We start from the raw sequence: 72,089 nt of genomic DNA on the forward strand, positions 1-72,089 counted from the left end.
TAAATAACAATGGTTTACCAAACTGTCAAGAGTTAGGAATTTTTGCATGACAGTTTTCTCTTTCAGAGGAGAAAGAAAATATGTGTGGATACGATGTTTATTTCCTTCCAGTCATGCCAAGACCTGAAGAACTCAGGTTATAAAATCATCCCTTTGTCAGAGATAAATCGGGGATAATAACAAGAAAAAAAATTAACCATGTTAAGGACAACTTAGTTTTACAGGGTAAACCTATGTGCTTGACACCTTGGAGACAGGAAAGACTCGGTTCTAATCTTAAAGAACTTTTTTATATTACTGTGTAGAAATGTATAATATTCTCTTCAAGCATTGTTTTTTCTTTGTATTACTAAACATTGCAAATATTCTATAATTTTGAGTTTGATATTCTTTCAAAATTATTTAAACATTTTGAATTTCTAGGTGAGTGTGAGGATGTTATGCTGTTTTGTTTCCTCCTTTTTGCTGACTTCTAATTTTATTTCTTTGGCATCAGATAATGGGTTTCATGTTGTTTCTAATTTTTAGAATTTATGGAGTTTTGGTGGCATAACATGGCAAATTTTTGCAAACATTTACAGGACATTTTGGAAAGTTGTTTTTGTTTTAAGGATATTGGATTAAATATTTATAAGTTCTACTGTATTATTCCAGGGACTTTATATTCTTTTTTTTTTTAATCTGCTTAATCTTATCACATGCTCAGCTCAGTATTTTTATTGTTTTTCCATGTCTGCTTGTATGTTTTTGAATTTTGAAGCTGTTATTTGGTACAAAAAGATCCTTGAGAAATATTTATTGTGAATTGCATTCTTTATTAAGGTACCAATTTTTTTTACTGCTTTTTGCTTTGATTTAGTAATTGTTTGATACTAGAATTAAACCTTTACTTTTCCTTATATGATTGGTATTTGTTCTTTTGCTTTCATCCTTCTTTGTGAACCAGTTTATTTTAAATATGTCTCTTATACCTGGTTGATTATTATTTTACAACCGATATGATATGACAAACTTTGAGATTTAGGTCTGAACTCGTATTACTTAAGGAACTTTTAATGTGGAGAGTCATAGAGCTAAATAGAATACTCAATGCAAGGGAGATAATGCTGTAGCAAATGTTAGCTCAGGGAACAGAGAGGAGAGGCTCTTAGAGTCCAGGGCTTTGCTATTCAAGTTAAGTTTCAACCGCCAGTAGCAGCACTTCCTGGAAACTTGTGAGAAATGCAGACTCTCAAGCTCCAACCCAGGCTGACTGAATGTGAATCCAAAGTTTAACTAGATCCCTAGATGAATCACATGCTTGTTAATATTTGAGAAGTACTGGCATGGGGGTAGGGTTGGAATCTGGGAGTGTTTCGTAGAGGAAGTAAATCTTGAACTGTGTTGAGGATGAAACCAGGTGGTGTTCCAGGCAGAGGGAACAATATAAACAAAAGTTCAGTTGTGTGAAAAAGACTGCGGGTGTTTGGGGCATGTAAGCAGCTTAAAACTGCTGATCCAAAGGGAGAGAGAGAACCGGGAAAGAGGAGGAGGAAGAAATGGAGGAAATTGGCAGGTCAGGCAATGGCCAGATCCTGCTGGGTGTGCTCAGGTTAAGGAGTTTTGCCTTGTCCTAATCCGTCATAGAGGCACATGAAGACATGTTCATACTTTCGTTTAGATCAAGCAGATCCAGGGAGCCTGAGATTAATTAGGAAGGTATGGCAACAGATTGAGAGAAAGATAATGACATTCTAACTAAGGTAGTGGCTTTGAGAATGGAGAGGAGGCAGGAGGCAGTTTAAGACATTTTGGGAGGTAATAAGCAGATGAAATACTTCTGTATGGATTGAGATGAGAGGGTGAGGGAGGGCTGAGACTTGACTAGATAAATTGTTGGCTCCTGGCTGGGATTAGTGGGTGGTTGCTTATGATGCCACTAACAGAGATGAAAGAACAAAGGAGGATGAGCAGGTTTGAGGAGGGAAATTATGAGTTCAGTTTTCAACATGTCCCTTTCAGGTGCATAAGAAACATGTATAGGAGAGAAAGAAAAAAAAAAAAAAGGAAAGAAAGAAAACAAGAAAGGGGTGGAGAACTTGGCAAACCAACGAGGATGGAGAAGCAACGCGATGAGGAAGAAATAATGCCTGCTCGGATTTGGAACCACTGTAGCGTATAGTATACGGCTCAGTTTTTCCTTCAGCCCTATTTGCAGAGGCATATACTCCTAGGAACTTGGACCCAGCTATTGGCTGGACCTTAAAGAAGAGCAAAGAAGGCTTTTGACTGTGATCAATTCATTGTCGAGACTATTTCCTCTATGAAAAAGGAATTTTTTTTTTTAAAGTTAAGAGTTCAAACTGTTCCAGAGTCAAGTGACCAAAAATAGTTGTCATTTTTCATATTGCCCTGTAGATGAGTAACTTTGTCCAACACCCCCAACATACTATTTCCAAAGTGACAATAATACGACGCCATTATGTGTGCACGAGGTGGTGGTGGTGGTGAGGGGGGTGGATTTACTGCAAATTGTGGACGGCTCCTGCTACAGTTCCTGTGTGTGAACTTTTACCACACTTTTATTTACACCTCAAAATTCAGAACTTGCTAATAACCTGTCTAGGATCATTGCATAATTGTTTGCTAGTCAGCACTCCGTCTCCTGCTCAGAGGGTTCTACAAAACGGCCCGTTCTTCCGCGTCTCCACGGCAGGAACGCCATTTAGCAGCTGAACATTCTCTGCTCAGGTCGCCACCAGCCTATGAAAGCAAAGGTCGGCACGTGGAGTTTGGGCAAGAGGAAGCTATTCCAACCAGATCCTCTCGCTCTTGCCAGGATCAAACATGGCGGGCCGCAGGCCGACCTTCCAGAACACCCCAACTCTCTTCCCCGCAACCCCAGCCGGCTTCGGCCCTCCTCTTTCCCCCTCCCCTCCCCTCCGGCGGCCCTGAGAGGGTCAGCACCCGAGAGCGTGACAGCGGACCTGCTTCCCGCCCCCCCTGAGAGCCCGCCCCCCGGCCGCTGCCGGCCAATCGCAGGCCGCGTCGCGGAGGCTGGCAGCGCCGGCCGGCCCCGCCCCCAGCCTCTCTCTGGCCTGCGGCTCCCGGGCCGGTAGCGCCGCTCTCGGTCGCGCGACTGGTCTTGTGGCCCCGCCGCTCTCGGGCACGCTCCGTCCGCCGCTGCTCAGCCCCGCGCCGCCGAGGCCGTCGCTCCCGAGCCTCCGCCATGGACTTCGACGACGGTGAGCGCCGAGGCGGGCCGGTCGCCGCGGCGGCGGGAGGCGGGTGGCTGCGCCGGGGGTCTGTTTACCGTCTCAAGATGGCCGTGTGGGCTTTGTTCTGCGGGCCCGGAGGCCGCCCGCCCGCCTCGGGCCCAGGCTGGGCCCGCCTCGGCCTCCGCGGGGACTCGCGCGCCCCGCGCCCGCCCGAGCGGCGCCCGCCGCCGAGGGGGCACCCGGGCGCTCGGCGCCGGCCTCCGGGCGGGGAAAGGCGCCTCGGGAGCGCCGGGGCCTCCGGCCGCGGGACTCGCCCCGGCTCCGGGGCAGGGACTTGGCCCGACGACGCCTCAACTTCCCGGGCGCGGGCGCGGGGGCGAGCAGGCCCGGCCCCGCCTCGCCTCACCTCGCCGCGCCGCGCGGCGCCCCGCGGGCGGCCGCCCCGAGCGTCCATTTGGTAAAATCCTCAGTCTCGGGTGACTCCTCGCCAGGTGCCTTTTTCAGAGGCGCGTTTAAAGGGGTGTTTCTGGGCGTCTTCGTTTCGGAGGAGTTTGAAGGACATCCGTCAGGGGAAGTGTGGGCAGGGAGCCCTGCGGAATGGAAAATCAGCTATTTGTGGAGAGCGAGCGGGAGTGCTGACCCATCAGAATACCCTGGTCGTTCGTCCCTCATTTGAAACACTCCTGTGAACCAAAAAGCAAAAATTTTTTTTTTTTGGGGGGGGGTTTGGTGTGTGGCTGGGACTTAAGTTATTCAGAATTCTGGCACAGCGTCACATGCCCTTCAAATTCAGCCCTGTGCACAGCCGCCAGGGTTGGATTTACTGGTTCAGCTGCGTTTTAGTAAAATACCTTTTGAGTCGTCTTTTTCTCACCAGTTTGGTAAGCCGTGGAGGCTCCCTGTAAAATTAATTTGGCCTTCCCCGTGGCTTCAGATCTGGCCCAACTTTTATGGGAATTGGTGTCAGGATGAAATGAGGTAGTGATAGCTTTCGGGAAGATGGGAGAAAGCTTGCTTGAGTGGATTTAATCCCGAGTGGATTTAACTTGGATTTCATCCAGAGGGGCCAGGCATTTCTAAATAAACCGGTTTATTAATTACGTATGCGCCTCTAATCTAACCGAGAAATTATCTTTAACATTGAATGTGGTGTGATCGTAGCCTGTGAGTCATGCGGAATGATCTTTGCTTTGACTTCATGCAACAAAGAAGTAAAACTGCCATGTCTGAGCATTTGAACAGGGGCTGGAATAATCCTTTTGTGGATACTTTTTAAGTTACTTTGAAAGAGGACGTTCAGTATTAACAGTAGCACATTCTGGTGCTTTGTTTTAGTTGGACTTTGACTCAATCTGATATAGCTTATCTTTAAACTGTGAATATTTGAAGTAGGAGTGAAATTTAAAAATATATTACCATGTTTTCATGCGGTGTTTCATGACAGTACCAACACCCAAGGTGCAGAAGATGTTACGGAGTGGAAAGGGGGAAACAATACGAGTGAGCAAACCACAGAATTAATTTTCTGTAGAAAATTGAAAGAAAAAATTAGTATGTTTGAGTTTTTAAAAATTTACCATTATCAACTGTGTCAGTGATAAAATTCTAAAAATGCCGGGGTAAAATACTTCCTCTTTTATGCCTTGTCTTCATCTTTCCTGTCATTTTAAGAATGAAATTCGACTAACAATGTATCTGGATCAAATCCTGTGTAGTGTAGCTGTATTAAATTCCTTTCCTTCAGTATTTATCTGTAAAATTATCATCTGCTAATTTAGTTTGATAAGGAAATTGGCATTATAGTTTTTGGTGGTGCCACATCCTTGAGGGGTATCGCAAGCACATGTAGACATACATGCATATGCGTTTCTCAAATAAGATCTTGTGATCTTTTGAGAGAAATAAAGTGGTAAAAGAAAATATTAACTGCAAAAAATTAGGTATTACATAGAATCAGTTCTCAGAATGTCCTTGCTGTTTGCATTTTTTTTTGATATTTAATCTCTGCTTTCTCTATTTGCGTTTTTGATACATAATCTCTGCTTTCCATATAAATCAGTACTGGATTCCCTCTTTGACCTGTTATTGTATATCAGGTATTATAAGCTAATTTTTACTTCACCATAATTTGGATTACAGACTTTCCATTTGGGGGGAGATAGTGCAAAGAAAGTGGTATATTTTTCCCTGTGTGAAATATTAGTAATTATGTATACCCATTTTGCAAATACTTTAATTAACGGCATTTAAACAGTTGTGTTTGTTTTGAGTAGATAGATATATAATTGCAGATTTTTGTGAATATTGCACTAATCCTTTCTGTTAAATGTGTCTTCATAGATTACACACACTCTGCTTGCAGGAATACTTATCAGGGTTTTAATGGTGAGTATCGTCTTTCATTTACCTGTTAAGGGAATGCATTTTTTTTTTTCCTCTTCGTATATGTATAGATAAAGTACCAATGTAAAAAATAGTTTAAATCATTGCTTTGTTCCCTGTTGTATTACTTTTCAGTGTTAATGTTGTCATACATGGTATTTGAATTAGGAACAAAGTTAAGGCCATTAGTTTAATTTTTTTTTAAAGATAGATTTATTTATTTATACAAGCACTGGGTACAGTCAGAAGCGCGGGAGGGTGAGAGAATTCACCAGAGCCAGAGCAGAGAACAGAACAGGCAGAGTGACGAAGTACACTGCTGAGGGGAGCAGTGGGCGCGGCAAGAGAGGTCTGTGTGCCATGTGGGACCCTCGCTGGCAGCCGGGGGGATCAAACCTGCATTGCAAAGGATGCCGGCAGCTTCTCAACCCAGCGCTCAACCACTGTGCCACGGGGGAGGCCCCATTAGTTTAATTTTTGTCTGTTTCATTTGAATTATGATTCTTTAATTTATTCCAAAGGGCTTTGACTACATTCAGAGTGATGAGTTATAGGAAACTAGCTGAGTTATATTTAATGTATTAGAGGCTTCAGTATTGAGTGATAGATTAAATAGTTTATTGATTGGCTTCTATATTGCTCTTATTGTAATGCATTTTGACATTGTTGTTGAGGTCATTTGCTTCAGTGTATCCAAATGTATTAATACATGAAGAGCAGTTTAAAAGAGCACATGAAGAAGCCTGAAAATTACCGTCATCTGTAAGGTTATGAGATATAATCACAATACAGTTGGATGCCATTTTGATAGTTCTTAGAACCAAGACCCTGCCAAGGAGAATGATAACACAAAAAAGAACTTGGGATAATTCAAAGAGATTCAAACATGAAGGATCCCAGGGAGTAGAACTAAATACCTGATTACCAAAAATACAAAATTTAGCCATTGTATAGAATATAATATGTTCATAAAATAAAACAATAGCAAATTACTACTAAATAAAGAAGTCTATCCCATTTTGTGGGAGTGATTACCATCCTGTTAATTTCTATTTATCATCTCTAAAAATATTGAAAACTTAGTCTTTGATGTAAGCTGAAAGGATCCAATGTATAGAAAGTAGTCGGAATGACATAAAAATAGTTTATATGCACATGTAGGTTACATTGAAAATAGCTATAAAGCCAATATATAAACATAAGTGTAAAGGATTTTAAGATCCTGAACTTGGGAGGCAACAGTAGTAATCTGAAAGTATTAAGATGCTTCCAGAGAAAATTAGAAAGATTTGCAGGCTGACTAGTAGTGAGTAGAAAATTGAGAATGGTAAATGAAAATTAACCCGGGATTTAAATCTGGAGCGAGTGCTTTTACTAAGAGAGAGATTTGGAATGGCATGATCTCTAGTAGGATGTACTGTTGAGAATTGGAATTAATGTCTAAAGACAAGATCTGGAAAAGCAGAATCAAAGAAGGCAGACTTTTAAAAAAAAATTTTATACAGTGCTATAAAAATCTTCAGAAATTCTGTCACTAATAATATGACTTATTTTTTTCTCTTAATTTTAGTTTTAGCACTTCACATTTGAGAGTGATTGTTAGACTCTTGAGGAGCTTTTTCAAAGTATATTTGCTCAGGTTATACTCTAGTGTCATTGGATCTAAATTTTAGGGCAAATGTTCCCTGCCTCTACGTTGTAAGAAAGTTTTCAGAATGATTTTGAAATGCTCTTTTAGTTAAAGACCACTGCTTAACAACACTTGAGGCCTGTGTTTACATTTTATACATATAGGACTAAATTTCAGGGTTATCGTTTGACTTCATTCAACCAACAGATATTTATTGTGTGTCTGCTGAGTATATCAGCTGTTGTTCTAGAAGCTGAATGATATAGCAGTGAACAAAATGGATCAGTATGCCTGCCCTCATTCAGTTTCAGTATAATGAGATGAAATCAACCATAAACAAGACAAAGAAGTAGTATATGTTATATGTTAGATGGTAATTGCTAGGGAGAAATACAACACAGGGAAGGTGATCTGTGTGTGTGTTACAATTTTTAAGGGAATAACTTTGGAAGAACTCACTAAAAATGTGACAGTTTGAATATAGATATGTAAGGAAGATGAGGAGACAAAGTCATGAGGCTATCCAGAGAAAGAATGCTATAGACTTAAGGAAATAAAAGATGTGTCCTTACTACATGAAGCCAAAAATTCAAGTCATTTTAGCACTGTATTTTCCAGCAACTGAAATGAAGTAGAAGGAACATGTCAAGATACAGATTTCTTCCACATTGTTTCTTGGAAGGAAGTTCTATTTCCAGTGTCGCCATGTTTCCTTCTTGTTTCATAATGCTTCATTTTATATAAACAGCAGTCTAAAAAATGGAGGACATTCCAGAAGAAGGAAAGCAGGTACAATGATGTAACTGTTGTGCTTAAGTGAGATTTAGGACTGTTTTGAATAGAGTTGGTGATTTTTGCTAAACAGTCTTAAACAAGGTTATTGTATTGTGGTATAGTCAGAGCATTGAAAAATCAGAGGTGATCTGTTTATATCTAAGAAGCAATAGAAAGTGAAGACCTGAAACAAAGAGGAGTGGCAATGCAGGTACAGGGAAAAGATTCCAATTAGACAGGATAGCAGGTGCAAAAATGGGTGTGTGCTTGTTATATTCTTGTAATAGCAGGGGACTTAGTGTAGCTGGAACAGAGTGAACAAGGCTCAGTGCTCCATGATAAAGTTAAAAGGTGACCTGTGTTATTTTTCTATATAGCGAATGAGAAGAAAAAATGATTTCACTCACAATCGCTTTAAAAAGAATTTAACACGTAAGGATTAATCAGGGAGTTAAAGGGCTGTACAATCAAAACTATAAGATATTATTGAAGGATTTTGATCATGGCATAAGGATATAGAAGGATATTCTATGTTCATGGATGGGGACAATAAATATGATCAAAATGAGATTATATTGTAGATTATGTTCTATAATGTGATCCAAAACACAATGCCCACCAAAATACCAGCAATATTCTTTAAATAAATTGACTAGAAAACCTAAGAATTTATATGTAACCCTAGAAGGCCTTGAAATAAAAAAGCAATCCTAAGGAAAAAGAAGGGAATAGGAGTATCATGTTACCTGACTTTATACTCTAAATCAGCAGTAATTGAAACTATGGTATTGGTATAAAAATAGACACATAACTCAGTGGAGCAAAATTGAAAGCCCAGAAGTAAATCCATGAATGTATCAATACTTAATTCATGATAAAGGAGCCATGACGGAGGGAGAAAAGAGAGAATCTTTAACAAGATGTGCTGGGAAAACTGCATAGCTACATGTAAAAGAATGAAATTGGATCATTCTCCAGCTCCATGCACGAAAATAAATTCACAATGGATTAAAGACTGTAAGACATATAGAAAGAAAATTGCTGTTTTGTGCCATCATTTAGATGTTTTTGGTATTTGAATCCATGAAAGCAAAAATATAATTGAAATTACTTCAAATTAAATACCTTTCACATAGCAAAAGAAAATATAAGTGCATTAAAAGGGCATCCCATTGAGTGGGAGAAAATATTTAGATACTACACAATTGACAAGGGATTGTGTAATGTGTAAATTATAATATGCAAGATATATTAGAAACAATTTAATAATAAAAACAAACCAGTTAATAAATGGGCAGCAGATCTAAATATATAACTCATCAGAGAATATCCAGAAGGCCAACACATACAAAAAAAAATCATTGCTTTAATAAGGGAGATACAGTTCAAAACCACTATTAGATACCATCTCATACATGTAAAAGTGGCACATATTTAAAAGACTCCTAACAAGTGCTGGAGAGGATATAGAGAAAGAGAGAGGGATCATTTACACAGATGATGGGCATGTAAACTGGTGCAGCTGTTTTGGAAAGTTATCTGGATTTACCTTAAACTAAAAATAGAAATACCTTATGACCCAGCAATCCTACGCAGAGACATCTATCCAAAGAATTTGAAACCATCAACCTCCAAAATAAAAGCTCTACAATGTTTGCAGCATTGTTTATAATAGCTACAACAGAAACAGCCTAAGTGTCCACTGATAAAAGAATATTGGCTCAAGATGTGTTATATGCATGCAGTGGATTATTCTTCCATAAGGAAAGATAAGTTGTTGGTATTACAGCAAAATGGAAGTTCAAGGGAATTATCTGTAGTAAAGCAGAACAGAATGACGAAGACAAACATTGGATATTTACATAGTAGGCCATTCAGCAAAGTACAGTACTTATAAAAAAGCGTGGACTCTAATAAAAGACCATTTAACAAAGCAAAATACATATAAAAATGACTGGGCTCTAATAAGGTGATGTTTCAGGTTAGGGAGGAGAGAGAAAGGGTCATTAGGGTATAAGGAATGGTGGTGGGGAAAAAAACGGTCCATTCCCAAGTACAAGAACCTCAACTATGATTATGCACTTGAACCATCTTGAATAACCACCATGGAGGTGGAGGGAGATCCCTGGAGCAGCAAGGCATATCACTGAGATAGATATGCAGGCTGGCAGGCCTTGCAGGAAGGGATAGGACTGTGGGGTGTGTGGTTTTCAACATTGAATGGGTGTCATCCAGGCGGAGGAGAAAGGACAAGCAGGAGGCCAGCTCTGTCTGGTAGGTTAGGTTTCCAGCAAGTGATCTCTGAAGAGTTTCTATTGCTGGAGAATAAATGTGAGGGCTGGGAGAAAAAAAATAAGGTGGTGTATGGGTGTGGGTGTGAGATTAAGGGCGGGATTTCTCAGCTTTGACATTATTGATGTTTTAGGCTGGATAATTCTTTTTGTGAGGTACTGTCTTGTGTATTGTAGAATGCTTAGCAGTATCTTGGCCTTAATGCACTATATACCAGTAGTCCTACCATTTAGTTGTGACAACCAAAGATGTTCTTAGACATTACCAAATGTTCTCGGGGAGGGAATGGATTAGAGATAGTGCTTCTAGGAAGCACTGGTATAGGGGTATTGAATGTGACTTAGCTTATATTTTAATAGGCATTTTAGCTATTTTCTTTATAATAAACAGAAAGGGAGCAAAAGTGGAAGCAGGAAAACCAGCTTGTAGGCTGTTGCAGTAATCCAGATGAGAGATGCTAGTGGCCCCCATTCAAGGAGGTAGGGAAAAGTGGTCCCGTTCAAGACTTGGTGTCACATATCAGTTATTTTGATTTTAAATAAATTATATTTTTCCTGCTATTTCACATCTCATTTTTGTGATTTAATTGCAAGTGAATTTTAATATGTAGTGTATCATTTATGTGGTAAAATGATCGAAGCCATAGACTAGATTTAATTGAAAATACTTAGTTTTACTTTTGAGTGAATCACTTTGTCATTTAATATTAGCAGTAAAAAGATAACATTATGTGTTTATAGTTTTTTAAAGTGAATTTTAAATTCATTTGATAACCTGGAAGAATATTGTTTATGTAGAAATAGTCCTCTTATGTAATCTATCTCCCTGTAATCAAACTGACTGTATACATTACAAAAAGTTTTCCTCTTTTTTTTTAATTAACTGCGTAGTTCCAGAGCTATGAACAATAAACCAAAGTCATTACTATATAAAAATAGCTTTTTGATTTTTGTGTACTCCCCAGGGCTTGGTGCAAGGTGAGTGGTTCGTAGAATCAAAAAAAAAAAAAACAAAAAAAAACCCAAAAAACCCTAAAGGATCCAGAAGTAGCCTCTGCCAAATCAAAAATAGAAACTAGCAGAAATAACAATATAGAAGCAATTTTTGCTTTGTGTACCTATCTGAACCTAACTCTAAGATTATTTTTGAAATAGAAGACCTTAGAGGAAGCTTTTATCTCGAAATTTTCCTCTATTTGAGGGCTATGTGTGTAAATTATATTGTGTACTTAACAGCTTTTAACACAAATAATTGACTACTTTTAAATTTTTTCAAAGATTTATTTATTTATTTATGTATTCATTTATTTATTTATACAAGCACTGGGTACAGTCAGAAGCACAGGAGGGTGAGCGAATTCACCAGAGCCAGAGCGGGGAACAGAACAGCAGATTGAGGAAATACACTGCTGAGGGGAGCAGTGGGCGTGGCAGGAGAGGTCTGGGCGCCATGTGGGACCCTTGCCGGCAGCCGGGCATTGAACCGGTGCTGCAGAGGCTGTGGGCAGCTTCCCAGCCCAGGGCTCAACTGTTGCGCCACCAGGGGAGGTCCCTAAATTTTTATTTTTAAAAGATTTCATTTATTTTTGCATAGAATTGGGGTGCAGGCCAGAGGGGTGTGTGTGTATTGGGAGGGAGGTGTGAGAGGATTCACCAGAGACAGAGTGGGGAGCAAAACAGATAGGCAGAGCTACTGAAGTACACTATTAAGGATAACAGTGGGCGAGACAGGAGAGGCCTGCTGCACCATGTGGGTTAGCTCCCTGGCTGGGGATCCACTCAGGCTGCTGTGATGACAGCGCTGAAACTTAACCCTAGGCTACCAGGGAGACCCAAATAATTGAGCATTTTTAATCTTAAATTGTGTTGATCATTTAGGTTGTTTCTGGATTTAAGTTGCAGGATTCTGAGTATTATTTTTATAAGGTTCTTGCTGTCATTGTTGTTAGCACTAAAAATATTTATGTGATTATCACTAAAATGAAATGGTTTAAAATGTAAATTAAGGAATTTTTTCTGTTTAAAGTATTGTATTTGTAAATACATAGTTTGGGCAGTATGGTAATGAAGGACTTTACAGGAAACATTGTAAATGGTTTTAAAAATTTTTCATAGTCATAGTAAATTCATTTTATTACCTTTGGTACTTTTCATGTCAGTTTCAGATATAGGTGGAATTTCAGTGCAATAAAATTTGCTTAGTGATCTTATTAGAAAATGTTTTTGGAGTTGGATTATTCTCTGTATTAAAAGTATTTCAGGATTTAAATATTTGTTGAGTAATTACTACTTAAAATAGCAGTATTACAGTATGTCTCCACTCTGATTTTATTTTTAAGAATATCTTTTCAGTTGCTATATGAAATAATTGAAATTAATAATATGACTGCTTTTGAATTTGTCATTTCTTGAGACCATTTACAGAAAACTATATCAGAAATTTTCCTTTTACATTATTAAATGAATTTTCTTGAAGATAGGAATTATTTGTTATTAATTATATACTCCATTCTGTCTGATATAGGTCCACACAGTAGTAATCTAGTCAAAAAGATGCTGGTTTAATGGAAAATAATTTTAATACAGAACTTTTTAGTTGCTTTCTTTTTTTTTGAAACTTTAAGTTTTGTTAGCATCTGATTTTCCCTTCAGTGTCTAGTCTGAGTTCAGCTTAAATGTTAATGATGAATTGTTACCTTACATGATTGCTCTTGTGTTTATGTTTATGCAAAGATCCCTGATGAAAATAGTGTATTTTACTGACCTTTTGTTATTGGCTTTTTTAGGAATGGATCGTGATTATGGCCATGGATCTTATGGAGGTCTGACATTCAAGGATATTTATCTAAAAATTCTTCTTATGAGTGCCAATAAAGGTGAGCATTTTTTAATTTTTTTCTTTTTAAACTCTTTATAGGGCTGGATCGTGACTATGGCCATGGATCCTATGGGGGTCAAAGATCCATGGACTCCTACCTAAACCAGTCATATGGCATGGACAATCACAGTGATGGTGGTGGGGGTAGCAGGTAAATTGCTTAATCATTTGGCCATAAATTAGACAAATATAAGATTCTGGATATTTTAATTTAAGTATTACTTAGGGATGTTATGATGCTTAAATTTCACTATTTGGTATTGAATTGTTTAAAGGTGTTAATGGTCTAAAAATTATGTCAGGGTCACTGGCAGATATTGCTTTTGTTAAACCTCAGATAACTATTGCCATTTCTAAGATTTTCTATCTTTAGCAGTGAACCTTTTTTTTAACTTCTTTTATTTTTATACCTTATCAATCAGAATGTCCTGAACAAATGATATAAATATGTTACTGGAAATAGTATCTTTTCCTAATGTGTAGTATTATGTAAAGCAGCCAAGCAATCTTTGACTAGAATGAGTTTAATTGAACCAGTCTAGCAACATTCAATTTCTAAAAAAACATTTAAGATAGTTATTCTTTTAATTTTGATTCAAAAATAAGTTAAAAGAGCATACTGCGATAATAAAAATATTCTTTAAGTCATGTTTTAGGCTATTTGTTGGCAGGTACTTATACCAGGACACTTTGGGGTCTAAGCTAGGAACATTGTATAAAATAAAGCTTTTGCTTATTTTAATGCATTAGAGTTTAGATTGTATTGCTGTTTCATTTGTTGATAATCATGTAAAGCTTAAAATTAGTTGAACTACTACAGGCTTTAGGGTTGATCACATTTCAGGCAAAGGGGATCTACTTTTTGAGGCACAGAGATTCCTGCTAAATATAAGTAAAACTAGTTAGGAAACATTAGAAAAATCATCCTTCTTCATAAATTGAAGGATCTGGATTGCTTAGGGATGGACTGAATGATGTTTACTTTCTATCTTACTGATTAAAGAGTGCACTATAGTATATAAGAAAATGAAGTCACAACAATTCTGTTTATATGATAGATGCTTTAAGAATATAGTAGGAAGAGGAAAAATTTTTATATAAAATTACTAGGATTCAAAAGTAAATAGTACCTTCTATCTAGTGATTTGTAAGTAGTTGAAGTAATGTAACATTTAATGTTTTAATTATCAGTTATTGCCCTATTACATTGTAAATGTAACATGCATAAACTATGTAGATGTTATTATCTCATGTGTAATTGTGGGCCTTTATAAAACTTTGTTGTAAGATATCAAGTAACTTTTTGTAATCCATGCTTTGGATTTGTGAGAAGTAACATGATTTGTTTCTTCTGTTGACTCTAGTAAAACTTCGAGGAGACTGTGTGCTCCCTTTTCTAGAGTAGTTTTATGTGATAATTTCCTACCAGGAAATAATTTTTCAAATTATTGAAGACATAAAATGTATTCTTTCTCATCTGCCTTGAAAATTCATATGCAGAGGGTTTATGTTGGTGGTCTTTACTTTTATGTTGTATTTTATGTATACTTAATAGATTAGTTAGATTTTTTAGTCTACAAGTGAAAAGTGATTGCAGATTGATAGCTGAAGTTTTGCAGGATGTCAAATTTTATAACCAGAGATAATTCTCCAAATTTTGACTAGTACAGAAACATGAAGCAATTTTGTGATAGAGATTATTGGGGTTACAATAGGATCTTGCCTGTTACAAATAGCCTATATCTGTGTAGTCTATAATTTGTGTCTTTACTGAAAGTCAAAATATTGTAAATATTTTGTATTTTCCAATATTAGGGATAGGTTCAAAGAAAGTTTGAGTAGTTTGTGAACTTTAGCAAATGACTTTTTCCAAGACTAGGGCTGGGCTGAAATAATGACAGACAAATCTTTTGTTTTTAGTAAAATAGTAAAACTGCTAAAAATTAGCAGAGTTTTAAGCTAAGGTTTACTGAACTCAATTTATATTTAAAAACTGACTCAGATAGCTTTCTATCTGGTCTCATGTTGAACTGCCCAGCCCTAATCAAGTGTGAACAAAAGTAGAACTGTGCAAACCAGTATGGTATAAATGAATTTTAGTTGATAAATGTCATCTGATAATTTGTCTTTTGAATTGTCTAACATTAGTAAGCTTACTTTTGTTTTTTCCCTCACTGTGCAACTTTTCCAGGTTTGGACCTTATGAGTCTTACGACTCCAGGTCTTCTCTGGGTGGGCGAGATCTGTACAGATCTGGCTATGGTTTTAATGAACCCGAACAAAGCCGCTTCGGAGGTAGTTATGGTGGTCGATTTGAGAGCTCCTACCGGAATAGCCTTGACTCTTTCGGAGGTAGAAACCAGGGCGGGTCTAGCTGGGAAGCACCTTACTCCCGTTCAAAATTGAGGCCTGGGTTTATGGAGGACAGAGGAAGAGAGAATTACTCTTCCTACAGCAGTTTTTCTTCACCCCATATGAAGCCTGCACCTGTAGGCTCTCGGGGGAGAGGAACGCCTGCTTATCCTGAAAGTACGTTTGGAAGCAGAAACTATGATGCTTTTGGAGGACCATCAACAGGCAGAGGCCGAGGCCGAGGAGTAAGTACAACAGAATCTTTTCAGATTCTTTTCACTAGTCACTCTTTTAAACCCTTTCAAGACCACGGTTTTAACTAGAATAAACACTGTTCATCCCAGTGTATTTTGAAGCAAAAGTGAGTCATGACATAATTTTCAGGTTGACTGTAATTTTTCCAGGACTTCAGAAAATAAGTGGCAGTGTCAGATGATTATTCATAAGTTTTGCCAAATCTCCCTTTATTAAAAGGTTGAAGATACTAGGTTTGGTCTAAAAGGGGTTAAAAGGAGTTGCATTTTTCCTTGTAAACACTAGCAGTTTTGCTGGTGGGACAGTTCTTGGATTATTGTAAAAGGTAACAACCCTTTTGGAGTTCCTGAGTAGGTTAAAGGTGCAATGTATGATAAAATGTTTATACCTTGCTGTTAAACCCTAACACGTAGATTTCTTCAAAGCTCCTTATTTCATACATCAAACACAAGAGACTAAGTAAAGATCTGCTGATAGATCAGAGTAGCTTAGCCATGTTTATATGGTGAAAAGTTGATATGTATAATAGGTTGTAAGATGATTTGTGGTCAGTATGAATTTGCTAACGCACTTCACTTACTCTATGTCCTATTGTTGGGTGTTTTATTTTCCCGGTGTCACTAGTTTTACTATTGAGAAATAATTTCTTATCTGTACAAACATATTTATGGCTCCTACCTAGGAAGTAATATTTGGTAAATTATTGATTTAGATGGGTGAAATATACCAAGTGTTTATTTCAGGATATATAGTATAAAGATTATGACTTCTTAGGTAACTTGGCTGACTTGAAATTTTACCTAGTAAGTATATGTAGATTGTGGAGTTATTATGTAGTTTGATCATATAAAGAATATTTTATTTTTTGCAGTAATGTAAGAAAATTTTTTTTAAGTCAGTTGCTCTTAATCTCTTGTAGAGGAAAGTACTTCTGATAAAAAATGTTGTAGGGCACACTTTGACTGTTTATTAGTTTTGGTACATCAGTATAGTCTGTCATACTTGTGTAGAAAGTTTGCATTTATAAGTCACTCTTATGTAAAATGCATTGCACCTTTAATGGTTTATTAATGAAGGTTTTCCTGATGTGTCAAAATAAATTATCTGGAAACACTATTTTATTCAAGTTTGCTAGGTTAGATAGGAATTCCAAAACATACTGTAAAAATGTAAGAAACTGGTATGTTGCTATCCCACCATACTTTATGATTATAGGTTAATTGAAAATAGTTGGGGTAATAGGCTTTGGGTTTTGAAATTGAATATTCCATTTTGAAAATTTGGAAAGCATTTTCCATGCTGTATATTATTTTAGGCAAATGATTTTTTTTCTTAATGAGAATTCAAATATCAATTTTGTTTTCATGATAGTGAAACAGGTATTCCTGTACTTTGTATTCACCATTCTACTCTGAATGGACTTTTCTTTCTTTCTTCTGTTAATGAAGTGTAGATGAAGGTATACTAGGACTTTCTTTTTAAATCTTCACTTGTACAATTCCCATTGGATCCTTCTCTTCAGATTACTCCTCAATCTTTGTCTTCTAAAAGTAAAGTTAGTAGAATAAATTTCTATGGACATGTGACCTCTTGGTAAAGTAGATTTTGTTAATGATAAGAGGAAGGGACATAAAGAGTCATTTGGTTGCATGACTCTTCGTCTGTAAACTTTTGCTTCTTAGGCTTCTGGGTCAGAATGTTTCTCTAGGTAAGAATGTGAATGGAACGTCAGATGCAATTCTTTATCTGAAGTGTGTTTTGGAAGTTGATGCATGGTTATGCTTTAACTCTCCTATTTCATACTAATGTTCCATCTCGCCTCCTCATTCCCTTTTTCAACAGGGAGAAATCGTAAATGATTTCTGGATCTTTTTTACTTCAAACTTCAAATATGGTCTTCTTTTGCGTTTCTTAGTTAAGCAAGGTTTTAGTACAATAAAGATTTCTTTTAAGGTCTTTTCATGGGAAAACATCATTTAGGAACTCTGAAGAGGAGTTGTCAGAGAGTTGTACAAGTGGTACTATTCTGGCAGGCACATGTATATATGATCTCAAATAATTTTGAATTGTAAAAATAAATAATAGGTAGGAAATCCATATTTGTTCTACTGGAAATAAAAATACTAATTTGCTGGATTTGAGTAAATGTAATAATTTACAAAGTTTCTCAGTGTATTCAAAGTGGACATGTAAAATTTAGTTACATTTTGGGGGATTTTCATGTGACCATTATTAGATAGATAATGTAAATTTTATATGAATTCACACTTTAATCTTTGGATATTATGCTAATAGTGCTTGATTTCACAAATTTGCAGCATATGAGTGATTTTGGAAGCATTCATAGACCTGGAATTGTTGTTGACTATCAAAACAAACCCGCCAGTGTGACAATTGCCGCTGCAAGAGGAATAAAGAGAAAAATGATGCAACCTTTTAATAAACCCGGTGGAACCTTTATCAAGAAACCCAAGCTAGCAAAGCCCGTGGAGAGGATGGCTCTCAGCAAATCACCCAGTAAGTAAGAAAACATTATTGCTTTGGTTCCAGACACTTGTTTTTTTTTTTTAACTCCGCGCTTTTAAATAATTTTTCATGTTATGCAGACAAGCTAAATAATAGTTACATTATAGAAATCAGATCCATGAATCCCTTAGAACACCTACTAATTAGTCATCAACATCAGAATTATCCAATGAGAGCCTCCCCTGGTGGCGCAGCTGTTGAGCACTGGGCTGTGAAGCTGCCTGCAGCCTCTGCAATACCGGTTCAATCCCCGGGCTGCCATTGAGGGTCCTACCGGTGCGCAGACCTCTTCTGCCGCGCAGCGCTGCACCCTTCAGCAGTTTATTCCGTCAGTCTGCCTGTTCTGTTCCCCCCTCTGGCTCTGGTGAATTCTGTCACCCTCCCGTTTTTCTGACTGCACCCAATGCTTATATAAATAAATAAATAAATCTTGGGGGGTGGGGAGGGAGAATTATCCAATGATAGTTTAATTCATGTGCCCTAGTCATCCCTCTTCCCTAAATACTTTTGGGTGAAACCAGAGCATGCACACATGAACATATACATGTATGTAAATATATATATAGTATTTATTTGTTAATTTTATGGTTTCCATATTTTTTAAAAGGCCTTATACAACTTTGATTTGTGTTATTGTTGGAGGTATATTTTTTTTTTTAAGATTTATTTTATTTATTTATGCGTACAAGAACTGGCCAGAGGTACGGGGAGTGGGGGTGGTGGTGAGAGGACGCAAAAGAGACAGAGTGGGGAGCAGAACAGGCGGATCCACTGAAATACACTGCTTAGAGGAGCAGTGGGTGAGACAGGAGAGGTCTGCTATGCCATGTGGGTTAGTTCCTTGACAGGGGATTGAGCTCATGATGCAGTGGCTGGCGATAGCTTAATAGCGCTGAGACTTTAATCCCTATGCCACCAGAGGCCAGTTTTGTTTGAGTTATTTGTAAGGAAGCAGTATGTTATATAGTACTAGAATTCCCTTTATGAGGATAAAAGGAAGAACATTTTATGTTCTTTGGTGCCAGGAAAAGCAGTATTTCTTCTAGAAAATTAATTTAAATTTTTTGGACATGATGATTTCTCATCATATTTCAGTTTGAACATTGTTAAAAATTGAGAGCCAATCTGAAAATGAAATTAAACATTTTCATTTGTGTTTGCATCAAGAAGAATAAAATACTGAGGAATATATTTAGCAGGCGTTAAGACTTGGACTCTGAAAAGTACAAAAACATTGCTTAAAGAAATTAAAGAAGAGCTAAGTAAATCAATAGTAACATGTTTAGATGGTAATATTACCCAAACTGATCTATAGATTAAGTGCAATACTAAGAGAATTCCACTTGACTCTTTTGCAGAACTTGACAACTTGATTCTGAAATTCATAGGGAATTGCAAGGTACCTAGAATAGCTGAAACAGTCCTGAAAAAAGAGCAACAAACTAGAAAGACATTTTAGGATTTTAAAGCTTTCTATAGGGCATCAGCAATCATAACATTGTGATACTGGCATAAGGACAGACAGATCAACGGAATGGAATTGATAGTTCATAAATAAATTCATAAATCTGTGGTTAACTGGTAAGGATGCAAAATTATTTATTGGAAGAATAGTCTTTTCAGTGAATGTGGTGCTGGAACAACTGGGTAGCCACATGCAAAATCTAAAATGCAATACCTAATTAATACAGGAACTAAAACTGAAATTCTTAGAAGAAACCATAGAGGTGAATCTTCATGACTTTGAATTAGGCAAGGAATTCTTAGATATTACAATAGAAGCATGAACAACAAAGAAAAGATAAATTGTATTATTAAAATTTAAAACTTGAGAAAATATTTGCAAATCGTATCTGTTAAGGGTCTTATGTCTAGAATAGATAAAGAACTCTTTTCACTCAATAAAAAGATAAAACTAATTGAAAAGTGAGCAAAGTATCTGAATTGACAGTCCCCCCCAGCAAGGATATAAAATAGCCAATAAATACATGAAAAAATAGCCAATACCTTGTTATAAGGGAAATGCAAACCAAGCCTATGATGAGGGACCACTTCATACCCACAAGGATGATTAGAATCAGACATAATAACAAGCCTTAGCAAGGTTGGGGAGAAATAAGAACCCTCATTTCATTCACTGCTGGGAATGTACAGTACTATGGGAATGTAATATAACGTACAGTGGGAATGTACAGTACTGATACATGCTACCACTTTAGGAACTTTGAAAAAGATTATGCTAAGTAAAAGAAGCAACTCATCAAAGTTCATATTTTATGACTTTTCACAGGAAAGTCTAAAATAGGAAACTGTAGAATAGTTGATTGGTGATATCTTTGAGCTGCGGGTGTCTACGGAGTACTACCTAAGGGGTACTGGGTTTCTTTGTAAGGTGATAAAAAATTTTTAAAATTGATTGTGATTATGGTTACATTTATTGGTGAATATTGTATACTTTAGATGGGTGAGTTGTATGGCACGTGAAATATATCTCAAAGCGCCTGTAAAAAAATTAAGAACCAATTTACTCTTACCTTTTTTTTTTAAGCTTTGTGTTTCTAAATGAAATCAAGTGCATTTGGTCAAATTAGATTAAGGCAAAGTTATACCTAAATAAAAGCTAAAGAAATGTCTTTTAGCATTCCTTGTGAAAATGGAGTAGCAAAATAATATATAACAATTGTCTTGCCTATTTTTGTCTATATATTTAATTAATTATAATAATTTTTACCTTTGTGTCAGAAGTGTTGTATCTTTCCAAGTACAGTGACATTGCGAGGGTCCAAAAATTGTCTTCTTCAGAACTAGTATGTGATTAGTTGGGACTAGGAAAGGTTTGGGTAGTTGTAATGAATGCCAAATTTTTTTTGGTCATGTTTTTTGCATCCAAGTTTAAAAACGAGGTGTGTTGTGTATTATAATGAATTAGAGTGTGTTCCTTTGATGCTGGAGGTACTAAACAAATGAGACTAACCTTCAAATAATTAGAAAAATAGGAGGAATGAGGCAAAGAAACAAGAGTTGTAGATTAGTGTTAGTTCATTGTATATTTTATATTTTTGGATTCTGATGTATCTTAGTGTTTTGAATTTTACCTACATTTGAATTGTTTAAGGATTTATACATGTATCCAGTTTGATAAAAGAAGAAATGTTGTAATTGTTGATGATAGTAAGGTAGAGTTTAACCAAATGCTTGCTTCATGCCAGGCACAGTGCATTTGAAGGTAAAAAATTAGTTAAATGTATAAACGAAAATAGGCAAAACAGTAGTTGTATATTTTGCTATTCCATTTTCACAAAAAATGCTGAAAGACATTTCCTTAGCTTTTATTGAGGTATAACTTTGCTGTAATGTAATTTGACATTTAAGTTCATTGAGAAATGCAAAGTAAAAAAAAAAAAAAAAAGCCCTCCCTTGTGCCCTTGGGGCTAAGTCTCAGTGCTGTCACCATGACAGCCTGAGTTTGATCCCTGGCCAGGGAGCTAACACACATATGGTATAGCAGACCTCCCCTGTTTTTTCCTGCTACTCCCCTTGGCAGTGTTATTTCAGTAAATCCACCTGTTTGCTCCCCACTCTGTCTCTGGTGAATTCTCTCACCCCCTGCACCTCTGGCCTACTCCCCAGCTCTTTTGTGCAAAATAAATAAAATCTTGAAAAAGGTAAGAGTAAATTAGTTTTGCATCAACCTACAGTGATTATGTGTATCAAATCACTAACACCTGAAAAAGCAGGCATAGAGCAGGTACATAACTTGCTGCTTAGGTCAAAGAACCAGTAGATAGTAAAGTCAGGATTTATTCCAGGGCAAAACTTGATCTACAAACCCTACATTTAAACCTTGATGTGATTGTAACAGCAATTGCTTTTATTACTTTTTTCCTCTTTTAAGACAGCTTTTTAAAAAGGTGTAAAAAAAAATTGAAAACGAAAATGTTAGGGGCCTCCCCGGTGGCGCAGTGGTTGAGTGCTGGGGCCTGCGAAGCTGCCCACAGCCTCTGCAGCGCTGGTTCAATACTTGGCTACCCGGCGAGGGTCCCACATGGCACGCTGACCTCTCCTGCCGCCCCCGCTGATCCCCTCAGCAGTGTGTTTCGTCAGTCTGTCTGTTCTGCTCCCCACTCTGGCTCTGGTGAATTCTCTCACTCTCCTGCGCTTCTGACCGTACCCAGTGCTTATATAAATAAATAAATAAATCTTTAAAAGAAAAAATAAAGAAAGAAAATGTTAGTGTCCTCTCTCAGAATGTAGGACCTATAAGAACAAAACTCAGGGCCTCCCCGGTGGTGCAGCAGTTGAGTGCTGGGCTGCGAAGCCGCCCACAGCCTCTGCAGTGCCGGTTCGATCCCCGGCCTCTGGGCGAGGGTCCCACATGGCGCGCAGACCTCTCCTGTCTCCCGCTGCTCCCCTCAGCAGTGCACTTTGGTCCTTCTGCCTGTTCTGTTCCCCACTCTGGCTCTGGTGAATTCTCTCACCCTCCCACGCTTCTGACTGTACCCAGTGCTTATATAAATAAATAAATCTTTAAAAAAAAAAAGAAAGAAAGAAAGAAAGAACGAAAAAGAAAATAAGTTGGAAGCCTGGAATATTTAAAAAAAAAAAAAAGAACAAAATCAGAAGATTTAGTTTTTTCAGTTTTAATCGAAGTATTTATATCTTAGATACATTTTTGAATAATATTCAGTTTTTCTTGTTAATACAGTTTATTATAGAAATTTAAGCAAAAGAATATAATCATCCATATACCTATCATACAGAGATAATTGATATTTTTGATGTCTTTTTTTTAAAATCCAGGCTTATACATACCTAATTTACACATATATCCATATTCTGACATTCTTGTCTGACTTTGTGCTTTTTCTGCCTGTCAAATGCAGATGAATTACAAGTTAGCTGGTTCATGTCAATTTCACAGCAATTGATGTTGGTCATGTCAATGATGGCTGCTTTTATTCAACACTGCTAGGTACTGGCCAGGCATTTGGGGCTAATAAGTACTTTATCTATACTTTTTGGACCATATTTTTTTAATGTTAATAAATTTGTCAGACTTAAGGTAGTGCCTGTAACTTCATGGTAACCGTTTTCATTGAGCAGAGGTCAGTAGGTGTAGTGTTCTTGTTTTGCTTTACCACTAAATAATTAAAATCTTGACGGTCCCTCATAAGACTGATGGTAAGATTGATTCTCTCAGTGGGAGAAAATGTGCTGTTTGAAATATTCCACCAAGTTATGATAGTCAAATATGACATTATGAGTACTTTGAGAAGTACAATATTTTTTATGAACTTGTCATAGCTGTTTTTTTAATTGGGGGAAAGTTCTGCTTAGAATAATATTTTTATCTGTTTATTAATGTTTAAACATGAATTTTCTTAAATCTACTCTCCTGCCATGGTTTGTAACTGATAATCTATTTAATAAAAAAATAGCACTGTTCTGGAATTCTGGAAACCTGATGCCATGTAAGCTAGTGGAGTGTGTGTTGTAGGGATACCTTTTGAACTTTTAATTGATAGATTGTTACTTACCAAATTGTGTACTCTGGGTATTACTGGAACAGACAATTCAGGTGATTTTCTTGGGGCAGATTTCAAAGATACACTTTGCAGATACAATTAAATATTTTAAAGTTTGATATATACATTGATTTGCTATTAAAGTAAATATATGACTCAACTTTATTTCCTTTTCGACAGAATTTGAGAGTACTGAATTGTAGGTGAGAATAAAACCAAAATTCTTTGGTTAAACAGGCTTTTGTAGTCAAGTGTGACGTATTTACTGAATATTCAGAAATAAGAGGTCTTATTACTACACTGAAGTGTAGACTGAGATTTGTTAGAAATCAATAGGAAAGGGAATCATATTCTATCATTTGACTGGAGATAAAACATTTAGTCTATGAAAGTGAATTCAAATTGCTTGTTGTTTGAGATAATATATAAGTAGATTTTTCATAGATTGAAGGTTTGAGGGAAACTGAATGAGGATATTAAAAATGGTTAATAAAATAAGAATTACATTAAAGTTCTTAAAGCAAAAAATATATTTTTGAAGTACTGATTTTATATAATTTTGAAACATCCCATTGTATTACATAGCGGGTAATACAGTAAATATTAGCTTGCTGCGTTCATGATTTTGTAGATATTTTCTAGTGGTAAATGATAATGCATAAAAGAGAAAGTTTAAGAGCAGTTACAGTTTTTATTTAGTTTTACGTATATTACATTAACAGTGAGATACCATGTCACACCATGTAAAGTGGATGGCTATAATAAAAATAATTGAAATGATAAATGTTAGTGAGGATATTGAAAACTGAGACCTCTTACACTTATTGGTGGGAATGTAAAATGGAATAGTTGCTTTGGGAAGCAATTTCATGGTTCCTCAAGTGATAAAACGTAGATTGCCATGACCCTGCAGTTCAACACTCCTTGAATTGAAGTGTTCAGACAAAAACTTGTACACGGATGTTTGTAGTGGCATTATTTACGATAACCAGATGGGGTAAACAACCCAAATAAGAGGTGCATCAACGCAGTAGAGTGTTATCCAGCGATGAAAAGGAAGGAGGTACTGATAGGTGGCAAAACACATGGATGAACCTTGAAAACATTATGCTAAATAAAAGAAGCCAGACAAAAAGGTCACATATTGTATGATTCCATTTACATGACATAACAGAATAGGGAAATCTATAGAAACAAAGCAGGTTGGCAGTTGCCAGGGATAGGGGGCAAACTCGTTGGGGAGTGACTGCTTAATGTGAGTATGAAGTAATATTTACATAAAGTACATTACTTTAGTAATCCCAAAGATTACTTAAGGATCCCAAAGTGATACTTAAGATGATCTTAGGTGATAAGGATATTGTTGCTTAAAAAAGGTTAAGAAAAAATGAGGCAGGTTAAAAAATATGTAGTAAATAACCATGTAGATGAGAAGTAAATATGGAAAAATTCATAGTGATGATATTCAAATGAAGTTTCAAAAATACTGAGTAATCTCAAACTCAGATTTTTCTGATGAGTGCAATTTAGATTATGTCACTAAATAAACTATGTATGTCTGTGAACTTATATGAACTGTTGACTTGAAAGAAATAATGGAAAAATATCTTAAGTCTTTTTTGTCTGATACCCTAGCAAAAACTGATCCTAAAAAAGAAGAAGAAGAAAAGCGACGAATTGAGGCTCGGCGAGAGAAACAAAGGCGCAGAAGAGAAAAAAACAGTGAGAAGTACGGAGATGGATACAGGTTTGTGCTTAGTGGTCAGAAAATTGGGCACTTTATAAAACAGCTTCCTAGGAAAGACAGATACATCAGTTGAAATGTTAATAAATATCTGAGCATTAAATGAAAAGCTTTGCTCAAAGATAGATGGAAATGCATTTGATTTTTGATATATATGTAGTCACTAATTAGAAAATTTAAGAAGAGGTCCCAATCATAATAGTAATCCAAAAATAAAAAAATGCTTAGATATATACTGTTGTTAAGAAATATATGTGCTAATGCTAAGAATCAGAAAGTCTTCTTGAGATTTGATTAGAGAGAGACATAGTGATATTCTTTGATAGGAAGCTAAATATTACAAATGTAGCAAGACTTCCAATCCTAATTCCAAAGAAAATTTTGAAACAGAAGAGTAAATTAGTGGGTACTGACTTATCTGAACCATTAGAAAGTCACTGAAACATTAGAAAGTTTTAATAGTTAAAGTATGTGGTACTAGGAAAAGATAATATTATACCTGTAAACAGATAAATTGTATGTCAGGATGGTAATATATATTAATAGATACATTACAAATGAAAGGGAGAATTGCTTGAATACCTAAATAATAAGAATATTAGTTTAGATCTTTCTCATATTCTAACTAGGATGAATACAGATGTAGTTAACAAACCTAAAAGTGGAAAGTTAAAGGAAAATCAAAGAAAATATTTTTTTAATTAGGAAGTTTTTTTTTTTTAAAGATTTTATTTATTTTTGCATAGAAGAACTGGGGTGTAGGCCAGAGGTACAGGGGGTGAGTGGAATCACCAGAGACAGAGTGGGGAGCAGAACAGGCAGATCCATTGAAGTACACTGCTTAGAGGAGCAGTGGGCGAGATAGGAGGTCCGCTGCGCCATGTGGGTTTGCTCCCTAGGGTTGAATCCAGACTGTTGCGGTGATAGTGCTGACACTTAAGCCCCTACTCCACCAGGGAGACCCCTAAAATGGAATATTTTAATCTCTTCAAGATTTTTTTCTAGGCTTAGTTATAGAATTAATTGAAAATGGCCAATTTCATTAAAATAAAAATTTTACTTGAAAAAGCAGTCATCTTTGAAAATACTATAAACATGAGTAATGATTACCATCTAAATAGAATAAGTATGAATCAGTTTGCTTTCTTTTATTTATGCATATAATAAATAAAGATTTATTAAAAATAAATAAATAAATGCATATAAATAAATAAAGATTTATTTATGCATATAATAACTGGGGTACAGGCCAGAGGTGTGGGGGGTGAGAGGATCCACCAGAGACAGAATGGGGAACAGAACAGGCAGATTGACTGAAATACACTGCTGAGGGGAGCAGCGGGTCAGTCAGGAGAGGTCTGCTGTGCCATGTGGATGTCTCCCTGGGCGGGGATTGAACTCGTGCTACGGTGGCTGCAGATAGCTTCAGAGGTTGTGTCTTAAACCCTTGTGCCACCAGGGAGGCCCAGTATGAATCAGTTTTTTAAAAAAGTAGAAAAATAAGATGCCCAATGTATAATTTGCTGACCACATAGTGTGGTATAACTCCTGGAAAACAATTTAGCAGTTTTAAAAATTGTCTTGACACACATAAATATTTTAAAAGTGTATAACAGGGCCTCCCCGGTGGCGCAGCGGTTGAGTGCTGGGTTGCGAAGCTGCCCGCAGTCTCTGCAGCACCGGTTCGATCCCCGGCTGCTCCCTGGCCACCGGAAGAGGGTCCCACATGGCGCGCAGACTTCTCCTGCTGCCCGCTGCTGCCCTCAGCAGTGTCTTTGGTCCTTCTGCCTGCTCTGCTCCCCGCTCTGGCATGGTGAATTCTCTCACCCTCCTGTGCTACTGACTGTACCCAGTGCTTGTATAAATAAATAAATAAATATTTTTTAAAAATAGGGCACATTAAACCTTTAAAAAAAGTGTATAACAGTAAAAAGTAGTTGGGGTGAGTGGGATGGGAGGGAAATGGTTTTATTTCCCACGTTTGGGTACTGTTTTCATTCCTTTTTTTCTTAACATATGAAGACTACTTACTTCACCAACTTCATTAATTGAGGAACTGTGTTTATCATATTCATCAATACATCATAAGAACAATACCTGCTCTTACAAGGTCATTCAGTAAATATTTACTTTTGAGGAATAGCAACCAAAAAAAAAGTCTTGAGTTTTTATGCTTGTTGGTTTCGCCAAGAGAAGAATCTAAAATTATAGTAGGATTTCATATAAAATGATGCCACTATATTTTTTATGATAGCTCTGAACATGAAGCAAATGCTGTTGATAAGGAAATGAGTAAGTAATAAGTAAGGCTTGACTCATCCCTCCTTAGACTTTTTAGACCGTTGTTAAACAGGAAGGCGATAAGACCTATAATAGCAAGGAGAAAATGCCAGCCAAATATTTTAAAAATGTGGAAAAATAAACGTTAGGAGAAACTAGGACAAGAGTGATTCCCCCTCCCCCCCATCTTTTTCCTGAAATCTGTTGGGTACTGCTTATTATGCTAGGGAAAATAAAGACTATACAATTTTAAAAGTAAATTTAGTGTATTACCTATCAAAATAATTTTTGCTCTATAAAAATTAACATGTTTGTATAGCTAGAAGAAAATGAAATATTTCTTATAAGTGAAATTCTTGGTGACTAAAACTTGATCTTCAAAACTTATTTTAGAGAAGAATCTGTAAACCTTTCCATTGAGATATATTTAAAATGCATGATTTTTGGTTCATATTAAGCAGAATACTTTTATTTGGAATTAATATACACATTGGTTGTGTTTATGTAAAATGTAGTCTAAAAAATTTCAGGTACATCTTAATTCTCATTGTTTTTAGAGTGTCCTTGATCTTTTTCTTTTTTCTTGGTTAGGAGTCATTTGTGTAATCTTTTTGTCTAGCTTTAATAACCTTTTCCTATACTCTTTTCTGGTTTATTGCTCCTAAGTTATTGGAACCTGAGAAAAAAATGGGATTAAGTTTATTAAGAATTAATCTGAAAAGAAGTTCAAGTTTTCAGAGGCAGCTATTTTTGATTTTTTTTTAATCTTTAAAAGTCAGAGAAGCCATGGAAACTAAAAAATTAAAGTTGAATCCAAACAAGCAAGGGGCCAGTAGGTCAAGGCAATTCTTATGCTTCCCTTTTCCTAGCTTTATTTATTTTTATATTTTATTTTATATAATTCTTACATCATTTTTCATTTTTGCACAATGTATACATTTTCATTTTGGTTGTATTCCTCGTACAATTCCCCCCCCCCCCTTATTTTGGCCTGAATCCCTTTTCTCCTTTATAGCTGACACACTATTTTGATTTTTTTTCTTTATTATAATTAGTCTTTTTCCTGGTCCTTTATTTAGGTTTTCTAAATTTCTGCTATGAGTGAGACCATCTGATATTTTTCTTTTTCTGTCTGGCTTATTTTGCTGAGTATGATCCCTTTCAGCTTCATCCATGTTGCTGCAAATTGCATGAGTTTATCTTTTTTGATTGCTGAGTAATATTCCATTGGGTGTATATACCACATCTCTTTTTTTTGGGTGGGGGGGTGGGACCCTTGCCGGTGGCCGGGGATCGAACTGGCTCAGCAGAGGCTGCGGGCAGCCTCGCAACCCAGCGCTCAACCGCTACGCCACCAGGGGAGGCCCTGTACCACATCTTCTTGATCCAGTCATCTATTTTTGGGCATTTGGGCTGTTTCCATAGCTTAGCTATTGTAAATAGTGCTGCTATAAACATAGGGGTGCAGGTGCCCTTTTGAATTAATGTTTCTGTGTCCTTTGGGTAAATACCTAGGAGTGGAATTGCTGGATCATATGGAAGCTCTATCTTTAGTAAGTTGAGGAATCTCCACCCAGCTTTCCATAGTGGTTGGACCATATTTTTGATTCTTAAAGAATATTTTTCCCCTCCTGGTACAGTTCCTTCTCTTCATAGGGTAACATGTTTAGTTAGTTTGGTGATAAATTAAAATAATTAGTACCAATGTAGGAGTCCATAGATGACTTTACATTATAATATAGATTAATTTTTTTTTTTTAAAGATTTATTTTTATTTATTTATACAAGCACTGGGTACAGTCAGAATCACGGGAGGGTGAGAGAATTCACCAGAGCCAGAGCGGGGAGCAGAGCAGGCAGAAGGACCGAAGCACACTGCTGAGGGGAGCAGCGGGCGGCAGGAGAGGTCTGCGCGCCATGTGGGACCCTCCTCTGGTGGCCGGGGAGCAGCCAGGGATCGAACCGGTGCTGCAGAGGCCGCGGGCAGCTTCTCAACCCAGCGCTCAACCGCTGCGCCACCGGGGAAGCCCATAATATAGATTAATTTTTCTGTTTAATTACCCTGTGATACTTTCCTCATTAAATTTACAGACTTGGATATGATTTATACATATCATTATTAGGTTTTTAGAAAAAGAAAGAACAGGGCTTCCCTGGTGGCACAAGGGATTAAGTCTCAGGGCTATCAAGCTATCACTAGCCAGGGAGCTAACCTATGTGGTGCAGCAGACCTCTCCTGTCTTGCCCACTGCTCCTCTCAGCAGTATATTTAGTAGATCCGTCTGTTCTGCTCCCCACTCTGTCTCTTGTCAATCTTCTCAGCCCCCCCCACCTCTGGCCTGTACCCCAGTTGTTGTATGCATAAACAAATAAACATCTTTAAAAAAAAAGGAAGAACAACTTTGATTTAGCTGGTTTCCCCATAAATCTGAATATGAAACAATGCCATAATCAAAAGATTGTCAGTTAAATTTTCATTTTAGGGTAAGATCTTTAAAAATCACCTAAAATTAACTTACCATTGCATTTACTTTGAGTTAGGAGGGTAAGAGATTGACAGTAATAGTGATATGCTTTGTTTTGGATTTAAATGCTTTGAATAGAATAACGAAGAGGAAAGGTAAAGTAACCTGGGGGATGAAAGCTATTAGTGTATGAGAGACATAGACAAATAAAATATATGATGAAGAGCATGAAGAGGAGTACAAAATGGGCTTATAAATAGGAGATGAATTATAAAGAGGTGTGCAGTGAAGGTAGGGGACTGGATGGAGGTAGATGTGAACTGATCTGGAAATGGTAGGGTTGAAGTAGGAGTTGTTAGATAGCCCCCAGGTTAGAAAGTACAGCTTGAAGTAAATGCAAAGAATTAGGAATGTTTCACTTAGATTCAGGAAAAGGAGAGTACTAGATTGCAAATGACTCTAGTGGAGTAAACTGTTTAATCTAACTTAAGCTTCTAATGAAGATATACTATGTGTCAGTACTGTAAAATGTATTAGTGGGTAAAGCTAAGTTTTTTTTTAAAAAGATTTATTTATTTATGCATTACAAGAACTGGTGTACAGGGCAGAGGTGCCGGGGGGGTGGGAGTGGGGGTCGGGGTCGGGTAGGGCGGGTGAGAGGATTCACCAAAGACAGAGTAGGGAACAGAACAGGTGGATCTACTGAAACACACTGCTGAGGGAAGCAGCAGGCGAGACAGGAGAGGTCTGCTGTGCCATGTGAGTTAGTTCCCTGGTGGGGGATCTAACTGGTACTGCCATGGCTGCAGATAGGTTCTTAGTGCTGAAGTTTAATCCCTTGCACCACCAAGGAGGCCCTAAAGCCACAAATAAAAAAATTTAATTGGGAACTGAAAGTGTTTTGACTTTGTTTTTAGCATTAAGTAGTCAATGAAAACTCGAGAGTATAATGTACTAGTGCTCCCTTTAGGAGGTAACAATAATTTATTGAATAATTACTATGTGCCAGGAACTGTTCTGAGGGTTTTATATGTATTTATCTTTTTTTTTTTAAAAGACTTATTTATTTATGCATACAAGAGCTGGGGTACAGGCCAGAAGTGTGGGAGGTGAGAGGATTCACCAGAGACAAAGTGGGGAACAGAACAGGCAGACAGACTGAAATACACTGCTGAGGGGAGCAGCAGGTGAGACAGGAAAGGTCTGCTGCGCCATGTGGGTTGCTCCCTGGCTAGCTGGGCATTGAACTTGTGCTGGAGAGGCTGCAGATAGCTTCACAGTGCTGTGCTTAACCCCTTGTGCTAGCAGGGAGGCCCAGTATTAATCTTTTAAATCCCCATGGAAACCACAGCAATGGTTTTCATTTCATTTCATTTTTAAAGATTTATTTGTTTATGCATACAAGAGCTGGGGTACAGGCTAGAGATGGGCTGGGGTGAGAGGATTCACCAGAGACAGAGTGGGGGGCAGAACAGGCAGATTGAGTGAAATACACTGCTGAGGGGAGCAGCAGGAGAGTCAGAAGAGGTCTGTTGTGCCATGTGGGCTGCTCCCTGGCTGGCTGGGGGTTGAATTTGTGCTGCAGAGCCTGGGATTGCTTCACAGTGCTGTGCTTAACCCCTTACGCCACCAGGGAGACCTGGGTTTTCATTTTATTAAGATAAGAAAACTAAGGCCCAAGGCAGTCAAATAACTTGATCTTTGTCACACAAGAGGGATTGGATATAAATCTAGAAGTTGGCTCTAGATCCATTATTCTTAACCAGGAAAATAACTCTAATGGCAGTATAAGGAATTAATTGGAAAATGGTGACTAGAGACCAGTTAGGAAGCTGTTTACATAATTCCTTAATGTCAAGGAAAAGAAAATAACAAGAATACTTTAGGTATCCATATTAAATGGAAGAAGAATGGGGAAATTTATCCTGTTTCTCAATCTGTGTGTTTGTCTAGTTGAGGCTTATTAGTCATCCTGAAATGATCTTTAGAGGACAGGACTTCTGACCACCCAAGAGCTCCAAGGACTGAATTAGGGTTCCCCTGACTTTTTTGATATTAAAATAAGTACTAGAATTTTAGACAGTGATGCTTCTTGGGGTTTGCTTTGGTTTTCTAATTGGACTAAACTTCAAGGGGGTAGCTTAGTATTGCATTTTAAAAATTCCACTGATGCCACCTCTCATCTGCCTCTAGGGTGGGCCAGAAATGTCAAGTGGTGTATGACAGTATTGACCAAAACAGTACTAAAATACTATTTTTTCTGACTTAGACTGAATTTAAAATCAACCATAAAATGGCAGATCATTTATGCTGGTAAAATTAGTTTCATTGGTGTAGTCTTATGAACACTTAAGGTAATATTTAAAGAAAACTTTTTTTCTTACAGAATGGCTTTCACATGTTCATTTTGTAAATTTCGAACATTTGAAGAAAAAGATATTGAACTGCATCTGGAAAGTTCTTCTCATCAGGAAACATTAGATCACATTCAGAAACAAACCAAATTTGACAAAGTAGTTATGGAGTTTTTGCATGTAAGTAGTTGTTTTTGAAATGAGAAGCACTTTATTTGGTACTTGAAAGTCTTTTGTTTTTTCATCATTCCCCATCTCTGACCCATTTTGTGTGTCTAAAAGCTTAAATTGCTGTTTACTTAAAATTAGCACAGAATTTACTGTTGTTTTAAAATTAGCCCAGAATTGGATGTGGACTCCTATAATACAATTTGAATATTTTTAGAGAACTTTTTATGTTTTTCACAGTAACTTGTGGTGGAGATGTCAGAAAAAAGAATTCCTTTAACAGCTGTTCATTGATTCAGAATCATCTATCATTCTTTGAGAGTCTGCTGTATACCTGATGCTATGCTGGGTTCATTATTTCATTTGGATCTCAGAGCAGTTCCTTATAGTATGAAAGATCATGTTTTAGAGCAGTTTTGTGACTGTGTCAGTAAGTGGCAGTCTGAATTCAGAGCACCAAAGCTTGGTATCTGTTTAGTGTTTTTGTATTGTCAGTGTGTGGTCATCTAGATGTTTAGCAATTTTTCTTGAACATTCCATGCTGTGTTAGGCACTGAAGACACAAACACTGTCTTTTATGAACTAACAGCTGATTCTTGAATAGCCTTTCCTTTACAACATGGAAGAGAAAAAAGATTCCTAGCTGGGACCATTCTGTGGAGATTACATGTTCTCCCTATGTGTGTGTTTTCTCTGGATTTCCTCTCCAATTCCAGAGATATATATATTATGTTCATTGGCATGTCTTATGTCTTACATTGTCCCAGTCCGTTTGTGAGTGTAAGTGCACTCTGTGATGGAGTGGTGTCATGTCCAGGATTGCATTGATCTGATGCTCTGAGCTGTCAGAACACACTGTGCCACACTTGACCTTGAAAAATAACCAGGTTGAAAAGGAATAAATACAAATTATTGTTTAATATTAGAAGTGTTTGGAGTCTTTCTTTGGAAGCTTGGTGGTTTTTATGACCAGAAATATACCTTGCGGGTTTAACTCTCATACCAGACTGCAGGCCAATTAAGCCTGTAGTGAAATTGGTTTCCTTATATGTCATTTCACTTTAAGTAGCAGTTTCCAAGAACCTACCAGTGATATTTAGTGAGAACTTACTCTAATTGGAAGTACAACATACAGCTACATAAATGGCACAGTTAAGTGGAAGGGTCAAGTATGATAGTGCAGAAAGGGTTTGTAGATAGGAGATAGTTGGGACCACAGGAATGCTTAAGGAAGGAGCTAGAACTGGACTGCTCTAATTGTATATATGATTAATTTGGGCAAAAGAGACAAACTTGTTAGAAAGTTAGAAATATAGTCACTGTTCATTCTTCTGTATCCCTTTATAATTATGTCCCTCCCTTAACTGGTTGCTATCTGTCATTTAGTTCTTAAGTACCCTCTTCCCTTGAGAAGACCTCTTGACTTTGGCAACCCCTCTGTGATCTCTTTTTTCTGTATCCCTAAAATACAGTTTGAAAAGTGAATACTTTTTGCAGTTTCCTAGTATTTTGGTAATCATTTCAATGAAATTATAAGCTCTTTGTGAATAGATAATTGTTAAATAACAGATACTATATCTTCCATGGGCTGACCATGGTGCCTAGAATATACTATGTGTTGCATTCTTACTTTGTTTTCTAGGAATGTATGGTTAATAAATTCAAGAAAACATCTATTCGCAAGCAACAGACAAATAATCAAACAGAAGTTGTAAAAATAATAGAAAAAGATATTATGGAAGGTAAGAATTTAAACATTATTTTAGGAACTTTACATATATTTTTATAATTTGAATTTGCATGAATTTTATATAACATAACCTGTTGAGGCCTATTAGAATGATATGAACATAGAACCGCATATCCACAAAAACGTATCCTCTCCTTGAGCATCCTCACCCCATAAAGTAAACACAACAAAACAAAGGCTCAACAGAGATCTCCTTCTCCTTCATTTATGTTGGAATGTGCTCCACCTTCAAAGCCAGGAGTATGAAGTTAATTCTAAACATTTTACTTTAATCTACCAAGTCTGGTTTTTTACCTCCTTTTTAAACTGTATTCAACTCTTTATCTGTTCCCTTTATCATTACATTTTCCTAACTAGTTTTCTTGACTCTTCCTTAGATATAATTTTACCACATGATTTCATTACTTCACGAATTTTCAGTGACGTGCCTCTCCTCTGCAGGATTCAGTTCAGTTCCTAGGCACAGCATACAAAACTCTCCATGGTCTATGCCTTACTCTTTTTCACTGTTCTCATCTTCTGCCTTTCTTTATATTTTGTGACCCAGCCATACTGAATTACTTGTAATTCCCAGAAAGCATCATTTTTTCTTAAACCTTTTCCTTGCAGATATTTGTATCTTTACCTCTATTAAAATATTAATCACCATTTTCAGAATCTTAAGTTTTGAAATCAAGATACTATGTTTCTTATGAGTTCAGTTTTGACAACCTTTCCCCAATCCCCATCTGCCCATTTTCATACTCATGGAAATTTTTGCTTTACTACAGAATCAACATTTATGTTTTTCTATATTATATTTCTGGGGAATGAACTTAGAGACTTCAGATATGATTGTATATAACAAGAACTTTAATACAATTACATTTTGTAATTTTAATCTGTCTTCCATGTAAATTTAACTATCAGATTTATAAATACTATAGAAAAACCTCAAAACTTCTTTTTTTGGGAAGAAGGTATAAATAATCATGAAAGTGAAGTAGTGTAAACGTGGTTTGTCAGATATAAGAATCTGAATCATTGCTTTTCTTTCTTTTTTTTTTTTTTTTTAAGATTTATTTATTTATTTATACAAGCACTGGGTACAATCAGAAGCACGGGAGGGTGAAAGAATTCACCAGAGCCAGAGCGGGGAGCAGAACAGGCAGACTGACGAAGTACACTGCTGAGGGGAGCAGCGGGCGTGGCAGGAGAGGTCTGCGCGCCATATGGGATCCTCGCTGGCAGCCGGGGATCGAACCCGTGCTGCAGAAGCTGCAGGCAACCCAGTGCTCAACCGCTGCGCCATTGGGGAGGCCCTGAATCATTGCTTTTCTTATTAATAATCGGATTTCTTCTGTAGGTGTTACTGCAGATGACCACATGATGAAAGTAGAGACTGTTCACTGCAGTGCTTGCAGTGTATATATCCCTGCTTTACATAGTTCAGTTCAGCAGCATTTAAAATCTCCTGATCACATCAAAGGGAAACAGGTACTTTTTTGGTCTATCTTAATGAAGTTATTGAATTATTCACCAATCTTTTATTGTCCTTTAAAGGCCATTGTGTCACTTCAGCTTACTTGTGTACATCCTATTAACCTCATGCATGGGTAACTGTAAAGATACTTTCAGAAGTATGGTTAGCATAGTGTTTAAAAGACTGGATTCTGGAGCAAGACTTTCTGGATATATATCCTGGCTCAGTACTTAACATGTGTTAAGCAAGTAAATTAGCTATTCTTTGTCAGTGTTCTAATCTGTAAAATGGGATGGGTTATTATTCTACTCTTATGTAACTGTTTAAAAATTAATTCAATTAAAACAAAAGATACTTAAAATAGCGTCTGGCACACAGTACGCATCTAGGAAATCACAGCTGTTAAACTATTCTTTTTATTATAAACTTTAAGTTTAGAGTTTATGCAAAATGATTTTATGAGTGTGTAAATATGTGCTTGTGTGTTTTAGAACAAAGTAAGGTAAACATTTGGCTATAACAGGTTTTTCTGTTGGCTGGGAGAAATAAATTAGGATTACCAGTTACTATTGCTATATATTTGAGTAAATTTATCAAAAATTCTTGAAAAATTTATTGTTTTCTTGATTATTTCTACTGCTTTATTGGTTGGTTTTATTTAATCATTTATTTCAAATAAAGGAAATATGGGAAACTTGTTTGAAGAGAAAATTTAAAAATTCATATATCACAGATTAAGTTTTAAATAGTCTTAGCTTGAGAGTCTTAATTTCCTATTTATATTGACATAAACCTCATTTAACACAGACTTTTTTAGCCACTCCGAGCATACATAATCTTTTAAAAATGTCTTTCCATTTTCTTCTGTTTTTATAAGTTCCTTGATACCTTTTTGGCAACTAGACACTTTATATTATTACCTCCTTTGTATTGGGTTGTCAGAAAAGTCATGATGCATTTTTGTTTGAAAAAACAAAAAATATATTGTAACTTTTTTGACAGCCCAATATCATACAGTCTTGTCATAACTATAGCTCAAAGGAAAACTAACTGCTAGAATTACGAAAAATATTCTTTTTTTTTTTTTTTTTTTTTTTTGGGGTTGCATGAAAATAATTGTTGAAGTAGTTGGGGCTGGGAAAGAGTAAAAAGAAGAGAAAGCAACTGTCCTATGGACCTAGACTTACACTAGTTGGTATACTGGTGACAGAATTTTTTTTCATTGAAGCTGATCAGTTTATTGACCCTTCATTGGTTTAATCCATAGATGATTTAGATTGTGGTTATAGAAGCTGTTAATTTTTAGAACCTAACATGCCACAAAATAAATTAAGGATTTGAGCATATAGTATAGTATTTTTTTATGGTATGGGTTTCAACATCTCCATGTGCTGTTTTTCATAGGCTTACAAGGAACAAATCAAAAGAGAGAGTGTCTTGACTGCTACAAGCATTTTAAATAATCCGATAGTGAAGGCACGATATGAACGTTTTATTAAGGTAAGATTTTAGTTTTAGTGCAAAAGCTTTTTATGTTATATTATAATATTATAATCGGTAACAGTAACTGTGGTGTTTAAATAGTACATTAGTAAGAATATTACTTAATATTTTGAATAAAGGTCAAACACTTTTCCTAATTGTTGGGATTTGTAGGGAGAGGGAACAATAAACTGTTTCATCCATTTTCTATCTATGGCTTATTAGAGCAATATACCAGGAATCTGATAGAAAGTCATAATGCCAGTTTTACTCTTGATTTAAAATAAAAGGAGCCATGGAGGATATGTATGTCTTAGATATGTAGTTATTGTGGCCTCATATTTCACTTCTAAATCAGAGACTTATCTCAGCCCAACTGTTACCAGTTCAACTAGATGGTTTCTAGTTTACCCCATAACAGAACAGATTAGGGTATATCTTTTTTTGCTAAGAAGACCCAAAAGAGGGGTCCCAGAATGAATTGAGTTGTGTATGCCCAGCCCTTTTTCTAGGCATACTAATTAGATAAGTCATCACTCTTCCTTGAATAAAAGTTGGGGAAAAATAGGTAGTCATCAGATACATTGCTTCAGAAAAGCTGCCTAATGGAATCTGAGACAAGGAGAAAGAGATTTACCCCTAATGTTAGGAAACTCAGATATGAACTATTAGGTATACCTGTCACACTGTTTCTCAACTTTTGCCCATGTATTGCAGGAATCCTTATTACATAAGTATTGTATATATTTTGAACACTTAATGTATAAGTAAGAACTTGCTATTCATCAGGAGATTAATAAAAAAAATTTTTAGAGCTTAGTTTTTGAGATTGAGTTAGTTTTGTAAGGTCATACCTCATTTATGAAATTATCCTATGCTGAAGAGGGCTATTATTGTTGCATATTTACATCTAAATTATATTAACTAAATTTTTATAGATAAGAGGAGTTTTGTTTACTTTGGCTATTAAGGTAATTAATAGGTACTCTGTGCAGAAGCCTGACATATATTAAATGATCATTAAATAATCCCTCAACCCAGTCACATACAAGCTGAATAAATCTCGGTTCCTCAAGGCATGTTTTCTGATTTGTTAATCATTTGTTAATCTGATTTGTTTGTCACTGTTTACATTCTTGACAATTTTTTTAAAAGTGAATGCAGCTCTAATTGAAATCCAATTTTTTGGGAGATAGGGCATCAGAAAGATAAACACACCATAGCTAAATTATTTAAAAAGAAGATTTTTATCCTTCCTATTTCATAAACTTTTGAGAAGTTGATGGTTTCTATTGATAATGAAAGTATATGGTCAAGGGAAAGGAATACAAATTCTAATTTCTAGGTAGTATTTTGGAGATGCATTTTAGAGTCACTGCATGGAATATATATGATGTATCTCGCTCATGTGCATATTGTGGAGAAAGTACCTGAACTAAGGAAAAATCTAGAACCTCATTTCTGTAAATGAGATTCATGGGCCAACAGTATTGGCATTACCTGGGAACACATTAGAAATATAATTTCAGTTTATGTCCAAGCCTATTGAACAAGAATGTTTAACTTCATATATGTGTTAAAATTCAAGCACATTACTCAGTGATTTTTTCCCCCCCTTTCAGAGTTCTTGTCTACATTGTTCCTTGTTGTCATTCCCTAGAACATCCTCTTCTCATGGTCAGCTTTAGTTATGGCTTAAAATTGTTTCACTACTAAGTACTCTGACAAAATATACCCTTTTAAATATTTATCCCATGAAGATCATCAGTTTATTAATTTCTCCCAATTTTCCAACTGTCACAACTTGTTCTGTCTTCACTATTTGACCTAGATGCTCATGGTCAGCCCTTATAACAATGTAATGCTGCCATTTTAAAATTCCTTACTTAATTGTTCTGCTACTATTTACTACTTCCCAGCACTGTACCATCTGTGGTTAGCTTTATTAACTGTCTTACTAAAAATTTAATGGAATTATATCAGTGCAATATTTGCTGGTTTTATTGAAATTCACAGTAATTTTACTTCTAATGTAGTGTGCTTCCTGTAAAGATTATTTCAGATTCTCCATTCTTCATATGTGCATATTTCATCTCTGTCCCCATCACTTCCATTAAATGTGAATTCTGTGTTTTCATCTTTCTGTGTTAGATTTATATATCATTCCCACACCATAAAAAAATGAAAATGTTCCATTTTGCCCTTCATGTGTGTATTTTCCTTATTAGCATCTGATATTTTTCGTGTTTATTATTTTTCTATTCCCCAAGATATGCTTCTGAGTTCCTTAAACTAAATATCACTTAACTTTTCCTAGATATTGGCCTTCCCTGTTTTACCTGTTCTAGCTACTACATACTTGAAAAGGGAGGTTTTCTCTGCATTGTGCTCTATGCTGCCTTATATTATTCACTCTTTAATAGTTCTCAGTAGGAGATAGGTAATTAAAATCAACTCTGAACCTAAAAACAAAGCTGCTAAAGACCTGAATTAGACTTCTAGACATCTGTGATGAATAATATCTCCTGAAATACTTCATAAATGTGTAGATTGCCAGACTTCTCCCCTGGAAATTTTGATTCAGGAGGTCTGAAATTGAATCAGGAATTTGTATTTTTAGCAAGAGTTCCTGTACTTGACTAAATTAAAATCTCAGAATATGGGACTGCAGCTGTATTTTTAGAGAAAATTGTGAAGATTGATCTTGAGCAGTCACTGCTATCTAACTTCCACTTATGCTTTTGAAATTGTTTTGAGATTTTCATATAAAATTTTTTTTAAGATTTGTTTGTTTATGCATATAAGAGCTGGGGTGTAGGCCAAAGGTATGGAGGGTGAGAGGATTCACCAGTGACAGAGTGGGGAACAGAACAGGCAGATCCACTAATTAATACACTGCTGAGGGGAGCAGCAGGCGAGATAGGAGAGGTCTGCTGCACCATGTGGGTCAGCTCCCTGGCCAGGGATCACACTTTAGTGGCTGGTGATAGCTTCATTGTGCTGAAACTTAACCCCTTGTGCCACCAGGGAGGACCTCATATCAAAATTTTTAAGACATTTTGTTTGTTTTAAATATACAAAAATTAAAGGAGGTAGTGTAACAAATCCTTCTAGTACTCTCATTTAGCTTTAATAATTAGTGATTTTTTTTTTTTTTTCAGTTCTTTTCCACTGTTGCCTGTATCAGTTGACACTTTTCATCTATCACTTACTCTTGAATCTTTGTTTTGCCAGATACTTTTGCTATCCTGGATTTCTTCCTTCATTGAGTGTTATTGCCCTAACTCTACCCCCATTTTCATAGGGTTTTGATCTCAGTCCCTCACTTATTTCCATAGCCCCACTCCTGGCTCTTTCCCATTTAATCTGCTGGCTTTGGTATTGCTCAGTACAAGTAATTCACAAGTCTTAATGTTTACTTTGAACTCTCTTTTTTGAGTGGCATATTTATAGCTGCTTATTTAGACATTTAGTTATCTTAAATTCTAGTTATCTGCTGCTGCTTTTTCCCAATCCTAATTGACCTGTTCTGTTAATGGTGTCACTATATCATTTACACTTTCCTTCCCTAGACTACTAGATTAGCTCCTTGACTAGTATTCCTTCTCTTGTTACGTCAGTTTATCCTGCACATACCTAACCTGATTAAAGGGCAGTACCAGTCTTTTACTTTCTTTTTTTTTTTTTTTTTTTTAAAGATTTGTTTATTTATGCATACAAGAACTGGGGTAAGGCCAGAGGTGTTGAGGCAGGGGGTGTTTGTGAGACAGGATTCACCAGAGACAGAGCAGGTAACAGAACAGGCAGATCTACTGAAATGCACTGCTGAGGGGAGCAGCGGGCACGACAGGCGAGGTCTGCTGCACCATGTGGGTAGCTTCCTGGCCAGATGGGGATTGAGCTCGTGCTGCAGAGGTTGTGGATTGCTTCATAGTGCTGTGCCTGAACCCTTATGCCACTAGGGAGGCCCCAGTCTTTGACTTTCTTAATTAATAATATTCACTACCTTTTCATTTCTTATGCATTAATGTGGACTTTTGACATGGTCCAGTTTATGAGACTTAATTTAGATGCATAATTTAAGTATTTAAATAAAATAGTAAAATAAAATTGTATCTGTGACTGTTTATTGAATTAAAGATTTGTGTAGATTTTAAATCTAAGACATGATATATAATAAGTACATGATTTTCATTTGATTTTTTTAAAAGTACCTGATTTTCTTTTGAGTTTTTAAACGTTCTGCAGAGTACTACATTGAATACTGGTATATTTAAGTGAACGTTAATCTTTGTTTTTCATATGCTTTGTTTCCACCAAAATCCACATGTTTAGCTTTGTATAGATGTGTGATTTTAGAAATTCAGTTAAGAAGGCATTAAGCTAAAATGTTGAGGAATTTTAGTTTCTGATGTATAAAGTAATGGCTTAAATAATTTTTATATTCACATTGGCATAAAATAGGTACTTAACAAACATTTTAATGAATTTTTCAAAAATCAAAAAAATCCAAATAGTTTTTATTTTTAATGACAGAGCAAATAAGACATTTCAGTGTTATAAACACGGATGTGCTGATTTTAAGAGCTGTTTCTCAATGTTTTTAGGGTGAGAATCCTTTTGAAATTCAGGATCATTCTCAAGATCAACAAATAGAAGGAGATGAGGAGGAGGAAGAAAAGATTGATGAACCCATTGAAGAAGAGGAGGAGGAAGAAGAGGAGGAAGAAGAGGAAGCAGGAGAAGCAGAGGAAGTGGAGGAAGTAGAAGAAGTGGGGGAAGGTGGAGGAGAAGAGGAAGTAGGAGGCAGCACAGCAGCTGGTGGGGACACACTGGAGGAAGAGGAAGAGAAAGCGGTGGGAGGTGGAGAAGAGGGAGGGGGGGAAGTGGAGGAAGCAGGGCAAGAAGAAACAAAGGAGGAAACTGTCAGTCCTTCTGTTGACCAACCTGAAGAAAATTAAATATAAGGTATTAGATTTAAAAGAAGCTTTAAATTTCTGTCCTAATGTGGAAAAGGGTAAGAATTTCAATAGTTTAATAAAAATGAGTTAACATCCATGTTGCATGCATTCCACATATTAAATTTTATTTTATATAATTTTTAAATGTTTGGCATTTGTTTAATAAAATGAAGGTAAGGCTATTTTAGTTTAGTTTTTATAGCTACCAAACTTAGATTCAGTAAATTGTTTGTATAATTTTTAGGCTTAATTTTTATTACTTTATTGGTGTTAAGGATGACAGGTGTGTATTGTTAGTAGATCCTAATCATTTAAACTTAAATGCTGCTCTTGGGAGTATATATTCAAGTGTGCATTAATGTTTTGAATACTTACCCTAGAAGAGATAAATTGGGCAAGTATTTTGTGCTGACTGTGTATTTTTTTACTGCATTGGACATTGAATAGTAATTTGCGTTGAGATACGCTTAAAGGCTTTTTGTGACCATGTTTCCCTTTGTAGCAATAAAATGTTTTGTACAAAAACTTTCTCCCTGGATTAGCAATTTTAAATCAGAGTTCCTCAATTAAATGAGTATTTAAAATTAGGATTTGCCTTAATGTATGAGTTCAACTCAAGTATTTCAAGATAATTGAGAAGACTTGAATTAAAAAATTATCTCTATCATATTTTTAAAAAGTTTGACTAAAATATTTTTTTAACATTTCAAATAGAGGTCAGTCAAACCTGACCTGTTTATACTTGTTTTTTCATTTCTTATCTCTGTGCCTGTGTCAACTTGAAATCTTCTTGAAAATACATTTGAATATAAATAATTTTTCATAGTTGTATTCTTTTGTCATGTCCATTTTTGGTTGAAGAACCAAGAAACACTTTTTTTAAAAAAAGTTTCTCACATAATACTCTTCATTTTTAATTTTTTATGGCTCATGTGCTTGCCTATTCAGAGAGAAAAGATGAGAAGATATATCATCTGTTTTCAAATAACCATCTGAGTTACTGAAAACAATTATTTCTTCAAGTCTTTACTCTGGCCTCTTTCAAGAGAGGGGACTCATTTAGTGAAATTATCTTCTTGAAATTTCGAGACATCAAATGAATATGGGAATATTAAGTAACTTTAAGGCATTAAGTAGATGTATGTATGGAATTTTATAGATAATTTTTCTCTTTGCATGCAGTAAAACTTCTAAAAATTGGTTTATTTTGGCCAATTAGGGTTTATTGTTGTAGACTAGGTTTGCTTATCTTTTAGTTGGGAGAATTTGCTAGGCATTTATATCCACTTGTTGGGATTTGAAAACAAAATAAATGAAGATTAAAAAGACTTAAGAAAGTCTCTTTGCTTAAGAGTTCATATTTTAAGGGCAGTAGGATTTGATCAACTCTCTTGTTCCTCTTTTATTTTAAAATATTTGTGGAAGAGCTGAGGGAAAAGAATAGATATCTTTAGGTTAGAATTAATGGGTTATTTTGGCATTAAGTGTGGGGGGGATTGTGTTTTTGTTTTTTAAAAGAGTGTTTGGTAATTTTGAGATGTGAAACTTTTGGAAAGAATTCTGTGTAACAAAAATCCTGTGTAACAACTTCCAAGTAAATGTTTTAGAATTGAGACATAGGAAAGAACATCTAAGTAGTAACTTTTGTGAGAAACATGTAAGAATATTTATTCAGACTAGCTTATTTGCAAGGTATTAATAAAGTATTTTGTTATTGTGCTTGATTCAGAAATTCAAATTTATGTATCTTATTGGATTATTTGTAGATGGACAGTTTAGTTTGTAGGGAGATTAATTTCTGTCATCTTAGTGTTTTATATTCTCAATACTTTTGTAATAAGGAGTTATATGAGATCTTTAATAACTTTTCAGCCTCTGTTACCCAAACATCATTTGTTTTCTTTATTAAAAAGCTAATTACATAGTTCTAATAATCAGAGAAATTTATTTACAATCTACACAATTCTTTAAGCCAGATACTTAGGGGCTATCCTCTATTTTTCCTTTTTTTTATCACCTCCTACCTCTATTTTACTGGAAAGTATGTATGTGTTTCTACTTCAGAAATTTATGTGCTCACTCTTACACCTCCACTGCTACTGACTCAGCTCAAATCACCATCATCACTTTTTTGGGCTATTGAAATACCTTGTTAACTGATCGGGCTTTTGATTTTTATCCTGTTAGACTCAGTTTTCCATATAGAAGTACCTTCTCAAAATGTAGTTAAAACAGTGCTAGTATCTCCTGCTTCCTCGTACCTATACATTCCAAATTCCTCATAACAGTCAGGCCTGCTGTATTGGTAGCTTTCCTCCTTTTTATCATACTGTTCTATTTCCGACCAGTTTGTGTTCAGTGGACCTTTACTCTCTCTAACTTGTATCTGTCCGCTCTCCTTGACTGACTGAATCTTTATCCCTCTGATTACCTTAAATGTTAGAAGAGAATTTTCTGAGGAAACATGAGGGTAGTATTAAATTTTTGTGTAAGTGAGGGTTTGGGACCTTGACCCTAGATTTAATTATGAGGTCCTATTCTTTGGAGATGATGTATTTTTAATAGATACCAGGTGATTCTGATTTTAGTGGGTAGTGATTGCATTTTGAGAATATTGACAGGGCCCTCAAACAAATTTTTAGTGTCTGCAACTCTCCTACGTCAAATTGAGAGCTTCTGCCCTTTAATTAAAAGACAGGTAAGGTGTGGGGATTTTTCCAAGATATTTTATGAAAGCATTGGAATGACCTGTAACAGACCTATGGAGTCAGGTAACTGGGCTTTATTTTTATTTGGGTTCTTTTTATTCCATTAGAATACTCATTCTTAAAATCACATCATGGAGTAATAATAAGAATAGTTTTCCCACATAACAAAATCTCTCATATGTCAGTCCCCTATTAGAAATTATTCATTGGCTTCCCATACCAGTCAATATGACACCTTTTTCTTGGCGCCTGTGGCTTTATGTGTTTTGTTCCTTGCTTCCTTTCCCACTCTTTTTTATATCTTAAGTCTTAACACTTTGTCTTAACTTCTGACCCGTAAACATTTGAATTTATGATTCTTGCTCTAGGAGACAGAGTGGTTCCAGGAGTTGCCAATATTTAACTGTAAGCTAACTATATTATGACATCTAGAGATTCCATTTTGTAATAAAATCTGTATTTTGTAATAAGATAAAATCTATTGTAATTTATATGAGATTACATAATATATAAAAAATCTTTAATACTAAGGTGAAAATAACAAAAAATTATAGAAATTCATATACCAAAATTCATGGACCTATTAAAAAAAACTAAAGCAAATGTTGATGGTGCATGTTAAAATCTATTTGAGAATTCTGTTTTCATTGGCAAGATTGTTGTTTTGTTGAGACAGATACTATCAGATCAACTTATCAGACATCATTTAACATTGTGTTTGTTTTGAATACAAACATTTCTTATGTATATGTAAAATTCTTTTAAAATTTATCATGTTACCAAGATTTACCATTTTTAAGTATATGATTCAGAGGGATTTATAACCAGCAAATTTTTGGTTATAGTTTGACATCTGCTGATGGATAAAAAATGCCTTACTCTTGCTGACAGAAGTCTTAATGATGCATGTGACAGTTACACTTCATATTATAAATTAGTAATTTGACTTCATATGGTGATTATAGTCTACCCTGAGAGCAGAATCCCTACAAAATCAGGGTGTCTGCAAGGATGGAAGGTAGATTCTTAATAGTGATAAATTAAGTCAATGCTACCATTATTTGAGGCCTCCCAAGAAATGATCATACTAGCTGGTTCCCATTTTTCCCTTCTCCTGATATCCCTAGCTTTTTTTTTTTTTTTTTTAAGATTTATTAAGAACTGGGGTACAGGCCAGAGTGTGGGGGGTGAGAGGATTCACCAGAGACAGAGTAGGAAACAGAACAGGCAGACTGAAATACACTGCAGAGGGGAGCAGCGGGCGAGACAGGAGAGGTCTGCTGCCCCATGTGGGTATCTCCCTGGCTGGGGATTGAACTCATGCTGCAGTGGCTGCAGATAGCTTCATAGGTTGCATCTTAACCCCTTGCACCACCAGGGAGTTTCCCTAGCTTTTGTTTTTGTTTAAAAAAAAAAATACTTCGGTATATTAGGTATAAAGTGAGATAGTGATGATGATGAGTGATCGTCCGTCTGGTGACCAGGAGATATGAAACAGCATGGAGTGTGGTGGGCTGCTACAGGGATCTTAGTAATTTGGTGAATATAAAAAGTGATTTTGGGGAGTTCCAGATGAAAATGTCATACTTGATTCAAGATGTTCTAAAGTTCTATTGGGATTACAGAAGATACTGAATGATAAAATTATGGTAATAAAAGATCACAACCACATTAAAAAGATGACAAGGATGCTGTAAGGCATTTCTGGAAATTACAAAACAAGAAACCAAATCTTGGTGAAACGAAGAGACCTAAGAATAGGATACATACAGATGAAAATTAAGGAATCACCTCCATTTTTAGAGGCAGCTAGGAGACTGGGTGGGTAAGTACAATTTTAAAGGGCTGAATAGTTAGGTCAGGCACTAGCTCAGAGATGAAGGTCCGTAGAATTCCTCCAACCTAAAGATCTAACAGCTTGCTATTTGCCCAAACAGTCTTCAGACACTAGACTCCCAGAACATATGTAAGTGCCATTGAAGTGTAGCAATACCCTAGATGTTCATGGTTAGCTACCACAATGAATGCTGGTTCCTCATACTTAGAACGTAGGCCAACAAAGAAGAGGTTGGTGACTCTATTTCCCATTTTTCCTACTGACTATACTCCCTCTTTTCTCGCCAATTAAAGTGCTAAATTCCTTATAATTAGAATCTGCCAGGAAATTTCACTCAAACTGAGAATCTCCAGGTAACAATAGTGAATAGTAGTTGACAAACTACCATCTATTTTTTTTTTTAAAGATTTATTTATTTATTTATTTATTTATTTATACAAGCACTGGGTATAGTCAGAAGTGCGGGAGGGTGAGAGAATTCAGCAGAGCAGGCAGAGGGACCGAAGTACACTGCTGAGGGGAGCAGAGGGTGGCAGTAGAGGTCTGTGCGCCATGTGGGACCCTCCTCCCGTGGCCGGGGAGCAGCCGGGGATCGAACCGGTGCTGCAGAGACTGCAGGCAGCTTTGCAACCCAGTGCTCAACAGCTGCGCCACCCGGGAGGCCCAACCATCTATTTTATTTAATAGATGTTACATTTTAAAGGAAGTAGAAAAAAAGAATTATGTGGCAGATAGCCATGTGTGGCTTTCAAAGCCTAAAATGTAAAATGCTCTTTTCAGAATAAGTTTGCTGACTGCTAGGTTTTTGTTTACCGATGTAGACAGATGACAAAACCGAGAAGCAATAAATATTTAAAGAAAAGTAACATAGGGCCTCCCTGGTGGCTCAGGTGGTTGAGCAGTGCACTGTGAAGCTGTCTGCAGGCTCTGCAGTGCCGGTTCAATCCTGGCCAGCTGGCGAGGGTCCCACATGGCACAGCAGACCTCTCCTGTCTCGCCTGCTGCTCCCCTCAGCAGTATATTTTGTCATCTGCCTGTTCTGTTCCCCACTCTGTCTCTGGTGAATCCTGTCACCCTCCCGCATATTTGGCCTGTTCCCTGGTACTTGTATAAATAAATAAATCTTCAAAAAAAAGAAAAGTAATGTAGAATATAGTAAATTTAGCAAGCAGAGATAATTTCTGGGGAAAAATGCAGAGCAAAAAATGAGTAGTCTTACTAGTCATTAATAGTGATAATGGTTTTATAGTTAATGCTCAGATTTAGTATTACATCATAATCTTAAGAATTACAGAGCTTATTGTACTAGTTTATAAAATGCAAACTACTGAAAAAATATTTTAGAAATAAAAAGTTGCTAAAAGCAAAAATACCTATTTCAGGCCAGTTGAACAAACACAGTTGAGAATAAAAACTACTGAGCTGAAATTATGAGCTGAGGGATTCCTCGAATTAAAAAAAAAAAATGGTCAAGTAGATGGACATTAAGAGAAAAGATCCAGTGGAATTACATCCATTTAAGGTCAAACTTGGTAGGATTCAGAGAGAAAATTCAACATTGAATAGGTGGTCTGGATCACAGTGCCACACACATGGTAAGTGCTCAATGAATATTTTTGAATGAATGTATATATGGGAGTTCCAGAATTTGAGACTAGAAACAAAATGGAAGAAAAAAGTAGTGGAAACAAAAATCTGACTTCAAACGTCCCAAGTACTAAGCAAAAATGAAAAAGGAAACATGTACTTAATAAGATCCTGACTAAGTTTCTGTAATCTCAAGAGAAATAGAAAAATCTCAAATTGTCTAATGAGAAACAATTTGCCCATAAGGGGAAAAAGGTAAGATTGATTTTATTCTTGTCATCTGTACTTTAGGATGCTGGAAGATAGTTTTTAAAGTTAGGGGGAAATATCTTGAATGTAGAATTCAATTGGAAACAGTTTTAATCCTACTTGCCATTAAAATTCTGAGCTCTACTACCTAGGAATAAAATCCATCTGAGGGAAACTACATTTTAATGAAGGGTGTAAAATTTGTGAAGAAATAAACATTCTTGTTTATAAAAACTCAATATTCACATATCAAATTTTTTCTTTATTAAAGATTTATTTATTTATACAAGCACTGAGTACAGTCAGAAGCACGGGAGGGTGAGAGAATTCACCAGTCAGAGGGGAGAGCAGAGCAGGCAGACTGATGAAGTACACTGCTGAGGGGAGCAGCGGGCAGCAGGAGAGGTCTGCGCGCCATGTGTGACCCTCACCTGGCGGCCAGGGATCGAACCGGCAATGCAGAGGCTGCTGGCAGCTTCGCAACCTAGTGCTCAATCGCTGCGCCACCAGGGAGGCCCTACATATCAATTTTTAAAAGAATTCACTAAGTTACAATTCCAGTGAGATTTTGTCCCTTAGGATTGGCTGTGAGAGAAAGTTAAAAATAACAGTGCTAAAGCAAGATTTAAGTATCTTCCTCTCTTAAAACTTCAGGTGAGCAATGCAGGAATGGTGAGCTTCCAGCTGTCAGAGACTGGTACACCTGATACAATGTTCTGTCATCTATAGAACCACTAATCTTCAGTCATCCAAACTATTCCAGTAAGTGGTGAGGGAGAAGAGAAGAAAGTCACACCTTCATTTAAAGAGCAGTTCCCAGAATTGCACCTACATTTCTGTATAATCCCATTGCTTAAAACAATATGAACACACAACTACCAAGAAGGCTGTGTGAATTGTATTATTCGTCTATGGCCATGTTTCTGTCTGAGTGGCAGGGTTCTATTACAGCAAAAGGGGGAAATGGATATTCAAGTACTACTGTAGTATGTGAGCTATTTAAGCTAATTCAGAAATTGATTTGCAAAATAAGTAAGAAAACCCTACAAAACAGAACAATGGGGGAAATTTGGCTTATGTTTTCTTACTAGCAACATGCAACCAAACCACAGTAACACATTAAGTTTAGATCAATGAAACATTAAAGGAACGTACTTACATAATACCTAGATAAATAGTATGTTATAAAAATATCAGTTTGGTTCAGGTAAAAGATAAGCCGGTTTATGTTTTGGAGGCAGGCTAGTCACACTGGGGAAGGCAGATTCTTATGTTACACTATACACAAATATTCAAGTGGATTAGAGACCATCTTCTTGAATAATTTTGGTGTGGAGGTTTTTCTCTGCAGGATATAATAAACTCCAGAAAATAAGGAAAAATTTAACAAATTGGGTGCATAAACTACAGGATGAAAGGCACCCTAAATAAAATTGAAAGAGAAGTAAGGAAGGGGAAGATTTAAAAAGCACAGTATGTGAGATTAGAGACTAAATCAATTAATAGCTTCAATTTGTATGATTATGTTGATAAGTAATCAAAAGTTTTATGGTATTTTTGGTGAGGAAAACAGTTCCTCTCCCAGATGGTTGGCCAAGTGAGTTGTTTTACCTTATTTGGAGGGCAATTTGGAAGTAACTAGCAAAAACTTAAAGTCCACATACTATTTTGACCCAGGTTTTCCACTTACAACTCTCATTTGCCTGAAATTAGAAATGCTTGAAAGCACATCAGTGCAACACTAACGGTAACATGTCATTTAATTAAAATATATAAAGGCTTAATGCTTTTTTTATTTTTATTTTTTTTTAATTATTTTATTTTATTTTTTTATAGAGGCATGCTTTTATTTATTTGTTTGTTTGTTTGTTTTTGTTTTTGTTTATACATGCACTGGGTACAGTCAGAAGCGCGGGAGGGTGAGAGAATTCACCAGAGCCAGAGCAGGGAGCAGAGCAGGCAGAAGGACCGAAGTACACTGCTGAGGGGAGCAGCGGGCGGCAGGAGAGGACTGCACGCCATGTGGGACCCTCCTCCGGTGGCCGGGGAGCAGCCGGGGGATCGAACCGGCGCCGCAGACGCTGCGGGCAGCTTCGCAACCCAGCGCTCAACCGCTGAGCCACCGGGGAGGCCCTTAATGCTTTTTTTAAAAAACACTTTATTTTACTATTTCAGAAGGTGTTAAAAAAAGGTTTTTATATAATGAATATTTTCTGGCTGATAGTGGTGGTAGGATGCCATTAATTGTGAGATGCAACCCACCCCAGAGATGATAAATGTGGCAGAAAAACGGGTGCCTAAGAATTGCAGATGCAGAGTATTTAGGAAAAAAAAAAAGTCTTCCTACCATTATTGGTAGTGGAAATTGGAAACAATCTAAATATTCAACAATAATGGAAATAAATTATGGTATAGCTATTATAATTGAATACTATAGAGGCATTAAGATCTGTATGTGTTGATATGGAAAGTCAAGATATTAAAAGAAAAAAAGCAAGTTACAATATATGTCATACAGTTTTGCTTAGGAAAAAAATTCCAAATTACATATTTGCATAAAAACACATAAAAACAAAATAGCTTTTACGTAGGAAAAAGTCTAGAAGTATACCCAAAGAGTGTTTCCATGTGAGAAGGGAAGTTATATTGTGGAAGTAGTAAATTTATTTTTAACTTCTGTTTTTTAGTCAATAAGAATATAATGGTCATGTTTATAATGTAAATGCTTAAAAAAATCTGGGAAATACCGAGAAGTATAATGAACATAATTTTATTTTTTTAAATTTAAATAATAAATTTTATTTTTATATTCCCCCATACAATTGCAAACGCCCCATTCTGACCCCAATCCCTCCCCTCCCGCCCCCCACCCCCAAAAAAGTGTCTCTGGTTCATAGTTTTTTGTTGATTTTGATTTTCACTTTCTTATATTCATTTTCCTGGTCCCTTATTTAAGTTTTCTAGATTCCTGCTATGAGTGAGACCATCCGGTATTTTTCTTTTTCTTTTTGGCTTATTTCGCTGAGCATGATCCCTTCCAACGCCATCCATGTTGCTGCAAATTGCATGTGTTTATCTTTTCTGAATGCTGAGTAATATTCCGTTGAGTATATGTACCACATCTTCTTGATCCAGTCATCTATTTTTGGGCATTTGGGCTGTTTCCAAAGCTTAGCTATTGTAAATAGTGCTGCTATAAACATAGGGGTGCAGGTGTTCTTTGGAATTGATGTTTCTGTGTCCTTTGGGTAAATACCTAGGAGTGGAATTGCTGGATCATATGGAAGCTCTATGTTTAGTAGGTCCAGAAATCTCCACACAGCTCTCCATAGTGGTTGGACCAGTTTGCACTCCCACCAACAGTGCAGAAGAGTTCCTTTTTCTCCACACCCTCGCCAACATTTGTTGTTGCTAGTTTTTTTAATATGTGCCATTCTCACTGGTGTAAGATGGTATCTCATGGTAGTTTTGATTTGCATTTCCCTGATTACAAGTGATGTTGAACATTTTTTCATATGTCTGTTGGCCATTTGCATTTCCTCTTCAGAGAAGTTTCTTTTTAGCTCTTCTGCCCATTTTTTGACTGGATTATTTTCTTTGTTGTTGCTGAGTCTCATCAGCTCTTTGCAGATTTTTGTGATCAGTCCTTTATCATTAGTGTTGGGTGCAAAAATATAATGAACATAATTTTAAAGAAACACCTAGAATCAATCCAACTACCTGATAATAGCATTATTAATAGTTTTTGTGCAATAATAGCATTAATAGTTTTTGTGTATTTTCTTGTCCATGTTTCTATGCTATTAGGTAGATGTTGACATTCTTGAGGTAGGAGAAACAGGAAGAGGAGCAGCTTTAGGTGAGGAAAATGATGTCAAGTAAGCAATTGAGTAGTTGGGCATGGAGCTTGAGGGAGTTCATGATCAGCTTACAGTATTAGTGTTTTCTGTTTCAATTGATGAGTTTTAATATTCCAGAGTTTGACACAAAAATGTCATTTCTCATGGTAACATAGTGTAACATAGCTGATTGGTCTTGGAATTCAACAGATCTTCCTATCCCTTTCCCCAGCTGTACCATTTTCTTGTTCTGTCCATCTTGGGGAAAACATTTAAACTGAGAAAAGTCTCCGTTTTCTTATCTGAAATGAAGATAATGTTATCTTCTTTGCATGTTGTTATGAAGATTAAATGAGTATTTCTACACAATTTGGGGGCTTAGTTGATTGTGAACATTAAAATTTTTGGTTTCCTACCGTTACCTATATATGATAGCTAATTTATTTAAATTAGAAATAATAAATTACTAAATCCTAATATGAAATTAATACAGAAATTTATTTTTTTGCCAACTCATTTTAACCTAATTTTGATCTTTATAATTGTTTTGAAGATTACATTTATCCATTTTCCTTGTATTTTGGTCAAAATTAACAAACCATGACCATATAATTTTAAATAATAGAAGGGAACTAACTCTTGAATGGCTTGTGTACCAGTTAATCATATTTACTCCAAATAACTTTTCCCATCAGCACCAGGACTCCTCAATTAAAGGATAATTGATGTTACAGCTCCAAACTCAGCCACGCACAAAGAGTTAAGCGACTCTCCTCAATGGGGATTTGAATTGCTTGTCAGTGCTGAGGTCACTATCACTGTTAAATGACAGATGTTTTCCTGAAATCCCTCGAATCTCTTCTTGTGACATAAAGTTCAGTGTCTGCAACAACAGGGTGGTGTTCTTTAATAACTGTTAAATTTATTCTTTGGAGATTTTACAAAGATGTCCTATTGCTCCTGGAAGGCTCCCCTGACACCCAACTCTGCATTTTCTCTTTGCATAATGCCTACAATTTAGAGCCACCAGGCTCCCTGCTGTATAACTCCTGGATCCTTGGTTCAGTATAACCAAAATACTCATAAATCTTCTTTTCTTCCAGTAGCTTTCTGCAGCAGCTGGGGCATGACAGTGATGTCCCTGATCTATAATTCCAAACAGCCCTAGGGTGAACAGATAAACCAATCCAAACCCACTACGTCAGATAAAGTGATGTTGCTTGCACAACTCAGTGTCCTCAAGAGGTACTCATGTAATGCTCCCAATTTGTATTCTGCATAAAACTCCTTTTATAAGTTATAAACTTCCTACAGGGAACAAATATCCAGCTAAAGGATGCTGAACATATGACTATCTATGTAATGTAATTTTAAACTCAAAAGGAATGGGCTAAAAGTCTTCTCCATCCCAGAAGCTGAATGCTATAAAAAGAATATACAGTTTCTATTTATGACATTCTTCAATTTGGAATTCTAATCAAGCAATGTTTTCCTGAGATTCTGGGTTTTACTTAAAATGCTAGGAAATGACTGATGAATATAAATATTTGAATTGTACACATCATGAGATTAAGTACTTTAGTCACAGTCATCCACAAAATTTAATCGATTATTTTATTATTTGTACTTTATTTCCTTAAAATAGAGGCAGCCAATTAAATGGTTCTCATCATCACATTAATTGCCTTAGAAGAATCTTTTTATTATTATTGTTTTTAAAGATTTATTTATTTATTTATTTATTTATTTATTTATTTATTTATTTATAATTTATGCAAGCACTGGATACAGTCAGAAGTGTGGGAGGGCGAGAGAATTCACCAGAGCCAGAGCAGGGAGCAGAGTAGGCAGACTGAAGTACACTGCTGAGGGGAGCAGCGGGCAGCAGGGGAGGTCTGTGAGCCATGCGGGACCCTCCTCTGGTGGCCAGGGAGCAGCTGGGGATCGAACCGGCGCTGCAGAGGCTGCGGCAGCTTCGCAACCCAGCGCTCAACCACTGCGCCACCGGGGAGGCCCATATTATTATTATTGTTTTTATATAAGAATGGGGGTACAGGCCAAGGGTGCGGGAGGGTGAGAGGATTCACCAGAGACAGAGTGGGGAACAGAACAGGCAGACTGACGAAATACACTGCTGAGGGGAGCAGCGGGCGAGATAGGAGAGGTCGGCTTCGCCATGTGGGATTCTTGCCGGCCGGCCAGGATCAAACCCACACTGCAGATGCTACGGACAGCTTCATAGTGCGACACTCAACCGCCTGCGCCACCAGGGAGGCCCCTGCCTTAGAAGAATCTTGACAAAATGGTGTATTTGTGTTTTTTTTATTTGCATGGTCCTTCCTAATTCTTCTCTCATAGATTGTAGCTATTCAATCTTGGCACCAAGTGATATCTTAGGCTGCATAATTTCATGTTGTGGGAGACTGTCCCATGCATTAAAGGATGTTTAGTAGCACAGCTGACCCCTACTTAATTGATCCCAGTTGTGGCAATGTAAACTGTATCCAGACATTAGCAAATATCCCTGGGATGCACAATCGCTCCTGGTTGAATACCAATGGACTAGATAGAGTAAGAGCAGTTGGGTATAGAATTTGAGCTCTGTATGTTCCCTTAAAGACTCTGGGATTTACTTCACAAAACCAAAGAGTCAGTTCAGATGCCACCTTGTAGGAGGCATTCCTGGGCTTTCCTGACTTTTCTCCTTCCCATTAGCAGTAAACCAGACTATAAAGGTTTTTCTCTTGTATGCACTAGAGAAGAGTTGCACATCTCATCTGTTTCTATCTCCAGCCTTATTAAGTACAATGCATGGCACATGGTAGATGCTCAAAAATTGTACTGGTTGGATGAGTGACTGTTATAGTTTTCTTTCTCTTGGAAGTAAGTATCAATGATTATACAGGCCTTTTTATTATTTTTTAACTACAGGTCTTTTAAAAATCAATGCGTCAAGCTATTTTATTTGCTTTGTTTTCTCTTTAATTTTTATAAGACTGTGAGACTTTATTTTTTGTGTAGCATTATTTATCTAATGTATACTAAGTGTTTACTATGTGCTAGACACTATTGCAAGGAGCTGAGGATAGTTATGAGCAAAACAGCCACAATCTGTATCATCAGGAATCTTAAACAGATGATCAACAGGCAATTAGAATTCGGAAATGACCTACTTACTCAGGTCTGTCTGACAACATTGGTTTCCCAATAAATCAAAATTATGTAGGGCCCAAAAGTCACCTTTAACGTACTGTGTAGCTTGTAGAAAACACGGTCTGTAGATATTAGGGGTTTCCCTTTTGCTTCAGAAATCCTAACTAATTTTTTCTAGCTTTTTTCACGCTCCAAAACACCAGAAGAGGAAATTTGGTGTGAACAGTGCTGGGCTTCTCATTAGAAAGTAATGAGGAGGCTATGTTCTTGAACTTGTTTCTTCTCAAGAAATGGCCTGCCAGGAACCAAGAGAGGCAGTATTACACGAAAGCACGGGATTTTGTGTGGGAAATAATCGTGTTGAATAACTTTCTGTTCTGGTTATAAACATGCCCCTAAGTTTCTTTAGGATCAATCAGCTGTATGTGGGTACTGATGGGATAGAGGAGGAAAAATAGTTCGAAATCCTGCTCTCACTAACGTACTCTCTCTGGTTTCCTTGTAAAGTTCCTACACCCCCACTCCAGCCTCCATACTTACCAGGGGTTGTCCCACATATGCACAAGGATTTGCTTACATTGCACGTTGTCACTACCAAACACTGAGGTCTCCTTCAGTGTGATGTCTCCAGAATTTCATTCAAAGCTACTGCTGCTAGCAGGCCAGCAATGCCCTGTGTCATCCTCAAATGTATTTCTGACCCCATCTCACACCTGACTCATTACCCACTGGCACACTGGCCTTTTTCTCGGCTCCTCTGTTACCTCTCGCTTCCTTCCATCTCATGGCCATGGGTTCACTGTTTTCTCTATCCAGAATGCTCTTTTCCCAACCCTCTGCATGGCCGCTTCTCATTCAGCTAGGTTAACTGCAGCTTCCTCAGAGATTATCCACTTTGTCATGCTCTGTCCCATAAACCTTTTATAAACTCAACACTATTTAAAGACACTAAATTCATTTATCACTTTTCTGTGGGTGAAAGTCACATGAGACCAGGAATTTTTTCTTTTAATTCAGCCCTGGATCCTTGACACCTAGAATGGTGGTGGGTACTTGGTAAATATGTATTGACATCCGTCACTGCTGCCACAGACACATAGGAGTCCCCGTGTTGGAGCAGAGGGCTGAGGCAAAATGGGAAAGAACATGTCATTCTTGTCTGTACTGGATTGTGTTAGGACAGGGTTACTCAACTTCAGGATCTTAACTTTTGGACCAGAGTTAATTCCTTGTGGTGGGGGCTGTCCTGGCACTGTGGGCTGTTTGTCAGCATTCCTGCCTCTGCTCTCTAGATAGAGTAACACCCCTACCCCCGACTTAAGATGAGTAGAACATGTCCAAATATCTGCTTGGGGGCAAAATTGTCCCTGGTTGAGAAACACTTTAGATCCCAAAATAGGGAAACAAATATTATATAATTACCCCAAATGCTGCCATATAACTCATTTTTTCTCACATGTGCTTATTTTTTCTCACATGTCTGAGTTTGACTGGAATCAAACTGATAATGGTTTGGCTCAGCAAGGTTTGGCTTCCAGTTCCAGATGTGACCCAGCTCTGTTCCCAGGATCTCTCATTCTCCTTGGCTTAGTGGCTACCTGAATCATGTTCACAGTGAAAAGCAGATGTGCAAAAAGTCAAGCCCGATCTTGCCGGTGTAGCTCAAGCTTCTGCTTTTGTTATATTCCTAAACGTACTGATTGAAGCAAGACATGGTCAAGTCCAAAGTCAACAGGCAGGGAAATAAATCTGCCGTGAAAGGTGAAAGGGCTTGTTTATTTTCTCACTGGTAATCCAGATGGTTACCCTGAACTCTCAGTTTTTATCCATGGCTATTTAGATACAGGACCAGTAGAGAGTGGAGTAGGAGATATAGCTAAATGGTAATCATTCTGAAATATTCCTTGAAAATTAAGTTTTTCTAGGGCCTTCCTGGTGGCACAAGGGGTTAAGACGCAACCTATGAAGCAATCCGCAGCCACTGTAGCACGAGTTCAATCCCCCCGCCGGCCAGGGAGCAGCCCACATGGTGCAACAGACCTCTCCTGTCTTGCCTGCTGCTCCCCTCTACAGCGTATTTCAGTCAATCCTCCTGTTCTGTTCCCCACTCTGTCTCTGGTGAATCCTCTCACCCCCCACGCCTCTGGACTGTACCCCAGCTCTTGTATGCATAAATAAATCTTAAAAAAAAAAAGAGGGGCCTCCCCTGGTGGCACAGCAGTTGAGTATTGGGCTGCGAGGCTGCCTGCAGCCTCTGCAGTGCCAGTTCGTTCCCCGGCTGCCGGCGAGGGTCCCACAAAAAAAAAAAAAAAATTAAGATTTTCTTGATGGATTCTTCTAGCTCCCCCTGCCCCATGATTAGTTTTAGGATGATTCTTAGTTTAATTTGAATCCTTCTTAGACTTTGAGGTAGACCCTTCTATACAAAGTTTTGATAAAATATTTGACTTTTAGGCATTGAAGAGTCTTTGAAGGACAGAGCTAATATTAATTTGTCTTTTTATAATTTCTTTACATATATCCGAAACTACTTTAGAAGGTTGAATCAGTTTTAATTGTTTGGCTGTAGTGTACAAAAGCTGATTTACACTGGCTTAAATAAATAAGGTTTGCTTCTCTCCTAGAACAGATCTGGAACCCTAACTACTGATATTGGTTCAGCAGCTTGGGTTGTCTGGGTTGGCATGTGGACTCATTTGAACTTTCTCTCATGGGCTCAAGACACTGTTGCAGGTCCATGTAAGGTATCTACATTGAAGGCAGGAAGAAGGGATGATGGAGAAGGCAGCCCCAGACATACTGGTCTCTGTTACTGGGAAAGCAATGATTTTGCTGGAAATGCTCTGGCAGAGTTCTGCTTATGTCTCTGGCCAGACTGGTCACTTGGCCATGTCTAGTTGTCTGTGGTGGAAGATGGCCAGGAAGACGGGTTTGCAAAGATAGTTGAGTCAGTTTTCTAACATGTTCTGGGGGATGATATCTATATGTGATGATTCAGAGGATAATAACTGTGATAAATTACAATAATCTCAATTTATGGAATGTGGGAATTCTAAGGATTGTGTTAGATACCTTCTATTTGTGATGTCATTTAATCTTCACCCAAACCCACATAAGGAACTAAGGCTCCATGGGGCTAAACGATTCCCTTGGGCCCTAGTCACTGCAGTCAACTCAGCTGGTAAGTACAGCAGAGTTGGAGTTCACACCTCATTCTAGCAGATTCAAAAGCTTGTGCACTTAACTATTACAAGCTATAAGGACAGTTTAAATGGTGAAGAATTTATTTTTGAATCAGGGAATCCATAGAATTTGTTAGAGTCTAAAACTTAGAGTAAGTTACTTGAATTTGGGAAGTGAGTAATGCCTCTGAAGTTTAACTGTTTAGTAGTATTTGATATTTTTATCAATTTATTCAAATGCTTATTGAATAATAAACACATGCAGTGCATCTGCTAGGCACTATGTATGAGAGAGACATGAAAAGGGAATGAAATATTGAAACATTGATACTTATGAAAATTTCAGTCTGAATGGCAAGTCAGATATGCACAGAAAGAGAATGTGAATTGGAAAGTGATTACATTGGATTACACAAGGAGAGAGAGGTGCTGTTTCTGTTTGCCCCAGGGTGCACAGACCAAATTATATTCTTATAAACAGTAGGAACTTGGTAAATATTCGCTCATTTGAACTGAAGAAAGGAACAAAAAGAATGTGCTTGGTCTTCAGACACAGATTGTTCCAGTTGAAGGAATTAGGGAAAGTTTTGTAGAAGAAGGATATTTGACCTAGGACTTGAAGATGCAAATTATTTGGACATAAGGAACTGGGGTTAGTGGAGGTGCTGGTGGAAGAGCAATCAAGAGCAATCAAGCAAGAAGCATGGCACGGAAGAAAATCGCAGACCATCTCTAGGGAACAACGTGCGCTTCCCCAGGCTACAGTGAAGGGCACTTACTTACTGGTGGGCGGCAGGTCATGGAGGGTCTTGAATGCCAGCATAAAGGCTTTGGATTTTATTCTGAGGTGAGAGGTGGACAGTGGGAGAGCTGAGCAGGAGAGGTACTTCAGGAAGATAAATCTGTCAGCAGTAGTAAGATGTACTGGAGCAAAGGAAAACTGGAACACGCTGTAGCCTGCTACTAGAAGGCCGGTGTAACATTCCAGATAGAAAGAGCCTGGGCCCAGGGGTGCTCCACCCAGGGTAATGAGAGAGGAGGCAATAGGTTTGAAAGATGTTCATAGAAGAAGGCGATGCCTGCAATTAGTTCATTTGGTTCAGGGGGCCTATAAGAGGAAAGAAAATGGAAGCTGTTATAAAGATTTATTTAACTTGAGTGACTGGAGAGCTATGAAAAGGAATCAAGTTCATGGGAGCAAACCCTCATAATAGCTGGTTTTTGAGGGGAAATGATGAGTTTGGTTTTGGTCATTTAGAGTTGAAAGGCGGGTGGGAGATCCAGGTGTAAGTCAAGTGCGGATGGTGAGGGCTGGAGATTCCATCAGGGTGGGGGTGATGACTGGAGTCAGGCTTATTCCCACAAGGACACAGGCAGGGGCAGATTCTGGAAGCCAGCACCATGATATTCTTAGTGCGCTGCCGCCACGGGAGCCACACAGTGCTTACACTGCATGTAGTCACCAGTGTCCAGGGTCAGTAGGGTTGAGGTGATAAAGGATGTTTTTGGAGCCCCTAGATTTTGGGGTATGCTGCATATGCATATGTGTGAGCAATACTGTCCTTCAATGATTTATAGTGATTTTCAGTTTTATCCTGAGCAGTTTCTATAGTGGAAGGCAGGGGGCAGCAGAGTCCCACTTTTCAAAGGTGCTTGAGTCCCCAGAAGGTTCCCCTTCACTCTGTATCTTTTTTATTAACAAAATCATAACCCCTTTTTTAAAAGTTAGAGATGATTTGTTTCCTAAGTTGCTGCCTCTGGGTATAGCATATAGATCTGAAGATTTACTTTGAGAGAGCATGTCCCCAGCTGAATATATCAACTTCTTTTAATAGAAAGAGTTAGGAACTTACTTAGTGGTGATGGTCTGTTTCTTTCGATGGAAGGCTTGGGGTTAGACTTGCAATTGGAATTTTTAGCCTGAGGGCTAACGCTGTCCTGAAGACTATGGTTTGTATTTTTTTAAAAAAGAAATCAGGTCCATCACCATAGTACATTTGAAATATATTGGCTATTTGAGTTGCAGCGGTGGTAAACAGAATCCAAAGTCCTTGTTGCTGATATGGGCTGTTTCCTCAAGTCAAGCTGACCTGGGATAAAGGTGGGAAATGAAGCCACATTCACAAATATAAAATATTCCTCTAGTTTTTGACCTAACTCACTATTGCTCTAAGACTAATTCTAGTCTTTTCCAAACCCTGTCATGCTGCATTTCTGCCTCATCCATATCCATTCTCCACTGCATCTGAAGCAAATGTCACAGAAGCTTCTCATTTCTGTTTCTAGTGCTGGGCTGTGTTGTCTTCCACCAGCTGATTCCCTGGGCACCATGTAGGGTCCCACTATTACCCTTCAACATGCCAGGTAAGCTGGACCCCAGGCAGAGTTGTGGGGCTTGCTTCCCTATGTGCTGTGCTTTAATGTATGGGCATGGGCAGATCTATCTTATACATTACCAGATCTGTAGCACCAGCCTACGCCATGGATTAGGTGCATGAGCCATTTTTTTTGTTGTTGTTGTTACTGAATAGGGTCTTAGGTCTTTTTAGCTCAACGTCTTAGAGAATTTTAAATAAAATTAAAGAAAACCTTTTTTCCCCTACTGCTTTCACTTACACTTCTCTTTCCCAGGCATCAGACTTGTGTCCATGGGGATAAGTGCAAAAGGCAAACTCTCCTGGGCTCCAGGAAGAGCGTGAGGGGACGCAGGTTGCTGGGTGCCTTGTGCAGGTGGGTGAGTTGAGAGGTGCCTGCTGCAGGGACTGGCATCGCTGGCTTTTCTATTCCTCTGAACTCCTGTCGCATGCTACTCTGCTCACTTCGCTGGTTATCCTGTTCCCCTTAAACCTCCAGGCCTTTGTTTATACCGTTTTCCCCTGGGAGTGTTCTTCATCTTTCCTGTTTCATGAACATTTTCCTGTCCTGCTTATTCTCCCCTGGCCCCCATAGTATTGATCACTTTCAAGCTGTGAAGTTTATTATGTTTATTGTCTGTTCTTCTATTATCCTTCTAGAATGTAAGCAGTGATCTTTGTTTTGTTCACCGATAGGACCCAAGCACCTAGGACACCGTTTAGAACATAGTAGGTGTTCAGTAAGTATTTGCTAAAGGAGCAAGTGCTGCCCCTCCTTGGGTCAGCGCATTTTAATGGGGGCTTAATGTTCTAGCTAAAGTAAGATAGCTCTAGCTGTGGAAGTTGGGCACCACGACAGGATGACTGTTTCACCCTGGCCGACAAACATGTCATAAGTCCTCAATCCTTACTCTAATCCTACCTGGAGTCACAATTTTGTCTTATGCCCATTCAAATCTCTGACCAGAATAAATGTAGGCTAACTATCTAATTGATCTTTGCCTATTTCACTGCAAGCAGTAAAATATATATTGCAGATAAATTTGGAAGTAGAACCTATGGTATAGCTTCCCCAGCCCACAAAATATGTTCTGAACTTTGGAGAAAGTGGTTGAGTGTCTTTATGGGAAAGAAGTGGTAGTCCAGAACAGAAGAGGACTGTGTGCCAAGGACAGGGAATAGGCAGAGAAAATTCTTTCGAATGTGCCCTTTGTTTTTTGCTTTGTCCCATTGTCCTGAGTAGGTCAGAGCCTTCCTTGTTATCAGTGAAAACTATAGTATCAGCCCAGCATTGGTAGGACTTGGGAAGTATCATCAGAGTTTTCTTGAGCCAGTCTAAGTATTTGAGCAGATATCAGAAGTCAGAAGTCTCTACATTGCCCCCACCCATCCATTTCACAGGAATAGGTAATAAGACAATTAAATCTGGGAAATAAATTTAGCAATGACATCAGAGTTAAAAACCACTGATTTGGGGGCCTCCCTGGTGACACAAGGGGTTAAGACATAGTCTAAGAAACTATCCACAGCCACTGCAGCACGAGTTCAAACCCCAGCCAGGGAGGTGACCCGCATGGCACAGCAGACCTCTCCTGTCTTGCCCGCTGCTCCCCTTAGCAGTGTACTTCAGTCTGCCTGTTCTGTTCCCCACTCTGTCTCTGGTGAATCCCCTCACCCACCACACCTCTGGCCTGTACCCCAGTTCTTGTATGGATAAATAAATCTTTAAAAAAATAACCCACTAATTTGTTATTTTGTGAATGAAAAATTCCATTAAGAATCATAATAAAAATTTTTGCTCCATTCTAATTTTGTTGCTTGTAGGGGAGATTGAACACATTTAAATCTTTTACTTACTATATTGATGTTGTTATTTGTGTTTTAACTTTTTGAAAAACTCCTTAAATAATGTAAAGATCAATTGGAAAAGGAAAAAGAAGGCTGACCGAGCTACAGCCAGTCATCAATATTAATATAAACTTTGTGGAAAAGAAAATGATTTTAAGACTCTAATTGGAGGCTCCACAGAAAAGAAGCCAAGTTTTTAGCAGCTGTAAACAAAACCACTACATCTGCGTCTGAGTCCCTTCAAAACGGTCACCTTGGAAATACAGACACCTGTGTTAAGGACGCGATCCTTACATTATCTATAGAACCTCTTTTTTAGAATTTCTTTTAGCTCCTATTTCTTTTTTTTTTATTATTTTGTTGTTAATTATTTGGGTCAAGTTCACACATGAAATTGACCATCACAGAAATGTTTTCAGTAATGGAAACATTTTCCTTTTGAGGGGGATAATTTCCATTTTTAAAAACAGCAAAGACCCTTTAGAAGCACGTTGGGTGAAAAGGCAATCAAACTATTCTTAGACAAAGACAAAAAGCATGAATGCAGTGTAATGAGATTAATTTTCTTATGTTAGGAAAAAACCCTAAAACTGGATTTGAGTGTGACATTGGTCATGTATGTGAGATGAATTATGAAGGCAGGTGAGGTTCAAATTTCAGAGGCTGGTACTGCAAAGCTAGTAATCTGAATGTGATTTGAAAGTCAGTGTGGGGAAGCATTGAGGTTTTTGAGCAGTGGAATGACCAGTAAAGATGGATGTAGGGGAAGTGAGCACTGTTTGTGAAACCAAGTATGTTTCTTAGATCTAGAATATTGTGATATTCCCCAAATGTTTTGATATAATAATCCTTTTCAGGAAAAGAAAATGATAAGACAGAATGCATTAGTGAACCTATATATTATCCTTTTAAGTTAAAAATAATTTCCTTTGATGAAGAGGCTGGAAGTGAGAGAGGACAAAGGGAGAAGGATTACTTATTGATAATCGGTGTGATATAGGATCTTTAATATAATAAGCACCTTTTATGGGATATATATTATATCATTTGCACTCTATGCATCTTCTACAATGATATATATTATATCATTTGCACTCTATGCATGTTCTACAATCCCTACAATTTTAGAAATATTTCATTAGGGCATAACTGAGTGGTCAGTTACTCTTTAATATTCCTTTTTTAATTGAGAGTATCAACATTCACTTGCCAAATTAGAAGTCTCTAAGTTACGGTAGACATTTTTAATTTTCTATAGCATCTACATTAAATATATAGTCCAGCATCATCTTGTCACAATTTCACTAACTTGGTTTAGTTTCCCATGAACTGTCTATAAACTACAAGTCTTCTAACTGATCTTTTAAAATATAGTCTCAACCTACTTCATCCAATGTATTCGTTTATTCATTTGCTCTTTCAAATAATGACAAATGGCTTCTATATTGGACATTGTATTTGACTCTGGGTATGTAATCATGAACAAAGTTGGCAAAATCCCTGATTTAATGGATAAATAGTTCGTTGGGAAGATGGGTATGCATTTATTTATGATTTATGAATTGTAACTGGTGCAATGAAGAAAAAGAAAAGAGGAGTATGAGAGATATGAGACTAGCTAAATTAATATTCCTAAGGATCAAATCTGATCATGCTTAAATTCTTTTGTTTACTCTCAGTTGCCTTTAGGATTAAATCTAGATCCTTTAAAGTGACTCACAGGAATAATATGTTTGTATCTTAATGTCTAGCACAATGTCAAACTCACTGAGTTCCTACAAATGTTGTCTGAGCGAATGATAAAACTTAAAAATGGTAATGGTAAAACTTAAAAATGGTAACGATAACTCTCTATTTACTTACATCATGAAGTTTGTTAGTTTTGTAACAGAGAACTAAATACTTCATTAAAGAGTAAAAAAATGAATCCATCAATTTTTGAGCCCAGATTGCATTTAGAACTATTTTTTTGTTGTTCTTGAAAACATGGCCAGAATTTTTACGGAAATATCAGAATGTGCTATTACTATAATGGGTAAAACATTGCTTTTTTATGTGGCAGGAGAAGTCTGTAGGAAGGATAGTGAAAAACAGATTGACATTTGGTCATTATTTCTTATCAAGGGTGTTTTACTTGTAATGCTATTTGACAGCTATATTCTAGGTCTGACAGCATTGAACCAGCGTAATTCCCACTGAACTGCTCTAAATAGGCAGTATTGCAATCAGTTTAACAACCCCTGGAGGCAATAAAATCTCTCCTTTGAACAAATACTCAAGGGGAAGAAATCTAAGATTTATAAAGGGCAGCAAGTATTCAAGAAAGGGGCAAAGTTTATATGTGAGCCTATAATTGATGTTTCTCTTGTTGGAAAAAAAAGATTGAGGATGCTTTAAGAATTAATCTTTAACAAGTTCTAATCTGCACTAACAAGAGTGTTCAGATGAGTGAAAGAGATGTGTGATTCTGAGAGTTGAGTCGTTTCCAGCCAACTAAGAAAATTTGGAGTCAAAAAAGCATGAGAAGGACCCTTTCAAATTAAACCAGGAGATTTTAGCCGGTCTCTGAGCCTAACCCAGGGGTCCCCATCGCTACAGTGTTGATTAGGCTTTAGGATGGGCTCATGGCTTGTACTTGCTTATAATGCAAGGACCTCTATGAAGAAAATGTCAGTCAAATATAGTATCATCTTATTCTAAGTGAAGTTGGCAGATCTATATCTTTTGCAGTGATTTAGTTAAATACAAGTTAAGCTGGGTTTAAATTAAGACAGAGTCTTACTTGTCTGCTCCTATCACTATTAGCGTGTATCCCTGAGGATATTATACCATCATTCACAGTTTTCTCGTCTGTGTAGTGGAATGATAGTTCTCACTAACAGAGGCAGTTTGAAAGCATTTAGCTTAAAAAGAGTGCCTAATTCGATGCCAGTCACAGGGTTATAGCTGATTTAATTGAGGTCTTTCAATGCGCTAAGCAACTATGAGCTTCCAGCAACCTGATCCTCATGGTAACAGTATTAGGCTGGTGCAGTAGGAGAGAGGATGCTCTGAGAATGGGGAGTGGTAGGAAAATTAGGTTGGGTCACATAAACCAACATGTCACTTCTCTGTCTTGGACCCAGTTGCAGGGAAGTAGCTTTGTCTCTGTCAGTGGACTCCCAGGAGCCAAGTTCTGAAAATTTGGAATTTTTCAGCACATTAGGGTGCATTTGACCCTAGAGGGTAGAGTGGGGACAGAAATGACCTTCAAAGCTCCACTTCTCCATTTCTTAAATATGATTTTGTAGATGTGAGTGAGTGTGTGTGTGCACACGTGAGCATGTTTGTGTGTGTGCGTACGTGTGGTGTGGGCTCATTACTGATAACCTCCAGCCCTGATTCGTCTTACCTGACCATTTATATCTGTTGTTGACTATAACTTCCACAGCATTTGCAGGACTAGGCAAGGTGGAAAACTTCCCGTGCTTTCTTGAAATAAACTGTTCTTTCTGCCTAGGACCCTTACCTTTTGCCACCTATTTAACTTCATGAATATTCTTTTGGTTCTTGATGTCATGTTTCCCAGCAAGCCCTTCTTGACTCCTCCAGACCCTTCTGTGTGCTCTAATAACACCCTAATCGCCTCCTGTAGTATCTATCCTTGTGCCTTATCATCATTGTAGACATTTCTACTGTTTAACAGTATCCTTTTCTTTACTTCTGAGCATATAAAAGAATTGTACTTTCTTGAAGCCAGCTGTGGCCGTGTGGTTAGATTCGGCTGATAATCTATAAGCAGAATTGACACAGGTCACTCTGTGTTCAAGTCCCTTTCTCTTCTCTGCCAAGGCAATTCTGAAACAAGGTGCAATGGTGAATCCTCATAAGAAGGGCAGCTGCCATGGAAAGTTTCCAAGACTCGCAGGAGACTTTGCTGTCTCAGGTATAGACATTTGCTGCCTTTTAGCCTCTGAGATTGTTGGGGTTGTTGGTTCCTGAGATGTATCACGACTGATTTCTGGGTCTTTGTCCTGCTTCCTCACCTGTCTCTAGGTAGGGGAATGTAATCATCTTGCAGAGGGATGTAATCATCTTGTTCATCATTTCATCATTCTATCCCCAGAGTCTTGTTACAGGGCCGCTTGACACATGGTAGGCAACTAATAAATCATTCATAGAATGAAATGATTCTATATGAAGGAAGGGTCTATCTGAAGATTTAATTTCCATAGTCACCAAACCCTTCGCATGGTTCTGATGTGAGGAAAAGTGGTACATGGATATTACTGGAGGGAAAAAAGTAATGGCCACATATGTAGGGAGAAGAAATAAAATGCATACTTCTTATCAATGGATAAATAACAATGGCAAAACATGCCAGGAATTAAAGAGGCCTCTGTTATGAGGTAACATTGAAACAACTTTTACTAGGTATTCATTCTTTCATTCATTTATTCACTCAACATTGTATGCTAATTGATCTTGAGTGTACTTGGAGGGTGGGAGGATCTGATGCCTCTCCTTCAAGAGCTGACAGTTAAGTAGAGATAAACAGAGACTGAGCGAAGTATAAAACCAGGGAATAGGGACAGAAATAAAGATGCTCTTGGGAAAGGACAGAGAAGATTCCCTTGTTACTTCTGAGTCGGGGGATGAAGAGTTTATGCAAGTAACATTTTAAATGCCCCCCCCCAACTGATAAAAACTCCCACTTCCTCTCCACTGAGCACCCTTACATTCATCTCCATCCCCTGCCTGGCCATATCTGGGCAGTGCCATCATTCAGCACTGTGCCAGCTCTGATACAGAACAATTGATGCTTCCACTCTCTGACTAGACCCCATGTCTGCCCAGCTCGTTTATTCAGTTATACCTGGCTACAGCTGTTCTTTCAAACTTAGCAAGACCTTTAATCTCAGATCCTTCCTATTCCAACTTCTCTTTTTCCCATCTTAGATCTCCATGAACCAACACTTTGGCTGCTTGCTGCTGCTCTCTCTCTCTTTTTTTAAGATTTATTTTTTATTTATTTATGCATATAAGACCTGGGGTGTAGGCCAGAGGTATGGGGGGTAGGGGTTAGAGCATTCACCAGAGACACAGTAGGGAGCAGAACATGCAGATTGACTGAAATATACTGTTGAGGGGAGCAGCAGGTGACACAGGAGAGGTCTGCTGAGCCAAGTGGGCTAGCTTCCTGGCTGTGATAACTTCATGGTGCTGAGACTTAACGCCTTGCACCACCAGGGAGGCCCTCTTGCTGTTACTCTTAACTCCCTTATTCCTTTACTATCCTTTTGTGGGTTCTATAGATCTCACCTAAAAGCCCTATCTTGGATCAAACCACTGTCACCTTCTAAATGCTTATATTTAGACTTGTAGAGAAAATCATAGGCAGATTTATTTATTTATTTATTTATTTAAAGATTTATCTTTATTTATTTATACAAGCACTGGGTACAGTCAGAAGCATGGGAGGGTGAGAGAATTCACCAGAGCCAGAGCAGGGAGCAGAGCAGGCAGAAGGACCGAAATACACTGCTGAGGGGAGCAGCGGGCGGCAGGAGAGGTCTGCGCGCCATGTGGGACCCTCGCCTGGTGGCCGGGGATGGAACCGGTGCTGCAGAGGCTGCGGGCAGCTTCGCAACCCAGCACTCAACTGCTGTGCCACCGGGGAGGCCCCTTGCCTGTTACTTTTCAGGGAAAAAAAAATCATATAAAAATGCTCCTTAACTTCCTGCAACTAAATGTAAAAAATTACTGATGACTCCAGCTATCCTTTTCTTCTTCTATTCTGTTAAAATGAAAGAGTTGGGCTATCCTAGGCTAATTACTTGGGTAGGGGTAAAAATGCTGTGCTGAGGGTAAGAAAAGTTTATGCTTTGTAATAAGAAAAGAGCCTCGGGGGGCCTCCCCTGGTGGCGCAGCGGTTGAGCACTAGGCTACAAAGCTGCCCACAGCCTCTGCAGCACAGGTTGGATCCCCAGCCACCTGGCAAGGGTCCCACATGGCGCACAGACCTCTCCTGCTGCCCGCTGCTCCCCTCAGCAGTGTACTTTGTCAGTCTGGCTGTTCTGTTCCCCGCTCTGACTCTGTTGAATTCTCTCACCATGCTGTGCTTCTGACTGTACCCGGTGCTTGCATAAAAAAATAAATAAATAAACAAACAAACAAACAAATAAATAAATCTTTAAAAAAAAAAAGAATTTGACGGGAATTTCTAAAAAAAAAAGAAAAAAGAAAAAAGAAAAGAGCCTCAGAAAAACTCCTGAGGAATAGCATCATTTAGGAGAGAGATCAAGGAAGAAGAAACCACCAAAGGGACTGAGAAGGAGCAGCCAGAGGCAGGCAGGGGACACTACGTGTGGAGTTATGGAAGTGAAGGAAGAGTGCCTGCCTTTCCAAAAATTGCCAGCCTGGCATTTAAATCCAGCCTTTGTAGTAGACTAAACTTTATGTTGCTAGGCAGGGACTGTGCCTGTTTCACAATTACAACTGCAGGGGTTGGAACAGTGAGTAGTGAGTAAATACTAGGAAAATGAATGAATGATTATAACTGCAAAAATTTCTATACCACTTTAAGGCATTTCTACATTTATTACCCAACGTAATCTTCATATACAACTATGAGAAGTAGACATTATTGTCCCTATTTTACTGATGAAGAAAAATGGAGTTCAGAGAATACAAGTGCCCACACCCAAGATCACCCATGTGTAAGCGGCAGAGCGGGACTCTTACTTACTTCTTTTTTTTTTTTTTTTGTAATTGGGAGAGATTTATTTCTTGATGTTGTCATGTATGCTCACTATTTAGTTCAAGGAAACACTTCTAAGCATAGTCCACTATATGAAATAGTGGCAGTAGGTAAATAAAATACAATTTACACAAATTATTTACTTGATTGAAGGCTTTATGGTACATAAAAGGTAGGTTTTTTATAGTTGCTCTCAGCTTTTTTCACACTGACTTCCGTTGTATTTGGGTGTTCTATGCCCGAGATTGCTCAGCTGCTGCTGTTACCATTGGTTTGTTTTCTTTCAGGATCAAGGTGGGTACTTTCATATAAAATCTTATTTTTAATTCCTTCTCTGGCAATTCTTTCCTGGATTCTTTGTTTTGCATAGTTATACTTACAATGGAACCAGCATCCTAGAGTCACTAAGAAAAATCCTCCTACTCCAACATCACATGATCTTCTAATTCTACCTTTCCCTTCCCGGGCTCGCCTGGCTCCTGCTCGGCGGCCATGGGGCACGATCTTACTAACTTCTGATATTTACCTCACCTTGTCTCCAATGGTAAGGAGACATGACTTGGGTAAACACTCAATTGAGACAGCAAGGTTTCCAGGAGGAATGTTAAATACTTTCTGATTTTAACCATATTGGTTTTGTATCATTCCAAGCTTTCTGGGAGAGTCCTCGTATAATGGTAAAAAGACAGGAATGCTGAAATCAGGTGCCATGTGTTAGAACCTTGGCTGCTAAACTCCTGTGAGTCTGAGCAAGTTTCATATCTCTCCAAGCCTTAGTTTTCTTTGAAGAAAGTCTCAGTTTTCTTAAAATAGGTAGAGTAGTAACTAACTTATACTGTTTTGGGGTGAAATCCTTAAAATAGAGCCTGGCCTAGAACTGGTGATTAATCAGTAGTAGCTAATATTTCCACCATCACCCTTATTATCAGTTAGTACACTGCTCTACAGACAATACAACAGACTTAGGGGTTCCTGTTCTCTAAGGCAAAAAAAGAATGTCACCTTGGCAGTTTCCACTGACCGCTAACTAGCACAGTCTGTGCTGGCCCTCTCAGGCTCCATGACACTCAGGAAAGAATCCAGCTTCACAGGATCAGTGCAGCTGTGGCTCTAAGGAGGCCCAGCTGGTTAGCATTGGAGCCATTGGCATATTCCAGAATCTGGAGACTGCAAATTGCAGGGAGGGGAGGAGAAAGATATATGGGGCTTGGAAGAGAAACCAAAAATAGAGTTGTCTAGTAAGAAAGGTGAGGTGAGACCTGAATAAAGTCAGATGTTCAAATAGCTAATAATTACTGACGGCTAAGTATATGTCAGGGACTTATATTAACTTACTACATTTTTATAACCACCCAGTGGAGTGTGATGTTATTCCTATTTTATAGTTGAGGAATGCAAGTTCAGGAAGGTTAAATGATCTGCCTAGGGTCTCACAGATGGAGCCAGCAGGAGAGTGTGTGGAGTGTATGATCAGGGCTGGAAGCAGGTGAATGTGGTATACCTGCCAACACCCCAGATTTGGGGGCCTCTGTCTGCGGGTAATACTGAATAGCTTTACATACCTGGTCCCATCAGGTTGCCCCTTAAAGGAGCTGACAAACCTGGCTGCCCATCGTATTCCCCTGGGAGTTGCAACCTATGAAGCAATTTGCAGCCACTGCAGCACGAGTTCGATTCCCGGCCAGCCAGGTTGCAGACCACATGGCACAGCAGACCTCTCCTGACTCTCCCGCTGCTCCCCTCAGCAGTGTACATTGGTCACAATGCCTGTTCTGTCCCCTACTCTGTCTCTGGTGAATCCTCACCCCTCCCACCTTTCTGGCCTGTACCCCAGCTCTTGTATGCATAAATAAATAAATATTAAAAAAGGTACCGCTTTCCAGATCACATCCCCCAATGTTATGCCTGAGAGGTCGCAGGTAGATCCAACAAATCCGTGCTTTGAGTAGTCACCTGAGACACTTCTGAAGCATCTGGTCTGGCAGGTGTTTAGAAACCGCTACCTTGAAGCCACCCACCACCAGGGGGCACTGTGCGGCTTCGGGCAGGCACTGGCTTCTAGGAGTTCTGGGTGGCCCTACTTAGAGAATTTGTCGGTTATCTGGTTCTGGACCGGG

The 72,089-nt window shown here is 37.6% G+C and overlaps 1 protein-coding gene across 1 annotated transcript; it reads left to right on the forward strand.

Moving 5' to 3' along the window:
* Positions 1-3,208: 3,208 nt before the first annotated feature.
* ZNF326 (zinc finger protein 326) lies at positions 3,209-42,476 on the forward strand (the record flags this gene model as incomplete). The annotated part of the gene is made up of 13 exons (XM_084242426.1): positions 3,209-3,654; positions 4,642-4,697; positions 5,538-5,582; positions 13,061-13,096; positions 13,192-13,303; positions 15,344-15,749; positions 18,078-18,276; positions 25,446-25,557; positions 32,686-32,833; positions 34,464-34,563; positions 35,917-36,047; positions 37,438-37,533; positions 42,123-42,476. 13 exons carry the CDS (start codon positions 3,209-3,211, stop codon positions 42,474-42,476), a joined length of 2,241 nt encoding a protein of 746 aa, XP_084098552.1.
* Between the last annotated feature and the right edge of the window lie 29,613 nt (positions 42,477-72,089).

Source organism: Talpa europaea (assembly GCF_964194135.1).
Source record: "Talpa europaea genome assembly, chromosome: 9".
In the NCBI taxonomy this organism is placed as follows: domain Eukaryota; kingdom Metazoa; phylum Chordata; class Mammalia; order Eulipotyphla; family Talpidae; genus Talpa; species Talpa europaea.